This window comes from Oncorhynchus clarkii, chromosome 23 (assembly GCF_045791955.1).
Source record: "Oncorhynchus clarkii lewisi isolate Uvic-CL-2024 chromosome 23, UVic_Ocla_1.0, whole genome shotgun sequence".
Lineage (NCBI taxonomy): Eukaryota > Metazoa > Chordata > Actinopteri > Salmoniformes > Salmonidae > Oncorhynchus > Oncorhynchus clarkii.
This window is the reverse complement of record NC_092169.1, coordinates 53,731,291-53,803,030: the sequence shown is the minus strand read 5'-3', so window position 1 is coordinate 53,803,030 and position 71,740 is coordinate 53,731,291. Positions and strand designations below refer to the sequence as shown.

The window sequence follows — 71,740 nt, the reverse complement described above, 5'->3', positions numbered from 1 at the left end:
ATACTAATGCCTCTATGGTAGAGGATACTAGATTAGTAATGCCTCTATGGTAGAGGATACTAGATTAGTAATGCCTCTATGGTAGAGGATACTAGATTAGTAATGCCTCTATGGTTGAGGATACTAGATTAGTAATGCCTCTATGGTAGAGGATACTAGATTAGTAATGCCTCTATGGTAAAGGATACTAATGCCTCTATGGTTGAGGATACTAGATTAGTAATGCCTCTATGGTAAAGGATACTAATGCCTCTATGGTTGAGGATACTAATGCCTCTATGGTAGAGGATACTAGATTAGTAATGCCTCTATGGTAGAGGATACTAGATTAGTAATGCCTCTATGGTAGAGGCTACTAGATTAGTAATGCCTCTATGGTAGAGGATACTAGATTAGTAATGCCACTATGGTTGAGGATACTAGATTAGTAATGCCTCTATGGTAGAGGATACTAGATTAGTAATGCCACTATGGTTGAGGATACTAGATTAGTAATGCCTCTATGGTTGAGGATACTAGATTAGTAATGCCTCTATGGTTGAGGATACTAGATTAGTAATGCCACTATGGTTGAGGATACTAGATTAGTAATGCCTCTATGGTAGAGGATACTAGATTAGTAATGCCACTATGGTTGAGGATACTAGATTAGTAATGCCTCTATGGTTGAGGATACTGGATTAGTAATGCCACTATGGTTGAGGATACTAGATTAGTAATGCCACTATGGTTGAGGATACTAGATTAGTAATGCCTATATGGTACAGGATACTAATGCCTCTATGGTTGAGGATACTAATGCCTCTATGGTTGAGGATACTAGATTAGTAATGCCTCTATGGTAGAGGATACTAATGCCTCTATGGTAGAGGATATTAGATTAGTAATGCCTATATGGTAGAGGATACTAGATTAGTAATGCCACTATAGTAGAGGATACTAGATTAGTAATGCCACTATGGTAGAGGATACTAGATTAGTAATGCCACTATGGTAGAGGACACTAGATTAGTAATGCCTCTATGGTAAAGGATACTAATGCCTCTATGGTAGAGGATACTAATGCCTCTATGGTAGAGGATACTAGATTAGTAATTCCACTATGGTAGATGATACTAGATTAGTAATGCCTCTATGGTAGAGGATACTAGATTAGTAATGCCACTATGGTAGAGGATACTGGATTAGTAATGCCACTATGGTGGAGGATACTGGATGAGGAATGATTCATCCACCTCATAGGTCCTCTATGGTAGAATGATTACCAATGAGACACATCACACTCAGACACTGCCTGCTTGGTTTGGCGAGTGTTAAACACACACACGCACGGGCGCACACACTCGCCACACACACTTACAAGCTCACTGCATGCTTCGTTAGGAAATTTCCTTCACGCTGATATCCCAGATTCCCAACTCCCTCCAGGCTCCGGACTTTGAACCAGAACGCTCCAAGGCAGAGCAACCTGGGGCCAACCTGGTTCCCCAATTTGAACCAGATTCCCAGTTTTGGGATGTGAAATACAGAGAGCGATTATGGAACCCGGCCCACATATATATTTTATTGTTTACCTTTATTTAACTAGGCAAGTCAGTTAAGAACAAATTCTTATTTTCAATGATGGCCTAGGAACAGTGGGTTAACTGCCTGTTCAGGGGCAGAACAACAGATTTGTACCTTGTCAGCTCGGGGATTCGATCTTGCAACCTTCCGGTTACTAATCCAACGCTACCCTGCCGCCCCATATAATGCTAAGGAGGATTGAGGAATATCTGCTGTGTTGTTGACTGTGTTTATAATGGCTCTAAATAAAGATTTAGCTAATTCAACAAGCTCTTCATGAACACACAGTGTATAGTATACTATATCATAAACGTGGTTGGTCGAGCCCTGACTGCTGATTGTCTGACAGCCATGGTGTATCACGGGTATGACAAAACGTTTTATTTTCACCGATCTAACTACGTTGGTAACCAGTTTATAATAGCAATAAGGCACCTTGTTTTTTGTGGTATATAGTCAATATACCACCGCTAAGGACTGTATCCAGGCACTCCGCGTTGCGTCATGCTTAAGAACAGCACTTAGCCGTGGAATATTGGCCATAAACCACACCCCCTTCGGGCACTATAATATAGTATAATATACTATAGTATGGTATAGTATAGTATGATATAGTATAGTATGATATAGTACAGTACAGCATAACACAGTATAATATAATATAGTATAATATACTATAGTGTAATATAGTATAGTATAGTATAATACAGAATAACATGGTATATTATAATATAGTACAATATGAAATAGTACAGTATAATATGGTATGGTAGAGTAGCAAAGAGCAGAGCAGAGCAGAGTAGATTACAATAGAGCAGAGTAGAGCAGAGCAGAGTGGAGTACAGTAGAGCAGAGCAGAGTAGAGTAGAGTAGAGTAGAGTAGAGCAGAGTAGATTACAATAGAGCAGAGTAGAGCAGAGCAGAGTAGTGTAGAGTAGAGCAGAGCAGAGTATAATAGAGCAGAGCAGAGTAGAGCAGAGTAGATTACAATAGAGCAGAGTAGAGTAGAGCAGAGTAGAGTACAGTATAGCAGAGTAGAGTAGAGTAAAGCAGAGTAGATTACAATAGAGCAGAGTAGAGTAAAGCAGAGTAGAGTACAGTAGAGCAGAGCAGAGTATAATAGAGCAGAGCAGAGCAGAGTAGAGTATAATAGAGCAGAGCAGAGCAGAGCAGAGTACAGTACAGTACAGTAGAGCAGAGCAGAGCAAAGCAGAGTATAATAGAGCAGAGTAGAGTAGAGTATAATAGAGCAGAGCAGAGTAGAGCAGAGTAGAGTACAGTAGAGCAGAGCAGAGTATAATAGAGCAGAGCAGAGCAGAGTAGAGTATAATAGAGCAGAGCAGAGCAGAGTAGAGTATAATAGAGCAGAGCAGAGTAGAGTATAATAGAGCAGAGCAGAGTATAATAGAGCAGAGTAGAGTAGAGTATAATAGAGCAGAGCAGAGTATAATAGAGCAGAGCAGAGTAGAGTATAATAGAGCAGAGCAGAGTATAATAGAGCAGAGTATAGTAGAGTATAATAGAGCAGAGCAGCGTATAATAGAGCAGAGTAGAGTAGAGTATAATAGAGCAGCGTAGTGCAGAGTAGAGTATAATAGAGCAGATTAGAGCATAATAGAGTATAGTAGAGTAAATGAGAGTAGATTGTGGTAGAGTAGAGTAGAGTAGAGTAGAGTAGAGTAGAGTAGAGTAGAGTAGAGTAGAGTAAATGAGAGTAGATTGTGGTAGAGTAGAGTAGAGTAGAGTAGAGTAGAGTAGAGTAGAGTAGAGTAGAGTAGAGTAAATGAGAGTAGATTGTGGTAGAGTAGAGTAGAGTAAATGAGAGTAGATTGTGGTAGAGTAGAGTAGAGTAGAGTAGAGTAGAGTAAATGAGAGTAGATTGTGGTAGAGTAGAGTAGAGTAGAGCAGAGTAGAGCAGAGTAGAGTAGAGCAGAGTAGAGTAGAGTAGAGTAAATGAGAGTAGATTGTGGTAGAGTAGAGTAGAGCAGAGCAGAGCAGAATAGAGCAGACTGACTGAGGCCTCTCTCTTCCTAAAGCTCTGAATAGAAGCCAGTGTCAGTAGAGTAAACAGTAGGGCTTAGAGCCTGCTGGTCTGACCAACCTCGCTGGGCCTAACCTCACACACACACACACACACACACACACACACACACACACACACACACACACACACACACACACACACACACACACACACACACACACACACGCACACACGCAGGCAGGCAGGCAGACAGACAGAGACAGACAGACAGACAGACAGACAGACAGACAGACAGACAGCAGACAGATCGACCCACATTCCCCTCATCCGTCACACACATGGCACAACAATCCCTCTTTTGTCCGTCGTGATTGATGACGTGCTGGAATTCCATTCACCCCGTGTTTTGGGGTTACCGTGACGACCAGGTAAAAACAGTCGGCGACGTGGTATCGGGTTTCCATCCCTGAGAGGAGGAGGGTGGAGAGAGAGAAAAAACAACTAGCGAGGTGTTTCTACAGGTTCTACCAACAGTCATATCTTAGCCAGATACACAGCTGTGATCTCCAACAAGGTGCTGATTGTTCTCGGGGAAGAGCCATGTTAACTCTAGTGATGGAGTAACACATTCCCCTATGGGTGACTTCATTACACAGGACACGCGTCCATCTTTTGAACCCCTGACATCATAGAAGCTACTAATGATTCCCCAAAATGACACCCTATTCTCCACATGGCTCTGGTCTAAAGTAGAGCACTGTATAGGGAAGAGGGTGCCATTTGGGACACAGGCAACAGTAATACAGATAGAATCAGTCCCTTTGATCACAATCAGTACATACTTACTGTACCATGAAAACCACACACTCCCCCAACACACACACCCACACACACACACACACGCACACACACACAAATGTCTATGCAGGTACATACACAGTCTCTGCACACACGTATGTAAGTGCTCACTCGCACAACTTCCCCCTCTCAGGGACACACACACACACAACCCCCCCATCCCACAGACAAACACACACACAACCTCCCATCCCACAGACACACAACCCCCCCCCCCCGTCCCACAGACACACACACACACACACACACATGGCCTAGGAACAGTGGGTCAACTGCCTTGTTCAGGGGCAGAACGACAGATTTTTTATCTTGTCAGGTCGGGGGATTTGATCTTGCAACCTTTTAGGTTCTAACCACTAGGCTACCCTGTCACCCCGGGTTACTGTAACTAGAGGTTACCTCAGAGTGATGCAGGAGATCTACACTATTGCCCCCCCCTCCCCTCCCCTCCCCTCCCCAACAATAAATAATGTACACCAGCATGGCTACTCTATTATGCTGGTGAACCTGCACACACACTGACCAGCACTTAGGATTCACACTCACATCCTGGTGAACCTGCACACACACTGACCAGCACTTAGGATTCACACTCACATCCTGGTGAACCTGCACACACACTGACCAGCACTTGGGACCCAACCTCACATCCTGGTGAACCTGCACACACACTGACCAGCACTTAGGACTCACACTCACATCCTGGTGAACCTGCACACACACTGACCAGCACTTAGGACTCACACTCACATCCTGGTGAACCTGCACACACACTGACCAGCACTTAGGATTCACACTCACATCCTGTTGAGCCTGCACACACACTGACCAGCACTTAGGACTCACACTCACATCCTGGTGAACCTGCACACACACTGACCAGCACTTAGGACTCACACTCACATCCTGGTGAACCTGCACACACTGACCAGCACTTAGGACTCACACTCACATCCTGGTGAGCCTGCACACACTGACCAGCACTTAGGACTCACACTCACATCCTGGTGAACCTGCACACACACTGACCAGCACTTAGGACTCACACTCACATCCTGGTGAACCTGCACACACACTGACCAGCACTTAGGATTCACACTCACATCCTGGTGAACCTGCACACACACTGACCAGCACTTAGGACTCACACTCACATCCTGGTGAGCTTGCACACACTGACCGGCACTTAGGACTCACACTCACATCCTGGTGAACCTGCACACACTGACCAGCACTTAGGACTCACACTCACATCCTGGTGAACCTGCACACACACTGACCAGCACTTAGGACTCACACTCACATCCTGGTGAACCTGCACACACACTGACCAGCACTTAGGACTCACACTCACATCCTGGTGAACCTGCACACACACTGACCAGCACTTAGGACTCACACTCACATCCTGGTGAACCTGCACACACACTGACCAGCACTTAGGACTCACACTCACATCCTGGTGAACCTGCACACACACTGACCAGCACTTAGGATTCACACTCACATCCTGGTGAACCTGCACACACACTGACCAGCACTTAGGACTCACACTCACGTCCTGGTGAACCTGCACACACACTGACCAGCACTTAGGATTCACACTCACATCCTGGTGAACCTGCACACACACACTGACCAGCACTTAGGACTCACACTCACATCCTGGTGAACCTGCACACACACTGACCAGCACTTAGGACTCACACTCACGTCCTGGTGAACCTGCACACACACTGACCAGCACTTAGGATTCACACTCACATCCTGGTGAACCTGCACACACACTGACCAGTACTTAGGTCTCACACTCACATCCTGGTGAACCTGCACACACTGACCAGTACTTAGGACTCACACTCACATCCTGGTGAACCTGCACACACACTGACCAGTACTTAGGACTCACACTCACATCCTGGTGAACCTGCACACACACTGACCAGTACTTAGGACTCACACTCACATCCTGGTGAACCTGCACACACACTGACCAGCACTTAGGACTCACACTCACATCCTGGTGAACCTGCACACACACTGACCAGCACTTAGGATTCACACTCACATCCTGGTGAACCTGCACACACACTGACCAGCACTTAGGACTCACACTCACATCCTGGTGAACCTGCACACACACTGACCAGTACTTAGGACTCACACTCACATCCTGGTGAACCTGCACACACACTGACCAGCACTTAGGACTCACACTCACATCCTGGTGAACCTGCACACACACTGACCAGCACTTAGGATTCACACTCACATCCTGGTGAACCTGCACACACACTGACCAGCACTTAGGACTCACACTCACATCCTGGTGAACCTGCACACACTGACCAGCACTTAGGACTCACACTCACATCCTGGTGAACCTGCACACACACGTTCATGTCCCAACTGTAGTAAAGTCCATTAACTCTCTAATCGTATAAAGTGTCAGTTCTTATCTGGGTTTTCCAGACAGACCACAAGCCGTGCATGACCACAAAGAGAGATAGAAAAGGGAAGTGATCTCTGGCAAAGACAATCCCAGCGATGACAGCTTTATGGTGCAGATTGGAATAAAACCATCCGTAGTGACACAACGTAAAGCCTACCTAGTAATGTACAGAATCACAGTATCAGCTCTGCCTCTGTTGTACAGCAATGTCCACTCTGCTGGATTGCTCTCATGTCAAACAACACCAACAGAAACTGATCCAAGATCTACTCTCTCTATTCAAGCCCTAACCGACGCCAGTTTGAGCTACACTTAAACCATGATCCTGGATCATTTTCTACGGGCACCTGTGTCTCTCAAAGGGGACATTGCCTATTCAAGTCATAATCAAGGCTTTGGTTAAGCTGCAGCAAGTGTATTATTGGCTGTCTGGAACAGAAGCCTGCACACCGTGTGGGTTACCAGGACCAGGGTTTAAACAGCCTGCACACAGTGTGGGTTACCAGGACCAGGGTTTAAACACCCTGCACACCGTGTGGGTTACCAGGACCAGGGTTTAAACAGCCTGCACACCGTTACCAGGACCAGGGTTTAAACAGCCTGCACACCGTTACCAGGACCAGGGCTTAAACAGCCTGCACACCGTTACCAGGACCAGGGTTTAAACAGCCTGCACACCGTGTGGGTTTCCAGGACCAGGGCTTGAACAGCCTGCACACCGTTACCAGGACCAGGGCTTGAACAGCCTGCACACCGTTACCAGGACCAGGGCTTAAACAGCCTGCACACCGTGTGGGTTACCAGGACCAGGGTTTAAACAGCCTGCACACCGTGTGGGTTACCAGGAACAGGGTTTAAACAGCCTGCACACTGTTACCAGGACCAGGGCTTAAACAGCCTGCACACCGTGTGGGTTACCAGGAACAGGGTTTAAACAGCCTGCACACCGTTACCAGGACCAGGGTTTAAACAGCCTGCACACCGTGTGGGTTACCAGGAACAGGGTTTAAACAGCCTGCACACCGTGTGGGTTACCAGGAACAGGGTTTAAACAGCCTGCACACCGTGTGGGTTACCAGGACCAGGGTTTAAACAGCCTGCACACCGTGTGGGTTACCAGGACCAGGGCTTGAACAGCCTGCACACCGTTACCAGGACCAGGGCTTGAACAGCCTGCACACCGTTACCAGGACCAGGGCTTAAACAGCCTGCACACCGTGTGGGTTACCAGGACCAGGGTTTAAACAGCCTGCACACCGTTACCAGGACCAGGGTTTAAACAGCCTGCACACCGTTACCAGGACCAGGGTTTAAACAGCCTGCACACCGTTACCAGGACCAGGGTTTAAACAGCCTGCACACCGTTACCAGGACCAGGGTTTAAACAGCCTGCACAACGTTACCAGGACCAGGGTTTAAACAGCCTGCACACCGTTACCAGGACCAGGGTTTAAACAGCCTGCACACCACGTGGGTTACCAGAACAAGGGTTTAAACAGCCTGCACACCGTTACCAGGACCAGGGCTTAAACAGCCTGCACACCGTTACCAGGACCAGGGCTTAAACAGCCTGCACACCGTTACCAGGACCAGGGCTTAAACAGCCTGCACACCGTGTGGGTTACCAGAACCAGGGTTTAAACAGCCTGCACACCGTGTGGGTTACCAGGACCAGGGTTTAAACAGCCTGCACACCGTGTGGGTTACCAGAACCAGGGTTTAAACAGCCTGCACACCGTGTGGGTTACCAGGACCAGGGCTTAAACAGCCTGCACACCGTTACCAGGACTAGGGTTTAAACAGCCTGCACACCGTGTGGGTTACCAGAACCAGGGTTTAAACAGCCTGCACACCGTGTGGGTTACCAGGACCAGGGTTTAAACAGCCTGCACACCGTTACCAGAACCAGGGCTGGAACAACACTGTTGACCTTAGCGGAGAGTAGCATAGAAATATAATCTATAGATGACGTATGAATACATTCTATGTCTATGGAGAATAGACACACTAGATGTCACTGTTGTAGCTCGGTGGAGGTGACTCTGACTCCAGGCCACTGGGAACGGTGGGAGGAAGTCAGTGTAACAGAAACGCCACAAGACACTAAATAAACTGTGCCGTGCTTGACATACTGACCGTACAGCAGCGGCACATCTCCATCCACAGACCGTGTCCACTGTTGTCTTCCTGTTTTCCAAATAGATGGTTCTCTGAGATAACATTTCCCACCTGGTTATCAGTGTATTTACGCATGACGCCATGGAATACATGTCTCTGAGATAACATTTCCCACCCGGTTATCAGTGTATTTACGCATGACGCCATGGAATACATGTCTCTGAGATAACATTTCCCACCTGGTTATCAGTGTATCTATCTATGCATGACGCCCATGGAATACATGTCTCTGAGATAACATTTCCCACCTGGTTATCAGTGTATTTACGCATGACGCCCATGGAATACATGTCTCTGAGATAACATTTCCCACCTGGTTATCAGTGTATCTACGCATGACACCATGGAATACATGTCTCTGAGATAACATTTCCCACCTGGTTATCAGTGTATCTACGCATGACACCATGGAATACCTGTCTTTCACTTGACATTAATAAATCGATGAAGGTAATGTATTTCATAGAGGACATGAATAAATCGGTGAAGGTAATGTATTTCGTAGAGGACACGAATATGGGGTGAAGGTAATGTATTTCATAGAGGACATGAATATGGGGTGAAGGTAATGTATTTCATAGAGGACATGAATATGGGGTGAAGGTAATGTATTTCATAGAGGACATGACTATGGGGTGAAGGTAATGTATTTCATATTGGACATGAATATGGGGTGAAGGTAATGTATTTCGTAGAGGACATGAATATGGGGTGAAGGTAATGTATTTCATAGAGGACATGAATATGGGGTGAAGGTAATGTATTTAGTAGAGGACATGAATATGGGGTGAAGGTAATGTATTTCATAGAGGACATGAATAGCTCTTATACCAGCCTTCTTTTCCACAGATAGTGTTTCTGATGTGTGTGTGCATGCTCACGCACATGTGAACATGCACATACGCAGAAACACAAACACACACACCAGAAACACACACACACACACACTATCTCTGCAGCGTAGATCTGAAGCTCAGGGCTTGATTGGCTTACTATCCGTCATTCTATCAAGTGGTAATTGAAAACAGCCTGGCACTCATTACAAAAGTGTGTGTGTGTGTGTGTGTGTGTTGGATTTCTCTGTATTACACATTCATAATAACCAAGCTAAAGCACTAAGAGAAAACTACAAGTGGCTGTAGTATTTGGCATGACTTGAAGAGAACAGTGTTTGGAGACAAATACATTTATCCGAAGGGAAAATAAATCATTAGTTGACAGATAGACGCGGCAAGTTGTCCTGGGAAATAATCGTCAGACGTTAAGTTCTGCTGTTTGGAAAGTCCAGGGTGTCCTTTTTGTCTCATGATTTTCTTAGAATGTAAACACACACACACACACACACACAAAGTTACACGTGCAGACAGGCTGGAACACACACACACTACACACACACACACACACACAAAGTTACACGTGCAGACAGGCTGGAACACACACACACTACACAAAGATACTCATGCACACAGGCTGGAACACACACACACACACACAAAGATACACATGCACACAGGCTGGAACACACACACACACACAAAGATACTCATGCACACAGGCTGGAACACACACACACACACAAAGATACACATGCACACAGGCTGGAACACACACACACACACACAAAGATACACATGCACACAGGCTGGAACACACACACACACACAAAGTTATACATGCACACAGGCTGGAACACACTACACACTAAACACATATTCAATGACAGACACTATGAACTCCTCCACTCCATGACCACATCCCCAGACTCCAGCATATAGAGTTATCACTGTGGTAGATTGAGGCTTGTCTCACACACACAAAGAGACACACACACACACACACAAAGAGACACACACACATACACAAAGAGACACACACACAAAGATGCACACACACACAAAGATGCACACACACAATAAGATACACACACACACACACAAAGATACACACACACACAAAAGATAAATACACACACACACACAACGACACACACACACAAAGATACAAACACTTACCACCTTGAACCTGTGAAGCCCGTGTACATACAGGTTTTGCCTGTTAAGGATACTTTAGCCTGGGTTTAATCTACATGTGGAATGCGCTCCACCACTCCTGTCCTTGCCTGCGTCCTGAATGGCACCTTAATCCCTATGCCCCCCCCCTGGTCAAAAGGTAGTGCACTAAATAGGGAATAGGGCACCATTTGGGAAGGCTACTGCTTGTGTCTCGTCAGCAGGTCTGATCTATTGATTGGAGGTTTTCAGCCTGAGAACCAACACACACTCATGGATGGACACACACACACACACACACACACACACTGGTGCGTGTCAACCCTCGCGTGATGGCTGAACATCAATCATCCCCTGTCGAGCTGCCTGCTTTGTCTCCTCCTACCACTGTTTTCCCTGTCAGGGATCAGTCTTTGTTTTGAATGGCAGCGGTGAGAATGGGGCCGGACCACATGGACGAGCCCCAAGTTGTTTGCAGGTGCCAAAGTACGCTGCTCCTCTGTCATCTCCGCTCTAGCCAGGGGCCACGGATAACATGATGCATTCGTATCACTCAATATGGAGATGGTAGGTTGGTTGGGTACATGTGAGAGGCATTACAGCCTGTTGGGTTTTCTTCTTGGTTTCGCACGTCTATGGTGTGAATGTGAGTGTGTGTGTGTGTGTGTGTGTGTGTGTGTGTGTGTGTGTGTGTGTGTGTGTGTGTGTGTGTGTGTGTGTGTGTGTGTGTGTGTGTGTGTGTGTGTGTGTGTGTGTGTGTGTGTTTGTGTGTGTGTGTGTGTGTGTGTGTGTGTGTTTGTGTGTGAATGTGTGTGTTTGTGTGTGAGTGGGTGTGTGTGTGAATGTGCTTCTATGTTAACTTTGTCCTACATTCTACAGTGTATTATTAAATACACTGTAGAATGTGTTGTTGTTAATAGAAGACAGCTATCCCCCATCATGCAATGCAGGATGTGTAGGCTTGCTATGCAATCAACATCCGTTACAAATATCCATCAAACAACTCCCCAACTTTTTCAAACTTGACTTACAGTGCATTTATCTCCTGATCATTAACATGTCAACATTTGAGGTTACAAAATTCACACTGCATCAACTACAACTACTAAAGAGACGATAGAAAAATACATAGTAAAATGTTTATCTAGTTGTCACAAAATGATCAGAGATCAGAGACTTTTACAGGAAGCGGAAGTATCGCAGTAGACAGAATACAGTTCAATATTAGTAAAACACATCCCTTCATTGTGTTTTTTCTCCCAGGCTACTGAGAGTTAGTGGTGAAAAGATGTCACTTGTAGACCAGGACATGTACAACCTCCATTATGGAGAAGAACAGTGCTTTAGTTACACATGGATGGATCCTCCATTCCGGTTCTCACGGTTTCCAACCACATTCAATCCACAACACAGGGCCTGCGGTAACCAAGAGAAAAAGGGCTCAATTCAAAGATATCGTCTGTTTGGATGTATCACGCTGCCTGAGGTGGGTGCTGCTAGTTCCATGTATATAAAAATTAAAAACAACTTTTCAAAACAGAATCTTCAAACATACTCATCTGTGTCTCGCTCTGTTGTGGGAAAAAAACGCAAAACAAACCTTGATGGAAATGTTTCATTTTTCCACCAACAGCTGCTAAACGGAAAACAACAACAACAACAACAGATCTCTTCATGTGCATCTTTAGTTTCTCAGTTTATTTGATAAACCCTATTTGCATTTGGAAACAGCTTGGGTGATTTGACTGGGGACTGACAATTTCCCTGTAAGGAGATAACTGGAGTTCAAACATTTTCTCTCTGTCTCTTCTTTACTCTGCATTTGGCATTCATGAGCGCGCACGTGTGTGTGTGTGTGTGTGTGTGTGTGTGTGTGTGTGTGTGTGTGTGTGTGTGTGTTTATTGTGTACATCCATGTGTTCTATGAACATGTGGTGTGTTTGTGTGTGTGTGTGTGTGTGTACATCCATGTGTTCTAGTGTCCTATGTGTCAGCCTGTGCATGAAGATCTATGAACATGTGTGTGTGTTTGTGTGACAGAGAGAAAGAGAACTCCTCCTTGTTGCATGGACTTAATGTGAGACAGATGAGATGAAAGTACCACAGCAGCCCGTCATTGGCTACCACTATCACCATAGAGACAGGCGTGACCTCATAAAGGTCATGGGGAGTTTGGGACATCCATACCCCAGTCAGCTGACAGGTTTGTTTGTGTGTCCCTTGTGACTCAGTTGATAGAGCATGGCACTTCAACACTAGGGTTGTAGGTTCAATTCCCAACGGGGACCAGTATGTAAAATGTATGCTCCTGTAAGAGCATCTGCTACAATGTAAATATCTGTGCGTTCCCTTGAAAACGTCCATGTTGTGCATTTTAACCCTTCAGAATAAAAGCCTAAACTCTATGGAAAGATGAGGCTGTCATGAACACGATGGTGCTCTCCGACCTCCACCGGGACTCGTCTGAGGCCAGTACCACCGAGGTGTAGCATCTGAACCTATCGGGCTACAGTCATACACTCTTGTTATATGATGTACTGTTTTAGTTAGATTTAAAAAAAATAAAAAAAAATGTTTATCTTTTGTCTGATGTGTAAATATGTTTTTTTTCTGTTGCTATTTGTTTCTTCTCACTTTTGTTTATTTATTTCACTTTTGTTTATTTATTTCACTTGCTTTGGCAACGTAAACATATGTTTCCAATGTCAATAACTGCATGCCATTGAATTGAAATTGACTTGAGAGAGAGTCTCGGTGCTCAGTGAGAGAGATAGTCTCATGGACAAACTCAATGGCAGACCTGAACAGCTGGAGATGCACTCAGAGTCGGTCTCTTAATGCAGTCCTGCAACACATAATGAACTGAGGCCCTGCACAGCAGGATACGTTTTACTCAGGAGCACACAAAGTAGCCTCGGCTAGCTAGCTAGCATCTACTGCTACCTCCTAGGCACACAACAGAGCAACAACAAACCCACATTCATCTCAACAACCGCTGCCTTGAAGTCTGTTGAGTGTCTGTTATGACAATGTGCTGATATAAAAGTTATTTGCGGATCTTCCTTTCATGGTTTTTATAACAACAATTGGCCAATAAAGTAGCAGATGAAACGCTAACAGGCTACGCTAGCTCCACGCCTCACCTCATTCTCCTCGGGGGGAGATTTGGCACCTCACTGCAAAGCCCGGCAACACAATTACCTCAGCCTAAACCTGTCAGCAGACTATTACAGCAGCTCGAGTGTGTGTTCGTGTGTGTGTGTGTGTGTCAACACACCATTACAGCCCAAGCCACCTATTATGGGGATGGGGGAGGGAGTCCAAAGCTATTGTAGCGAAAAGGTGTTGTCAGATATAGGCTGGCGGAATGTGGCTACAGGGTATTTGTTGGCGGAGGTCGGCCTATAGAGCAATCATGGCCTCTAAAAACATGGTTAAATCTGTAGGTTCTTCTCAGCACCCTTATTACTGAACACTGATGGTGCTGCTGATTGGAAGGTTCTGGAAGAACACTGATGGTATGGTGCTGCTGATTGGAAGGATATGAAAGAACACTCATGGTATGGTGCTGCTGATTGGAAGGTTCTGGAAGAACACTGATGTTATGGTGCTGCTGATTGGAGGATACGAAAGAACACTGATGGTATGGTGCTGCTGATTGGAAGGTTATGAAAGAACAGTGATGGTATGGTGCTGCTGATTGGAGGATACGGAAGAACACTGATGATATGGTGCTGCTGATTGGAAGGATATGAAAGAACAGTGATGGTATGGTGCTGTTGATTGGAAGGTTCTGGAAGAACACTGATGGTATGGTGCTGCTGATTGGAAGGTTCTGGAAGAACACTGATGGTATGGTGCTGCTGATTGGAAGGTTATGAAAGAACACGGATGGTATGGTGCTGCTGATTAGAAGGATATGAAAGAACACTGATGATATGGTGCTGCTGATTGGAAGGTTCTGGAAGAACACTGATGTTATGGTGCTGCTGATTGGAGGATACGAAAGAACACCCGATGGTATGGTGCTGCTGATTGGAAGGATATGAAAGAACAGTGATGGTATGGTGCTGCTGATTGGAAGGTTCTGGAAGAACACTGATGGTATGGTGCTGCTGATTGGAAGGTTCTGGAAGAACACTGATGGTATGGTGCTGCTGATTGGAAGGATATGGAAGAACACTGATGATATGGTGCTGCTGATTGGAAGGTTATGAAAGAACACTGATGGTACGGTGCTGCTGATTGGAAGGTTCTGGAAGAACACTGGAAGAACACTGATGGTATGGTGCTGCTGATTGGAAGGTTATGAAAGAACACTGATGATACGGTGCTGCTGATTGGAAGGTTCTGGAAGAACACTGATGGTATGGTGCTGCTGATTGGAAGGATATGAAAGAACACTGATGATACGGTGCTGCTGATTGGAAGGTTATGAAAGAACACTGATGATATGGTGCTGCTGATTGGAAGGTTCTGGAAGAACACTGATGGTATGGTGCTGCTGATTGGAAGGATATGGAAAAAGATCAACTGAAAAACATAAACAGGGGTTTCAATGAGAAGCCTAAGAACAATGTGTTAACTGCCTCTTCAGAATGACAGACGTGTACCTTGTCAGCTCGGTGGATTTGAACTTGCAACCTTTCAGTTACTAGTCCAATGCTCTAACCACTAGGCTACCCTGCCGCCCCTACACTCTAACCACTAGGCTACTCTGCCGCCCCTACATTCTAACCACTAGGCTACCCTGCCGCCCCTACACTCTAACCACTAGGCTACCCTGCCCCCCCTACACTCTAACCACTAGGCTACCCTGCCGCCCCTACACTCTAACCACTAGGCTACCCTGCTGCCCCAGGTTACAGTAGATTAGAACTGAAAGATGGTGCCCCATCATGCAAACATTCTGATAGAAATAACATTCTGAAGATGGACGGTGATTGACCTTTCACCTTTATTGCAGGACTGGGATGTGCACGACTTCAGCCTAAAACATATAGTAACCTCGTCCTTACTGTAACATCCACATCATACTCCTTGTTTTCCACTAGAGTGACTCCACATTATATTCTGCATCGTTTAAAACGCCCTGAATAAACCTCCTGGCCACACAGCCTTACAGGTACAACATCTTCCATCCAGCCTGTATGGTACAGCCTGAAATCTAAACGTGGAGGTCCCCTCCCCTGTTCAATGGAACATTCCAGGCAGCCCCTTTCCCCCCACATAGCCCTGATGAGGGAGGCCCCCAGGGAGGGAGGGAGCGATGCTATATGAATCACCCCCAGTCAGCTGCTCTCTCCCTGGGCTCGGGTTGGTCATACCTGGGGGCCTCTGAATGGAGCCCTCAGGTAAAGCACTGTTGAAACAAATCTAAAAGCTGGCTAATGACACGCACTGTGAAACTCTGCACAGGTCATTTACCCTGCTGACAGGCTGGGGCCTCTTCTCCCTGGCGCGCTCGCTCTCCTCATACACTGGGAGGTAATCTACATTAGGAAAACACACCTCTCTCTCTCTCAAGGTTTACTTACTCTCTCCCACCACAGCATGGGAAAGCTATCAGAGATCAGTGGAGACAAAGCTATATCCTTTTACAATAATACATTTTTTAAAAACAGGTAAATGTTAAGAGTTGCTTTGTGTGTTTTTAGCAAACTCAGGATATTCTACACCACGACCATGATTATACTGTATGTATGAAAGATGATCCATGATTCTACTGTATGTTTGAAAGATGATCCATGATTATACTGTATGTATGAAAGATGATCCATGTTTATACTGTTAAGATGATCCATGATTATACTGTATGTATGAAAGATGATCCATGATTATACTGTATGTATGAAAGATGATCCATGCCACTGTTTTCCATTTCACCAGCTCCTGAAGAGAGATTCAACCAGAGAAAGAAAGGGTAGAACGTTCCATATGACCTGGGACGGAGATACAGTTGTGAGTGAAGAGAGATTCAACCAGAGAGAAAGAGTAGAACGATCCGTATGACCTGGGACGGAGATACAGTTGAGAGTGAAGAGAGATTCAACCAGAGAGAAAGAGTAGAACGATCCGTATGACCTGTGTGTTCTACTCCGCTAGCCAGCACCTCGTCTAAATAGGTGTTCTACTCCGCTAGCCAGCACCTCGTCTTAATAGGTGTTCTACTCCGCTGGCCAGCACCTCGTCTTAATAGGTGTTCTACTCCGCTAGCCAGCACCTCGTCTAAATAGGTGTTCTACTCCGCTAGCCAGCACCTCGTCTAAATAGGTGTTCTACTCCGCTAGCCAGCACCTCGTCTTAATAGGTGTTCTTCTCCGCTAGCCAGCACCTCGTCTAAATAGGTGTTCTACTCCGCTAGCCAGCACCTCGTCTTAATAGGTGTTCTACTCCGCTGGCCAGCACCTCGTCTTAATAGGTGTTCTACTCCGCTAGCCAGCACCTCGTCTTAATAGGTGTTCTACTCCGCTAGCCAGCACCTCGTCTTAATAGGTGTTCTACTCCGCTAGCCAGCACCTCATCTTAATAGGTGTTCTACTCCGCTAGCCAGCACCTCATCTTAATAGGTGTTCTACTCCGCTAGCCAGCACCTCGTCCTAATAGGTGTTCTACTCCGCTAGCCAGAACCTCGTCTTAATAGGTGTTCTACTCCGCTAGCCAGCACCTCGTCTAAATAGGTGTTCTACTCTGCTAGCCAGCACCTCGTCTAAATAGGTGTTCTACTCCACTAGCCAGCACCTCGTCTAAATAGGTGTTCTACTCCGCTAGCCAGCATCTCGTCTTAATAGGTGTTCTACTCCGCTGGCCAGCACCTCGTCTAAATAGGTGTTCTACTCCGCTAGCCAGCACCTCGTCTAAATAGGTGTTCTACTCCGCTAGCCAGCACCTCGTCTAAATAGGTGTTCTACTCCGCTAGCCAGCACCTCGTCTTAATAGGTGTTCTACTCCGCTAGCCAGCACCTCGTCTTAATAGGTGTTCTACTCCGCTAGCCAGCACCTCGTCTAAATAGGTGTTCTACTCCGCTAGCCAGCACCTCGTCTTAATAGGTGTTCTACTCCGCTGGCCAGCACCTCGTCTAAATAGGTGTTCTACTCCGCTAGCCAGCACCTCGTCTAAATAGGTGTTCTACTCCGCTAGCCAGCACCTCGTCTAAATAGGTGTTCTACTCCGCTAGCCAGCACCTCGTCTTAATAGGTGTTCTACTCCGCTAGCCAGCACCTCGTCTTAATAGGTGTTCTACTCCGCTAGCCAGCACCTCGTCTAAATAGGTGTGTGTTTCTTTTTCTTCTAGACCGCCTGGATTCAAAACAGGGACTGTAGGAGACACCTCTTGCACTGAGACCGCTGCGCTACTCGGGAGCCCTTGAACACTCAAAATACCTTTCAGGAAAATAGATGTCCATCGTGTCTCTGACATGAGCTTCTTCCCCTGAACCTGCACCGCGTGGGGGAAAAGGTCACGGTTGAACACTGCAATACAGAGTAGAGAACGTGACTTTTCTCAGCAACCAACTGCTTTTGAGGAATACTCTGACAGAGACAGAGAGGATGTTAAGAGTTCACAATGGAGAAGAAAATGGAGATGAAATTCATTGTTAGTTTCATCTGGTTTTGTTTGTATCTTCCATGTGAAGAAGGGGGGGGGTCTTCCTCCCTCCTTCTGTACCACTGTGAATAAATAGATGACTACATTTAGCTTTTGTTTCTGTTCCGAATAAAGGAAGTAGCCTACAATCCCTAGTTTACCAATCCTGTACTTCGATCACTACTTCAATAGATACAAACTAAGTGATCCAGAGTCTAAACAAATACAACATGTACAGTTGAAGTCAGACGTTTACATACACCTCAGCCAAATACATTTCAACTCCGTTTTTCACAATTCCTGACATTTAATCATGGTAAAAATGCTCTGTCTAAGGTCAGTTAGGATCACCACTTTACCTTAAGAATGTGAAATGTCAGAATAATAGTAGAGAGAATGATTAATTTCAGCTTTTATTTCTTTCATCACATTCCCAGTGGGTCAGAAGTTTACATACACTCAATTAATATTTGGTAGCATTGCCTTTAAATTTCAGGAGTCAGGTTTGTAGGCCTCCTTGGTCGCACATGCTTTTTCAGTTCTGCCCACACATTTTCTGAGGATTGGAGGTCAGGGCTTTGTGTTGGCCACTCCAATACCTTGACTTTGTTGTCCTTAAGCCATTTTGCCACAACTTTGGAAGTATGCTCGGGGGGGTCATTGTCCATTTGGAAGACTCATTTGCGACCAAACTTTAACGTCCTGACTGATGTCTTGAGATGTTGCTTCAATATATCCACATAATTTTCCTACCTCATGAAGCCATCTATTTTGTGAAGTGCACCAGTCCCTCCTGCAGCCAAGCACCCCCACAACATGATGTTGCCACCCCCATGCTTCACGGTCGGGATGGTGTTCTTCGGCTTGCAAGCCTCCCCCTTTTTCCTCTAAACATAACAATGGTCATTATGGGCAAACAGTTCTATTTTTGTTTCATCAGACCAGAGGACATTTCTCCAAAAGGTACGATCTTTGTCCCCATGTGCAGTTGCAAACCGTAGTCTGGCTTTTTTATGGCGATTTTGGAGCAGTGGCTTCTTCCTTGCTGAGGGGCCTTTCAGGTTATGTCGATATAGGAGTCATTTTACTGTGGATATAGATACGTTTGTACCTGTTTCCTCCAGCATCTTCACAAGGTCCTTTGCTGTTGTTCTGGGATTGATTTGCACTTTTCGCACCAAAGTACATTCATCTCTAGGAGACAGAACGCATCTCCTTACTGAGCGGTATGACGGCTGCGTGGTCCCATGGTGTTTATACTTGCTTACTATTGTTTGTACAGATGAATGTTTTACCTTCAGGCGTTTGGAAATTTTTCCCAAGGATAAACCAGACTTGTGGAGGTCCACAATTTATTTTCTGAGGTCTTGGCTGATTTCTTTTGATTTTCCCATGATGTCAAGCAAAGAGGCACTGAGTTTGAAGGTAGGCCTTGAAATACATCCACAGGTACACCTCCAACAGAAGCTTCTAAAGCCATGACATAATTTTCTGGAATTTTCCAAGCTGTTTAAAGGCACAGTCTACTTAGTATATGTAAACTTCTGACCCACTGGAATTGTGATAACAGTGAATTATAAGTGAAATAATCTGTCTGTAAACAATTGTTGGAAAAAGTACTTGCGTCATGCACAAAGTAGATGTCCTAACCGACTTGCCAAAACTATAATGTTTAAATGTACTGTTGAAGTCAGAACTTTACATACACAGAAGTTTACATCCAACATAGGTTGGAGTCACTAAAACTAGTTGTTCAACCACTCCACAAATGTATTGTTAACAAACTAAACACCTACAGTAGATGTACACTAAACAGGTACATAAAAAAATAATTTAAACCATTACCATGGCAACATGATGGGCAGCCATTACTGTCTAACAGCAATACAATCATTCTGATCCCACAAAGCAGACCTTGTGGTGTGGACACACAGTGTTCACTATTACAGAAATCCACCAATCCATCAGCAGGTGGTATATTGTTGGCCTCAACACCTGTTGGCCTCGCAGGTTTCATCAGATAGTTGAAATAAATGGTAGTCATCATCATAACTATAATCATAGTCATAAAGCCACCTTTATGCTCGCGCCAAACTGTCCTGCCATTTAGATTTACTGTCAATGTGCTGCTGAAGAGAGAGAGGAGGGTGAACACATACACACACACACACCAATACAGTTCCCTGTGGGCACACCCATCCACACAGGTGTGTTCTACCTGAGAGCTCTACTCTGGAAGGCACAAAATGGCTCCAATCAGAAATGGCTGGGGGGGGGGGCTCTCATCAGAAATGGCTGGGGGGGCTCTCATCAGAAATGGCTGATGGGGGGGGGGGCTCTCATCAGAAATGGCTGGGGGGGCTCTCATCAGAAATGGCTGGGGGGGTGGGCTCTCATCAGAAATGGCTGATGGGGGGGGGGCTCCCATCAGAAATGGCTGAGGGGAGGCTCTCATCAGAAGTACACTGGTGAATTCTCAAGGGAGTACAAAGACACACACTGTACCACACACAATACGGCAGGTGTGGAAGACAAATTAGATTCAATATGAATATAATCCCTCAACTGTCTAATATCGTCCAGAGAGATTAGCTGTTCACAACGTCTGACTTGTCGTTGAATGAGAAACTTACAAAATGTGCTCATTGCCATGTCTGTCATCATTCTTTAAATAAGCCACACCAGTGGAGGCTGGTGGGAAGAGCCACACGTGAGTTGGAATGAATCTGAGAGGAAAAGTAGCATGGTTTTGATGATAGTTTAATGGTGGTTTTGACTCAGAATGAATAACACCATCTAGTAATATTGTATAAGTGGCATGATACTGTGGTCTTTCTGTTCATACCACTGTGACCTGTGCAAATATGGACCACCGTAAGAAATTAAAAAACAAGGTAACTATGACAACGCAAAGAAAAATAAAATGCATAAATTTAAAAAATTAAAAAACAAGATGGTGAAAAAGTCAAATCTAGTCAGTAGTGACATATTCAAGTAAAAATGAAAGGAAAATCAACTTTTCTTTTCTAACACATTGGGTTTTAATAAAGTCGTAAAAGTACTTCAACATAACATCACGCCGTCTTGATTCACAGCCGAGCTGCAGTCTCTCTAAACACACTGCTTTTGATCATCTTTGATTACAGAATCTGAACGAACATTTTGATGAAACAGTATATGCCAGGTGGTTTTGGTCAACACAGTCGTTTTTTAGGTATAACTGGTCATCTCTGGTATATAAAGACAGTAAAAACAAATCTGATGGGAGATACACAGCTCCACCTCTCTCCAGGTCATAACCTGTCTCTACAGTCACTGAGACTTGACTGATACAATGGACCCATTGAGATAACAGAAGTAGATACAGAACCACTTCCTCATAGTATTATACCTAGAGCCCTGTATTTTACATCACCATGTGACATGTCAGGATTTCAACCTTTATTTAAAGCTTTTTATATAGGTTTCCTTCCAATTGGCGACAGGTGTTTATGGGACTATTCAAAACAATCAGAAGAAACATGGGCATTTCCCCACCAGAGACGAGTTTCCATCACACTGGATAAAAGGCTGTGTGTGATGACAGAGCGCACATAAAAAATAAATTCTGTCGTTAAATTCTCACGCACTGAATAAAGAATAAAAATAAAGTTAAATGGGCTTCCATCGCATTTGGGCTCCCGAGTGGCACAGCGGTCTGAGACACTGCATCTCAGTGCAAGAGGCGTCACTGCAGTACCTGGTTCGAATCCGGGCTGTATCACATCCGGCCGTGATTGGGAGTCCCACAGGGTGGAGCACAATTGGCACAACGTCGTCTGGGTTTGACCGTCATTGTAAATAAGAATTTGTTCTGGACTTGCCTAGTTAAATAAAATGTAACATACAAATTGTTGCATTGTATAGCAAATGTGCCCCACTCTGGTTTTGACACGTGCTCTAGCCAACAGCTCACAGATGTGGGTAGGCCTATAGCCTACATGATGAGATTATTACGGGCAAAGGAGAAAGATTTTTTTCTTATTTGTCAAACGGCAGGGAAGCATCGATCATCATGTCACCAGAATAAAGCCTTGATATTGAATGGTAAGGAGCATCAGTGCAAGATGACAAGCTCTTGATATTGAATGGTAAGGAGCATCATCATGTCACCAGAATAAAGCCCTTGATATTGAATGGTAAGCATCATCATCATGTCACCAGAATAAAGCCCTTGATATTGAATGGTAAGCATCATCATCATGTCACCAGAATAAAGCCCTTGATATGGAATGGTAAGCATCATCATGTCACCAGAATAAAGCCCTTGATATTGAATGGTAAGGAGCATCATCACTTTAGACTTTTACCACCCATCTCATATCCCATCTTGTCTAGCGTATATTGTTTTTGTCGACATTTGGACAAGTTTACTGACAAATTTGCCGTTTCCATCAGGTCTGTGGTGACATTTTCTTTCCCGACTCACATAAAGAGTTTGGATGGAAACCTGCTTAGTGTTGGGAGTTATTCTCATTTCTGGGTAAAGGTGCAGAACACAAGGTACTAATATACCACATGCAGTGTAAAGATAATGTACTATAATGTTGCAGCAACCAGGTGAGTTGTGGACCTGTAGTTTATCTGAGAGATACTATTGGAAGACAGCAGAACAAGATCTCCACACTGCTCATCAAGACGACTCATTGTCTACTTGGAATGTCAACAGACGTGTAAACAACAACAACAACAACAACAAAAAGTGACACAAATCTCCCTTTGAGGTGCTGTGAAGGCATTTACAAGCCAACCGGTTCCTGTGACTCCTGATACAGTGTTGCTGTTGTATATTCTACTCAACTTCTCAGTGACCTCCAGAAAGAACAACAGTGAGAATATTAGCAACTAAAAAAAGTGCAGCAGCTCTCAAGTGAGTGAGTGAGTGAGTGAGTCTCAAGCAGTATAGCTCCGTAACACTAAACCGTTCTAGTAGCACCGACAGTGTTCTGTGAAGACACCGTGATACATGTTTATGCTACCTACCTAGCATAGGATAGCTATTCTACAGGTATTGTGGTTTACTGTGTATTAATCTAGTGTCCCAGTGTTGAGTCACAGGGGAAGTCCCCCTGCTTTTAGGGAAGTTTCTCTGGTCCTTCTTCTGGCTATGGCCTCCTGCTTCTTCCTCTCAATCTCCTCTTCCGTGCATCTCCCCGTCTGACTGTTGACAAACACTGAGAAACAAAATCAGATGACATGGAAATTAGGACTCTGAATGCAATTGAAAAGCTTATAAAGACAGAATGTGTCTACAGTGGCTGACGGACAAAAAGCACAGACAATTAGTGTATCAATTTTTATGCACAAAAAGGTAACACATTTACTCAGCCATTTACCTCCTAACCTCTCAGAGCCCTGCTTTTAGGGAAGTTTCTCTGGTCCTTCTTCTGGCTATGGCCTCCTGCTTCTTCCTCTCAATCTCCTCTTCCGTGCATCTCCCCGTCTGACTGTTGACAAACACTGAGAAACAAAATCAGATGACATGGAAATTAGGACTCTGAATGCAATTGAAAAGCTTATAAAGACAGAATGTGTCTACAGTGGCTGACGGACAAAAAGCACAGACAATTAGTGTATCAATTTTTATGCACAAAAAGGTAACACATTTACTCAGCCATTTACCTCCTAACCTCTCAGAGCCCTGACCCAACAGCCATCTATTTACCTCCTAACCTCTCAGAGCCCTGACCCAACAGCCATCTATTTACCTCCTAACCTCTCAGAGCCCTGACCCTACAGCCATCTATTTACCTCCTAACCTCTCAGAGCCCTGACCCTACAGCCATCTATTTACCTCCTAACATCTCAGAGCCCTGACCCAACAGCCATCTATTTACCTCCTAACCTCTCAGAGCCCTGACCCTACAGCCATCTATTTACCTCCTAACCTCTCAGAGCCCTGACCCAACAGCCATCTATTTACCTCCTAACCTCTCAGAGCCCTGACCCAACAGCCATCTATTTACCTCCTAACATCTCAGAGCCCTGACCCAACAGCCATCTATTTACCTCCTAACCTCTCAGAGCCCTGACCCAACAGCTATCTATTTACCTCCTAACCTCTCAGAGCCCTGACCCAACAGCCATCTATTTACCTCCTAATCTCTCAGAGCCCTGACCCTACAGCCATCTATTTACCTCCTAACCTCTCAGAGCCCTGACCCTACAGCCATCTATTTACCTCCTAACCTCTCAGAGCCCTGACCCAACAGCCATCTATTTACCTCCTAACCTCTCAGAGCCCTGACCCAACAGCCATCTATTTACCTCCTAACCTCTCAGAGCCCTGACCCTACAGCCATCTATTTACCTCCTAACCTCTCAGAGCCCTGACCCAACAGCCATCTATCTACCTCCTAACCTCTCAGAGCCCTGACCCAACAGCCATCTATTTACCTCCTAACCTCTCAGAGCCCTGACCCAACAGCCATCTATTTACCTCCTAACCTCTCAGAGCCCTGACCCAACAGCCATCTATTTACCTCCTAACCTCTCAGAGCCCTGACCCAACAGCCATCTATTTACCTCCTAACATCTCAGAGCCCTGACCCAACAGCCATCTATTTACCTCCAAACATCTCAGAGCCCTGACCCTACAGCCATCTATTTACCTCCTAACCTCTCAGAGCCCTGACCCTACAGCCATCTATTTACCTCCTAACATCTCAGAGCCCTGACCCAACAGCCATCTATTTACCTCCTAACATCTCAGAGCCCTGACCCAACAGCCATCTATTTACCTCCAAACATCTCAGAGCCCTGACCCTACAGCCATCTATTTACCTCCTAACCTCTCAGAGCCCTGACCCTACAGCCATCTATTTACCTCCTAACATCTCAGAGCCCTGACCCAACAGCCATCTATTCACCTCCTAACCTCTCAGAGCCCTGACCCTACAGCCATCTATTTACCTCCTAACCTCTCAGAGCCCTGACCCAACAGCCATCTATTTACCTCCTAACCTCTCAGAGCCCTGACCCAACAGCCATCTATTTACCTCCTAACATCTCAGAGCCCTGACCCAACAGCCATCTATTTACCTCCTAACCTCTCAGAGCCCTGACTCAACAGAGCCCTGACCCAACAGCCATCTATTTACCTCCAAACCTCTCAGAGCCCTGACCCAACAGCCATCTATTTACCTCCTAACCTCTCAGAGCCCTGACCCTACAGCCATCTATTTACCTCCTAACCTCTGAGAGCCCTGACCCAACAGCCATCTATTTACCTCCTAACCTCTCAGAGCCCTGACCCTACAGCCATCTATTTACCTCCTAACCTCTCAGAGCCCTGACCCAACAGCCATCTATTTACCTCCTAACCTCTCAGAGCCCTGACCCAACAGCCATCTATTTACCTCCTAACATCTCAGAGCCCTGACCCAACAGCCATCTATTTACCTCCTAACCTCTCAGAGCCCTGACCCAACAGCTATCTATTTACCTCCTAACCTCTCAGAGCCCTGACCCAACAGCCATCTATTTACCTCCTAATCTCTCAGAGCCCTGACCCTACAGCCATCTATTTACCTCCTAACCTCTCAGAGCCCTGACCCTACAGCCATCTATTTACCTCCTAACCTCTCAGAGCCCTGACCCAACAGCCATCTATCTACCTCCTAACCTCTCAGAGCCCTGACCCAACAGCCATCTATTTACCTCCTAACCTCTCAGAGCCCTGACCCAACAGCCATCTATTTACCTCCTAACCTCTCAGAGCCCTGACCCTACAGCCATCTATTTACCTCCTAACCTCTCAGAGCCCTGACCCAACAGCCATCTATCTACCTCCTAACCTCTCAGAGCCCTGACCCAACAGCCATCTATTTACCTCCTAACCTCTCAGAGCCCTGACCCAACAGCCATCTATTTACCTCCTAACCTCTCAGAGCCCTGACCCAACAGCCATCTATTTACCTCCTAACATCTCAGAGCCCTGACCCAACAGCCATCTATTTACCTCCTAACCTCTCAGAGCCCTGACCCAACAGCCATCTATTTACCTCCTAACATCTCAGAGCCCTGACCCAACAGCCATCTATTTACCTCCTAACATCTCAGAGCCCTGACCCAACAGCCATCTATTTACCTCCTAACATCTCAGAGCCCTGACCCAACAGCCATCTATTTACCTCCTAACATCTCAGAGCCCTGACCCAACAGCCATCTATTTACCTCCTAACCTCTCAGAGCCCTGACTCAACAGAGCCCTGACCCAACAGCCATCTATTTACCTCCTAACATCTCAGAGCCCTGACCCAACAGCCATCTATTTACCTCCTAACCTCTCAGAGCCCTGACCCAACAGCCATCTATTTACCTCCTAACCTCTCAGAGCCCTGACCCAACAGCCATCTATTTACCTCCTAACCTCTCAGAGCCCTGACCCAACAGCCATCTATTTACCTCCTAACCTCTCAGAGCCCTGACCCAACAGCCATCTATTTACCTCCTAACCTCTCAGAGCCCTGACCCAACAGCCATCTATTTACCTCCTAACCTCTCAGAGCCCTGACCCAACAGCCATCTATTTACCTCCTAACCTCTCAGAGCCCTGACCCTACAGCCATCTATTTACTTCCAAACATCTCAGAGCCCTGACCCAACAGCCATCTATTTACCTCCTAACCTCTCAGAGCCCTGACCCAACAGCCATCTATTTACCTCCTAACATCTCAGAGCCCTGACCCAACAGCCATCTATTTACCTCCTAACCTCTCAGAGCCCTGACCCAACAGCCATCTATTTACCTCCTAACATCTCAGAGCCCTGACCCAACAGCCATCTATTTACCTCCAAACATCTCAGAGCCCTGACCCAACAGCCATCTATTTACCTCCTAACATCTCAGAGCCCTGACCCAACAGCCATCTATCTACCTCCTAACCTCTCAGAGCCCTGACCCTACAGCCATCTATTTACCTCCAAACATCTCAGAGCCCGGATCCAACAACCATCTATTTACCTCTTAGGAGATGAATAGATGGGTGTTGGGTCAGGGCTCTAAGAGTTAGCATAATACTAGAGCTAAACTGTGGTGGATTATTGTTTTGCCTTTTTATGGGGTAAAAAGCTCACCTTTGTTGCCGATGGCGGCCGAGTCCGACAGATGTCTCTTGAACGATGACGCATGATGGGAATTTGAGTTTGGGAGGGTTCTCGCCGACACTGTCCGTGGCATGACCGACTTTGAGTTCTCCGCTTGGAAGGTTCTAACTCCAAGGGATCCTAGGCCAAATGTTCCACAGCCTGGAGCACCCTTCAGCTGGGTAAACTTGCCCAGACCCTCCCTGCTGCCTAGATGGTTCTGGGACGTGACTGTATGATGTCCGACCCAAACATTTCCTGCTTTCGCTGGAATGTTCCATCTCTGAAAGTGCACAGGGGTGCTGCTCCCATCTCCTGGTGCTGAGTTGGAGCGGCCAGACGTGCAGGTGGTTGACTGTTTACTGCTAGGACCACCTACAGCCGTATCCATAGTCACAGTCCCCTCTCTCGTTGCAGCCAGAGGGGCGGATGGAGGAGCTTTCGGTTTGCTCTCTTGGAAGCGGACCTCAGTGGCATCCGTGGTTACGGAGGCCTCCTTGGACAGGTGCTGACTGTTGGAGATCCTCTCCATGTCGTCACACACCTGATACAGCAGTTCGTCATCGTCACCTTCGTCGTCGTTCCAAAGCAACTCAGAGTCAAACAGGGACTGGAGGTCCTCCTCTGAGAGGTCTTTGAAAGCGGAGTCTGGGGCTGTGGTTCCACGTGAGGTTGGAGTTGTGGCTGTGCTCACCCCATCAGCCTTCCCTTCTGCAGAGTCTCTACTGGGGCCCCTACTCCCCACAGCCGCAGACACGCCGGGCCTGGGTCTCTCAGGCTGGGCCTCTCCAACAGTGAGGAACGGTTTGAGTGCTTCTTTGGTTGTCGGAGCCATATTCACCTGGAAACAAAGGTTGGGCTCCAGCAGGAAAGTGCTTCTGCTGGTGGGCTTGGGTTTAGGACATGGCACAGTGAGGCCACCTCTGTTTGAGGGTTGAAGGTGTGTGCTTGTCCCCTTCCAGACAGAGTGAGAGGGCAGGCTGATAGGATTAGAGGTAGTAGAGGAGGGTGGTAGGGTCTTCTCTGTATCTGTCAGCAGCTGTGTGTGGTCTCTGTCAGTGCTCAGAGTCAGTGAGCTGCTGGGTTTGGGGGACAGCGTTTTCAGCCCCTCGTGATTCTGGGTCATCTCCAACACGATAGGGTCACTGAGAAGGTCATCATCCTCCCAGTCAAAGTCCTCGTCTTTCGCCACAGTCGTCATGGCGTTCCACTGTCCCACTTCCTCTTTACCAGTACGAGCCGATGAACCAGACGTGCTTCCCCCGCCAGGCTTGACCTCCGACTCTTTGACGAGGTCATCGGCAGTGAGACGGCTGACCCCAAATTGAACCTTAACCTCCTGAGAACAGGTGGAGGCGGTCGACCCTTGGCTGAGCCGTCCGGTGACTCGCTGCGTCGGCCCGTCGAACAGAGCGTTAAGCTCCGCCTCTACCAGCTGGGCTGATGACGACATTGTCGTCGGGCCCTTGGGTTCCTCCCCGTAGCGGTTGTTGTTTATGGTATTGTTTGTGTGTTCAGCGCTCCTCTTCTCTCGGTCCTGCTGGTGCATGTTGATGTCAAACTGCCTGGCCAGCTGCATCAAGTCCTCCACTGAGCTTTTCCTGTAGAGAGGAGAGGATGAAGTGAGTGGATGAATGAACGAGGAAGGCATAATGAATATATTGAGGAACCTTTGAAGAAGCTAGTATAAGCACTATCAAAATATCTGAACACAAGAATGATCTGATTAAGAGAACTACTGGAAAAGACAAAACTATTGGACGAGAAATAAACCTTACACGTTAAAATAAAAGGTTTTCAACCTGATTACACAAGTGATTTGTACAAGTTCACTCACCGAGTGGATTTCTTCCTTGCTTTGGGCGGGCGTACCTCTGGGGTACATGGGACAGCACTGTCCCCAATCCACTGGAGCAGAGGACTATCCACAGAGACATGCTGGGCATCCTGGAGAAGAAGACATGGATTACAACAGCTGGTTTGTGTGCTGTGACCGACCTGAAGCTCTGGGGGTACATTCAAGCCAGGGCCCAGGCTTTCACCTCCAGTGCTTCAAGAAGAACCAGATTTAGAATGTCTCTTTGCATCCACTGAAACAAACCAACACAGTAGAATGCCGTCTTTTACATTTTAATATAACGAGGCCTTTATATCCACAGTAACACATGATTCAAAAGCACGTCGGTGCTGCAGGGTGCCAGCATCTATTCATTTATCTTATGTAACTAGGCAAGTTAGTTAAGAACAAATTCCTATTTACAATGACGGCCTATACGCCCATCTATCAATGGACCTCAGTGACACGGTGAACATGTTTTATATACTGACCTTAGGGGCGATCCGATTGACAATGTCTGATATCTCTACAACTCTGGTGTTGCCGGGCCCTTCGCCTGGAGAATAAGGACAGCAACAGTTAAGCCTTCTGATGGCACATATACATAGTAACCACAATCACTTTGGGCACAAAGGCCACTAGCGGAAACTGTGAGTAGCCTGTGTGTAGGCTCTGTGGAGGAATGAAAAATAACAAAAAGATGGGTGGATTGAGGATGACTCATGATGGTCTGATAGGTGTGAGGAGAATGAGGAAGAGAAGGAATGAAGGACAATGTTATGCTAATGTTAAAACTAAATCAGCCTTTTGCTCATCAAGTGACTTAACAACATACCACTTCTAGCAGGAGTAGGTGATGCCGGGTCCCATATGATGTCTTGTAAAATATCTCCATCCCCGGGGGAATCAGCAGTGTTGTTTAAGCCCGTGTATCTGCCCCTCGCTCGTCGTTTGGGGGTCTCCAGATCTGGTGGGAACGAGACAAACTGTAAGGTCACTAGACATACTAAATAAGTGAACAACAAAATGGGGTCTACCTGGTCACGCATGAGTACAATAGGGAGAGCATCAGCGCATGTGGGACTAGGGGTTAATGCATTGTTCAGTTATGCATGGAGCCATGTCATCGTGGAATGCTCTGTCACCAGAGGTTACTCAGTAATGTATAGAGCCATGTCATCGTGGAATGCTCTGCCACCAGAGGTTACTCAGGGAAAAAGTCTGTTTAGCTTTAAAAAATATATTTTTAAATAACCTATCACAGCACCTCTCCTCTTTCTGAAGATATATAAATATATTGTTTTTTTTATTTAACAAGGCAAGTCAGTTTAAGAACAAAGTATTATTTACAATGACGGCCGACCCCGGCCAAACCCTAATGACGCTGGGCCAACTGTGCGCCGCCTTATGGAACTCCCAATCACGGCTGGTTGTGATACGGCCTGGAATCGAATCTGTAGTGACGCTTCTAGCACTGAAGATGCAGTGCCTTAGACCGCTGTGATACAGCCTGGAATCAAACCTGTAGTGATGCCTGTAGCACTGAAGATGCAGTGCCTTAGACCGCTGTGGTACAGCCTGGAATCAAACCTGTAGTGACGCCTCTAGCACTGAAGATGCAGTGCCTTAGACTGCTGTGATACAGCCTGGAATGGAACCAGAGTCTGTAGTGACGCCTCTACCACTGAGATGCAGTGTCTTATATTGCTGTGATAAAGCCTGGAATCTAATCTGTAGTGACGCCTCTACCACTGAGATGCAGTGTCTTATACTGCTGTGATAAAGCCTGGAATCTAATCTGTAGTGACGCCTCTACCACTGAGATGCAGTGTCTTATAATGCTGTGATACAGCCTGGAATCTAATCTGTAGTGACGCCTCTACCACTGAGATGCAGTGTCTTATACTGCTGTGATACAGCCTGGAATCTAATCTGTAGTGACGCCTCTACCACTGAGATGCAGTGTCTTATACTGCTGTGATACAGCCTGGAATCTAATCTGTAGTGACGCCTCTACCACTGAGATGCAGTGTCTTATACTGCTGTGATACAGCCTGGAATCTAATCTGTAGTGACGCCTCTAGCACTGAAGATGCAGTGTCTTATACTGCTGTGATACAGCCTGGAATCTAATCTGTAGTGACGCCTCTACCACTGAGATGCAGTGTGTTATACTGCTGTGATACAGCCTGGAATCTAATCTGTAGTGACGCCTCTACCACTGAGATGCAGTGTCTTATACTGCTGTGATACAGCCTGGAATCTAATCTGTAGTGACGCCTCTAGCACTGAAGATGCAGTGTCTTATACTGCTGTGATACAGCCTGGAATCTAATCTGTAGTGACGCCTCTACCACTGAGATGCAGTGTCTTATACTGCTGTGATAAAGCCTGGAATCTAATCTGTAGTGACGCCTCTACCACTGAGATACAGTGTCTTATACTGCTGTGATACAGCCTGGAATCTAATCTGTAGTGACGCCTCTACCACTGAGATGCAGTGTCTTATACTGCTGTGATACAGCCTGGAATCTAATCTGTAGTGACGCCTCTAGCACTGAAGATGCAGTGTCTTATACTGCTGTGATACAGCCTGGAATCTAATCTGTAGTGACGCCTCTACCACTGAGATGCAGTGTCTTATACTGCTGTGATAAAGCCTGGAATCTAATCTGTAGTGACGCCTCTACCACTGAGATACAGTGTCTTATACTGCTGTGATACAGCCTGGAATCTAATCTGTAGTGACGCCTCTACCACTGAGATGCAGTGTCTTATACTGCTGTGATACAGCCTGGAATCTAATCTGTAGTGACGCCTCTACCACTGAGATGCAGTGTCTTATACTGCTGTGATACAGCCTGGAATCTAATCTGTAGTGACGCCTCTAGCACTGAAGATGCAGTGTTTTATACTGCTGTGATACAGCCTGGAATCTAATCTGTAGTGAAGTTGCCTCTACCACTGAGATGCAGTGTCTTATACTGCATCTCATCTACAGCCTGGAATCAAACCTGTAGTGACGCCTCTAGCACTGAAGATGCAGTGCCTTAGACTGCTGCGCCACTCGGGAGGCCCAACATCTCATCTAACTGTATATAAGAATATGAATATGTATACATTAATAGTGTGTAAATAGTATTTTTGTTGTCTCTATGTGTCTTTCTAATATATATAACTCTTATTATGTTTTATAATTGTATATAATGCCTTTGGCTATAACTGTTTTGTACTTTGTAATTTATTTGTAAGGTACTCAGGAAGAGTAGCTGCGGCATTTACTGTAGTTATAATTAAAGATTCTAATTAAAAAGCTAATGGGGATCCTAATAAACAAAACCAACGTTTTGGAACGTTCAGATACAAATAGAACGAGGAATCACATCAGCTCTATACATTGCATTTCTATCTGCAACGTTGAAGAACGTTTGGCAACTGAACGTGGCCCTGGCTAGCTACGTCTATGCCCAGCTAATTAACGTTAGAGCTGTTTATCCTGCAACCTACACGGACGTTTGCCAAAGTTAGCTATTGAGTCTAGATGTTGTTAGCTACCCAACTAGCTGGTTAGCAATACCATTCCCGTGCACTTTTAGCAACCATCTTACCTTTAGAACGAGTATGTGGTGACTTCCTGACAGAAGGTGAAGATTGGGGTGTCAGTTTCTGACTTTTACCCGATTTGTTTGTTCTCAGCCTTTTTTGTGAAAATGTGGAACCATGACTCCAGATTTCACTTAAGTCATTTGAGCCAGTGTTATGGTCGTGCTTTCTTGGATTTGGCATATTTCGCCGTCAGTTTTCTTGTTCATCATTTGACTTGGCCATTTAAACGCAAATTGAATCGTTTGTCATTATCCGATTGCTTATCTTCGTGGGTAAAAGTGTGCTGTGTTTGTGTTCAGCACGTACGCCGCCATGATGTTGTGTGACGTCACGCCAAAACGCATAAACCTGATTGGTTAATAGCGCCTTACCCGCTCCCTCTGCAAAAGTGAAGTTGCCCCCAGACACTGAACTGAGATCAGTTTTTCGATTTCACTAACTTTTTGTAACATAAGAGTTATGGCAACTAGGATGTTTACTAGTTGTATTTACAAGTGATGCTGAAATATGTTAGAACACGGACCTGCTTTGTTTATCAGGACGTTTTGGAAGTTTATTTGTAATAGTCCATATGTATTAAATACATTAAATCAAAGTTTATTTGCAATAGTCCATATGTATTAAATACATTAAATCAAAGTTTATTTGTCACGTGCGCCGAATACAACAGGTGTAGTAGACCTTACAGTGAAATGCTGAGTACAACAGGTGTAGTAGACCTTACAGTGAAATGCTGAATACAACAGGTGTAGTAGACCTTACAGTGAAATGCTGAGTACAACAGGTGTAGTAGACCTTACAGTGAAATGCTGAATACAACAGGTGTAGTAGACCTTACAGTGAAATGCTGAATTACAACAGGTGTAGTAGACCTTACAGTGAAATGCTGAGTACAACAGGTGTAGTAGACCTTACAGTGAAATGCTGAATACAACAGGTGTAGTAGACCTTACAGTGAAATGCTGAGTACAACAGGTGTAGTAGACCTTACAGTGAAATGCTGAATACAACAGGTGTAGTAGACCTTACAGTGAAATGCTGAATACAACAGGTGTAGTAGACCTTACAGTGAAATGCTGAATACAACAGGTGTAGTAGACCTTACAGTGAAATGCTGAATACAACAGGTGTAGTAGACCTTACAGTGAAATGCTGAATACAACAGGTGTAGGTAGACCTTACAGTGAAATACTGAATACAACAGGTGTAGTAGACCTTACAGTGAAATGCTGAATACAACAGGTGTAGTAGACCTTACAGTGAAATGCTGAATACAACAGGTGTAGTAGACCTTACAGTGAAATGCTGAATACAAGAGGTGTAGTAGACCTTACAGTGAAATGCTGAATACAACAGGTGTAGTAGACCTTACAGTGAAATGCTGAATACAAGAGGTGTAGTAGACATTACAGTGAAATGCTGAATACAACAGGTGTAGGTAGACCTCACAGTGAAATGCTGAATACAACAGGTGTAGTAGACCTTACAGTGAAATGCTGAATACAACAGGTGTAGTAGACCTTACAGTGAAATGCTGAATACAAGAGGTGTAGTAGACCTTACAGTGAAATGCTGAATACAACAGGTGTAGTAGACCTTACAGTGAAATGCTGAATACAAGAGGTGTAGTAGACATTACAGTGAAATGCTGAATACAACATACCTTACAGTGAAATGCTTACTTACAGGCTCTAACCAATGGTGCAAAAAAATTTATTAGCTGAAAAATAGGTTATTAAAGAAATAAAAACAACAGTAAAAACAATAGCGAGGCTACATACAGACACCAGTTAGTCAGGCTGATTGAAGTAGTATGTACATGTAGATATGGTTAAAGTAACTGTGCATATATGATGAACAGAGAGTAGCAGCAGCGTAAAAGAGGGGTTGGCTGGTGGCAGGACACAATGCAGATAGCCCGGTTAGCCTTCCCAAGATGGCATAGCAGTTCAGACGTATTTTTGTCCTCGTCCTGTCGTGTATATAAATATATTTACAACTTTTTTTTCCCACATACATTTTTAATTTTCCAAAAACTCATCTTCAGAACACTCTCCTGCAATCCGCTTCACCAATTTATATTTATATAAAAAAGTATTATTTACCTCAGGTCTGTAATCCTCCGAGAGGCTAGCCAGAAATTAGCCAGAAGCTAGCCGGGAGCTGGACCAGAAGCTACTCTGAAGCTGGTTCAGAAGCTAGTTAGCTTATTTACTGGCTAATCGTTAGTACTCAGCTAACCACGGTTTGTGGTCATCGGCTGTCCTTTTGCTCGAGAATCTATCGCCAGTTTTGTACGGCGCGGTGCAGCGCGGCTCGGAACGGAACATACCGGATTTCGGCCGCTGGCTCTGGACGTCCATACCTGGATCTCACAGCTAGCTAGCTGCTATCCGTGTGACTATCGGCTTTCGTCGATTCCGGAGCTAACATCAATTGTTCCGGAGCTAGCCAGCTGAAGAGTTCCATCAATCACTCCTGGGCTGCAGTCACCTATCCGGACCCGTTTTGCTGCCTACGCGGAGCCCCACCGGGCCTTCACAGTTGGACTGCCGACGTTGTCTACCCGAGGGAATTGTCCGGCTGGCTCCTCCGGCGCAACGTTGCCTGGGCGCCCATCTGCGGCCTGCTAGCCGTTGGCTATCTCATCGGCTGCTATCTGAATAGACAATCGGACAATTTTTATTTTATTTTTATTTATTTATTTATTTTTCTTCTTGGGCCTCTATAACTATATCTATTGTTTTTATTTTTGTTGTTGTTGTGTGATTTGGATTAATCCCCTCTACCACACGGAAACCTACTAATCTACTGCAAGAGTTGGCTAATAACAGACCTCCATTCTATGCTAGCTTGCTCCTATGCTAGCTTGCTACCGATTTAGCTGTCTAAATCGCCGTGACCCCCAACCAACCTCTCCACTCACTGGACCCTTTTGATCACTCGACTGAGCATGCCTCTCCTTAATGTCAATATGCCTTGTCCATTGCTGTTCTGGTTAGTGTTTATTGGCTTATTTCACTGTAGAGCCTCTAGTCCTGCTCATTATACCTTATCCAACCTATTAGTTCCACCACCCACACATGCAATGACATCTGGTTTCAATTATGTTTCTAGAGACAATATCTCTCTCTTCATCACTCAATACCTAGGTTTACCTCCACTGTATTCACATCCTACCTTACCTTTGTCTGTACATTATACCTTGATGCTATTTTATCGCCCCCAGAAACCTCCTTTTACTCTCTGTTCCAGACGTTCTAAACGACCAATTCTTATTGCTTTTAGCCGCACCCTTATTCTACTCCTACTCTGTTCCTCTGGCGATGTAGAGGTGAATCCAGGCCCTGCAGTGCCTAGCTCCACTCCTATTCCCCAGGCGCTCTCTTTTGACGACTTCTGTAACCGTAATAGCCTTGGTTTCATGCATGTTAACATTAGAAGCTTCCTCCCTAAGTTTGTTCTATTCACTGCTTTAGCACACTCTGCCAACCCGGATGTTCTAGCTGTGTCTGAATCCTGGCTTAGGAAGACCACCAAAAATTCAGACATTTTAATTCCAAACTACAACATTTTCAGACAAGATAGAACTGCCAAAGGGGGCGGTGTTGCAATCTACTGCAAAGATAGCCTGCAGAGTTCTGTCCTACTATCCAGGTCTGTACCCAAACAATTTGAACTTCTACTTTTAAAAATCCACCTCTCTAAAAACAAGTCTCTCACCGTTGCCGCCTGCTATAGACCACCCTCTGCCCCCAGCTGGGCTCTGGACACCATATGTGAACTGATTGCCCCCCCATCTATCTTCAGAGCTTGTGCTGCTAGGCGACCTAAACTGGAACATGCTTAACACCCCAGCCATCCTACAATCTAAACTTGATGCCCTCAACCTCACAGAAATTATCAATGAACCTAACAGGTACCACCCCAAAGCCTTAAACACGGGCACCCTCATAGATATCATCCTAACCAACTTGCCCTCTAAATACACCTCTGCTGTTTTCAACCAAGATCTCAGCGATCACTGCCTCATTGCCTGCATCCGTAATGGGTCAGCGGTCAAACGACCTCCACTCATCACTGTAAAACGCTCCCTGAAACACTTCAGCGAGCAGGCCTTTCTAATCGACCTGGCCGGGGTATCCTGGAAGGATATTGATCTCATCCCGTCAGTAGAGGATGCCTGGATATTTAAAAAAAATGCCTTCCTAACCATCTTAAATAAACATGCCCCATTCAAGAAATTTAGAACCAGGAACAGATATAGCCCTTGGTTCTCCCCAGACCTGACTGCCCTTAACCAACACAAAAACATCCTATGGCGTTCTGCATTAGCATCGAACAGCCCCCGTGATATGCAGCTGTTCAGGGAAGCTAGAAACCATTATACACAGGCAGTTAGAAAAGCCAAGGCTAGCTTTTTCAAGCAGAAATTTGCTTCCTGCAACACTAACTCAAAAAAGTTCTGGGACACTGTAAAGTCCATGGAGAATAAGAACACCTCCTCCCAGCTGCCCACTGCACTGAAGATAGGAAACACTGTCACCACTGATAAATCCACCATAATTGAGAATTTCAATAAGCATTTTTCTACGGCTGGCCATGCTTTCCACCTGGCTACTCCTACCCCGGTCAACAGCACTGCACCCCCCACAACAACTCGCCCAAGCCTTCCCCATTTCTCCTTCTCCCAAATCTGCTCAGCTGATGTTCTGAATGAGCTGCAAAATCTGGACCCCTACAAATCAGCCGGGCTAGACAATCTGGACCCTTTCTTTCTAAAATTATCTGCCAAAATTGTTGCCACCCCTATTACTAGCCTGTTCAACCTCTCTTTCGTGTCGTCTGAGATTCCCAAAGATTGGAAAGCAGCTGCGGTCATCCCCCTCTTCAAAGGGGGTGACACTCTTGACCCAAACTGCTACAGACCTATATCATCCTACCATGCCTTTCTAAGGTCTTCGAAAGCCAAGTCAACAAACAGATTACCGACCATTTCGAATCTCACCATACCTTCTCTGCTATGCAATCTGGTTTCAGAGCTGGTCATGGGTGCACCTCAGCCACGCTCAAGGTCCTAAATGATATCTTAACCGCCATCGATAAGAAACATTACTGTGCAGCCGTATTCATTGATCTGGCCAAGGCTTTCGACTCTGTCAATCACCACATCCTCATCGGCAGACTCGACAGCCTTGGTTTCTCAAATGATTGCCTCGCCTGGTTCACCAACTACTTCTCTGATAGAGTTCAGTGTGTCAAATCGGAGGGTCTGCTGTCCGGACCTCTGGCAGTCTCTATGGGGGTGCCACAGGGTTCAATTCTTGGACCGACTCTCTTCTCTGTATACATCAATGAGGTCGCTCTTGCTGCTGGTGAGTCTCTGATCCACCTCTACGCAGACGACACCATTCTGTATACTTCTGGCCCTTCTTTGGACACTGTGTTAACAACCCTCCAGGCAAGCTTCAATGCCATACAACTCTCCTTCCGTGGCCTCCAATTGCTCTTAAATACAAGTAAAACTAAATGCATGCTCTTCAACCGATCGCTACCTGTACCTACCCGCCTGTCCAACATTACTACTCTGGACGGCTCTGACTTAGAATACGTGGACAACTACAAATACTTAGGTGTCTGGTTAGACTGTAAACTCTCCTTCCAGACCCATATCAAACATCTCCAATCCAAAGTTAAATCTAGAATTGGCTTCCTATTTCGCAACAAAGCATCCTTCACTCATGCTGCCAAACATACCCTTGTAAAACTGACCATCCTACCAATCCTACCAATATTTACAAAATAGCCTCCAATACCCTACTCAACAAATTGGATGCAGTCTATCACAGTGCAATCCGTTTTGTCACCAAAGCCCCATATACTACCCACCATTGCGACCTGTACGCTCTCGTTGGCTGGCCCTCGCTTCATACTCGTCGCCAAACCCACTGGCTCCATGTCATCTACAAGACCCTGCTAGGTAAAGTCCCCCCTCATCTCAGCTCGCTGGTCACCATTGCATCTCCCACCTGTAGCACACGCTCCAGCAGGTATATCTCTCTATCCCTTACTAGCTTTAAGCACCAACTGTCAGAGCAGCTCACAGATTACTGCACCTGTACATAGCCCACCTATAATTTAGCCCAAACAACTACCTCTTTCCCTACTGTATTTAATTTTTTTATTTATTTTGCTCCTTTGCACCCCATTATTTTTATTTCTACTTTGCACTTTCTCCCATTGCAAATCTCCCATTCCAGTGTTTTACTTGCTATATTGTATTTACTTTGCCACCATGGCCTTTTTTGCCTTTACCTCCCTTATCTCACCTCATTTGCTCACATCGTATATAGACTTGTTTATACTGTATTATTGACTTTATGTTTGTTTATTCCATGTGTAACTCTGTGTCGTTGTATGTGTCGAACTGCTTTGCTTTATCTTGGCCAGGTCGCAGTTGTAAATGAGAACTTGTTCTCAACTAGCCTACCTGGTTAAATAAAGGTGTTCTCAACTAGCCTACCTGGTTAAATAAAGGTGTTCTCAACTGGCCTACCTGGTTAAATAAAGGTGTTCTCAACTAGCCTACCTGGTTAAATAAAGGTGAAATAAATAAAATAAAAGTGTGCGGGGGCACTGGTTGGTCGGGCCAATTGAGGTAGTATGTACATATGTACATGAATATATAGTTAAAGTGACTGTGCATATATGATAAACAGAGAGTAGCAGCAGCGTAAAAGAGGGGTTGGGGGGGCACACAATGCAAATAGTCTGTGTAGCCATTTGATTACCTGTTCAGCAGTCTTATGGCTTGGGGGTAAAAACTGTTCAGAAGCCTTTTTGTCCGAGACTTGGCGCTCCGGTACCGCTTGCCATGCGGTAGTAGAGAGAACAGTCTATGGCATTCCTCTGATACCGCCTGGTGTATAAGTCCAGGATGGCAGGCAGCTTAGCCCCAGTGATGTACTGGGCCGCACGCACTACCCTTTGTAGTGACTTGCGGTCGGAGGCCAAGCAATTGCCGTACCAGGCAGTGATGCAACCAGTCAGGATGCTCTCGATGTTGCAGCTGTAGAAGCTTTTGAGGATCTCAGGACTCATGCCAAATCTTTTTAGTTTCCTGAGGGGGAATAGGTTTTGTTGTGCCCTCTTCACGACTGTCTTGGTGTGTTTGGACAGTTCTAGTTTGTTGTTGATGTGGACACCAAGGAACTTGAAGCTCTCAACCTGCTCCACTACAGCCCCGTCGATGAGAATGGGGGCGTACTCGGTCCTCTTTTTCCTGTAGTCCACAATCATCTCCCCGTAGTCTTGGTTACGTTGAGGGATAGGTTGTTATTCTGGCATCACCCTGTCAGGTCTCTGACCTCCTCCCTATAGGCTGTCTCGTCGTTGTTGTGTCATCTGCAAACTTAATGATGAAGTTGGAGTCGTACCGGGCCATGCAGTCGTGGGTGAACAGGGAGTACAGGAGGGGGCTGAGCACGCACCCCTGGGGGGATCCAGTGTTGAGGATCAGCGTGGCAGATGTGTTGCTACCTACCCTCACCACCTGGGGGCGGCCTGTCAGGAAGTCCAGGATCCTGTTGCAGAGGGAGGTGTTTAGTCCCAGGATCCTTAGCTTAGTGATGAGCTTTGAGGGCACTATGGTGTTGAACGCTGAGCTGTACTCAATGAATAGCATTCTCACATAGGTGTTCCTTTTGTCCAGGTGGAAAAGGGCAGTGTGGAGTGCAGTAGGGATTGCATCATCTGTGGACCTGTTAGGGCGGTATGCAAATTGGAGTGGTTCTAGGGTTTCTGGTGGTGTTGATGTGAGCCATGACCAGCCTTTCAAAGCACTTCATGGCTACGGACCTGAGTGCTACGGGTCTGTAGTCATTTAGGCAGGTTGCCTTTGTGTTCTTGGGCACAGGGACTATGGTGGTCTGATTAAAACATGTTGGTATTACATACTCAATCAGGGACATGTTGAAAAGGTCAGTGAAGACACCTGCCAGTTGGTCAACACATGCCCAGAGCACAAGTCCTGGTAATCCGTCTGGCCCCGCAGCCTTGTGTATGTTGACCTGTTTAAAGGTCTTACTCACGTCGGCTACGGAGAGCGTGATCACACAGTCGTCCGGAACAGTTGATGCTCTCATGCATGCCTCAGTGTTGCTTACCTCGAAGCGATCATAGAAGTGATTTAGCTCGTTTGGTAGGCTCGTGTCACTGGGCAGCTCGCGGCTGTGCTTCCCTTTATAATCTGTAATAGTTTGCAAGCCCTGCCACATAAGACGAGCGTCGGAGCCGGTGTAGTAGGATTCAATCTTAGCCCTGTATTGACGCTTTGCCTGTTCACCATCTCACCAGAGCTCTCAAAATAATAACAGCATTTTAAAACAGATGGAAAGTTCAGGAGGATACATAAAATAGCCTAGAATAAAACGAGCCTGTGTCATATGCAATCAGCCATAGAGTGAAACTTTACACTACCTGGCTCTTTAAAGTGATAACTCAACCAAATGCCTCATTTACTTTTTTGGCACTTAAGCTGACTGTCCCGCATGTCATCAGCTTTGGGAAGTGATACTCCACTCATCTGTACCCAACCCCTCCGATACACTTGAAGCCCTGGGCCCATATCCACAAAACTCCTTAATCATTAGGATCTAAAAGGCGATACTGATCCTAGATCAGCTCTCCTACTCTGGGAGGCTTTGTGGATACGGGCCCAGGGCTGTTTGCTCTGAATCTCTATGCAAACATGGTGGTAATGTGTCACTTCCCTCATCACACTGATGTGGAGACATGACCCTTTCCTGGTGGGGTCCAACACTGACTGTTAAGGTCACACACTCTTTAGACCACATATGTCAGAGTCAAGGCCCGCGGGCCACATCCGGCCCGCAAGAAGGTTTTTTACGGCCCCTGGGATGATCTTGATTTATTATTAGAACCGGCCCGCAGCAAGCCGGCAGCCCGCAGATCTTTTACACGCACCAATACTACATTTCCCACAATGCAAAGGTGACGCACCGAGCAGTAGGCTGCTTCATTTCAATATTTATTGGCACAGCAGTCGTCAGCATCACAGTAAAATTAACTTTCAGATACCCATCAAAAATGGCAAAACGGAAGGTGGATACTGAGAACCGGGGGTTTCAAACAAGGTGGGAGTCGGAGTATATGTTCACGAAGGTAGCTGGAAAACCTGTGTGTCTTCTGTGTGGAGAAAGTGTGGCGGTACTGAAAGAGTATAATCTGAGACGACATTATGAAACGAAACACGCGGACAAAAACAAGAATATGGACATGGAACAAAGGCTACAAAAGGCAGAGGAATTAAAACGAGGCCTCAAATCTCGACAGGCTCTGTTCAAAAAAGCCAAATCACAAGGCCAGGCTGCTGTCAAGGCCAGTTTTATTTTGGCAGAAGAGATCGCTAAATCAGCCCGGCCATTTACGGAGGGGGATTTCATCAAAAACTGCATGATTAAAGTTTGTGACGAAGTTTGCCCAGAAAAAAGGCAACTCTTTTTAAATGTGAGTCTGAGCAGAAACACCATTGCCGAGAGAGTAGACCAGTTGTCCATCAATCTAAAAGAGCAGCTTGTGAAAAAGGGAAAAGATTTTATTGCATATTCCTTGGCTGTGGATGAGAGCACCGACATTTCTGACATTGCCCAGTTGTCAATTTTCATCCGCGGAGTGGACTCCAACCTAAGCGTGACAGAGGAGTTTTTGGCTTTACGTCCTATGCATGGCACAACTACGGGGCATGATTTGTATGAAGAGGTGTCAAGATGTGTAAATGAGATGGAGCTGCCTTGGGAAAAACTCGTGGGTTTGACAACCGACGGAGCACCTGCGATGTGTGGACACAGGAGCGGACTGGTGGCGAAGATACGGGAAAAGATGCAAGAGGAAAACGCGACAGGTGAGCTGACAGCTTATCATTGTATCATACACCAGGAAGCGTTGTGCGGTAAAGCCTTGAAAATGGAGCATGTAATGAGCATCATCACGCGCACAGTTAACTTTATCAGAGCCAAAGGTTTGAATCACCGCCAGTTCAAGGCATTTCTGACGGAGTTAGAAACGGAGCATGGTGATTTGCCTTATCACACAGAGGTGCGATGGCTAAGCCAGGGAAAGGTGCTTCAAAGATGTTTCGAGCTTCGTGAGGAGATTTGTCTGTTCTTGGACAGCAAAGGGAAAGACACAACACAACTCCGAGACGAAATGTTTCTGTGTGAAATGGCTTTTCTGTGTGACATTACGAGTCATCTGAATGCAATAAACTTGCAGCTGCAGGGTCGGGATCGTGTCATCTCTGATATGTACAGTACAGTGAAGGCATTTAAAACCAAACTGACTCTGTGGGAGACGCAGATGCGGAAAGAAAATTTGAGCCACTTTCCCAGCTGCCAGACCATGAAAGAGAAGCTCTCTACCAGTGCGTTCCCGAGCACACAGTTGGCTGATAAAATAGGTATGCTTGCCGCTGACTTTCGACGCCGATTTGCTGACTTTGAAGCACAAAAAAGCAGGTTGGAACTGCTCGGTAACCCATTTGCTGTTGACGTGGAAAGCTCACCACCAAACCTCCAAATGGAGTTGATTGACCTCCAATGCAATGATGCACTGAGGGCAAAATATGCGGCAGTGGGTGCTGCGGAGTTCGCCCGTTTCCTCCCCGGCACAATGCCCCAGCTGCGCATCCAGGCTGCTCAAACGTTGTCTATGTTTGGCAGCACATACCTGTGTGAACAACTGTTTTCTTTGATGAACCTGAACAAAACATCACACAGAAGTCGACTTACTGCTGAACACCTCCACTCAATTCTGAGGATTTCTTCAGCTCAGAGCCTTACCCCGAACATTGATGAACTTGTGGAAAAGATGGGACACCACCAAGTATCACCCTCAACCTCAAACAAGTGAACATTACTGTGCAATCACATATTTAGAGTTTTTACTCAGTTCAAGTTTAAAAGTTAAAATTTAATATTTGTTTTCACTGCATGTTACTTCTCCTTAAACAAAGTGTTGTTTTTGATTAATAGATTTTTGCACTTTATTTTTTTGTATTTCAATCCAATTATATTTTAAAAATATTTCAGTTGAGTGGATGATAGAAAATTGCTATTATTGTTTTTTCTTTGAAGTAAATTTAGCCCACTTTTGCTAAAATAGAAAATATAGTCTACTGATGGTGCCTTGAATACCGGTTTCTTTCATTTAATGTTCATGTTATGGGGATATTTATATAAAGGAAATTTGTCTTTTGTGTCTGTTGAAAATTAAAGATTACTGACAGAGCCATAAGAAAATATTGCTTTATTTATCTGATCATATTGTAATATATTTGTTAGGTTTTCAGTAGGTTCAATTAGGTTCACTAGACTATATGCGTCATTTAAAAATTTTTCAATGAACATTCGAACAGTCCGGCCCTCGTCTTGTAGCTGATTTTTTTATTTGGCCCTCCGTCCATTTGACTTTGACACCCCTGCTTTAGACCAATTGTGTGTGTGTGTGTGTGTGTGTGTGTGTGTGTGTGTGTGTGTGTGTGTGTGTGTGTGTGTGTGTGTGTGTGTGTGTGTGTGTGTGTGTGTGTGTGTGTGTGTGTGTGGTGTATCAGAGGGGTTGGTAGAGATGAAGACCATTCTCCATCTCTGGATAGTAAAGTATTCTTCTAGATCCATGTTCGATTAGTCTGGAGTGTATGTAAAAGCTGATAGGAAAAATCTATATGGATAAACATTATATTAGTCAAAACTTGACCTAAATTAACCTAAAATAATTTTTTTCGAGGGGTATTTTCTTTCCAGTTTTATTATCAAGAGAGATCTAAGGTTGATATATACTGCATTAGATCATTCAGTATAGTAGCCTAACCTGTGTGTTCAGCAGATATAGTTGGGTTAGGTTTGGGGTCGATATAGTTGGGTTATGTTGGGGCGGCAGGGTAGCCTAGTGGTTAGAGCGTTGGACTAGTAACCGAAAGGTTTCATGTTCAAATCCCCGAGCTGACAAGGTACAAGGTCGTTCTGCCCACTGTCATTGAAAATAAGAATTTGTTCTTAACTGACTTGCCTAGTTAAATAAAGGTAAAAAATAATTGGTTTAGTCAGATATAGTTGGGTTAGGGTCAGATAGAGTTGGGTTAGGGTCAGATGTAGTTGGGTTAGGTTTAGGGTCAGATATAGTTGGGTTAGGACCAGATATAATTTGGTTAGGGTCAGATATAGTTGGGTTAGGGTTGGGGTTCGATATAGTTGGTTTAGGGTTATATATTGTTAAAGTTAGTGTCAGATAGGGTTAGGGTTAGGGTTCGATATAGTTGGTTTAGGGTCATATATAGTTAGAGTCAGGGTCAGATATAGTTGTGTTCAGGGTCAGATATATTTGGGTTGGGGTTAGATATAGTTGGGTTAGGGTTTGGGTCAGATATAGTTGGGTTAGGGTTAGGGTCAGATATAGTTGGGTTAGGTTTAGGGTCAGATATGGTTGGGTTAGGGTCAGATATAATTGGGTTAGGGTCAGATATAGTTGGGTTAGGGTCAGATATCATTGGGTTAGTGTCAGATATAGTTTGGTTAGGGTCAGGTATAGTTGGGTTAGGTTTAGGGTCAGATATAGTTGGGTTAGGGTCAGATATAGTTGTGTCAGGGTTAGGGTCAGATATAGTTGGGTTGGGGTCAGATATAGTTGGGTTAGGGTCAGATATAGTTGGGTTAGGGTTAGGGTCAGATATAGTTGGGTTAGGGTCAGATATCGTTGGGTTAGTGTCAGATATATTTAGGTCAGGTCTAGGGTCAGATAGAGTTGGGTTAGGGTTGGGGTTCGATATAGTTGGTTTAGGGTCATATATAGTTAGGGTCAGGGTCAGATATAGTTGGGTAAGGGTCAGATAGAGTTGGGTTCAGGTCAGATATATTTGAGTTGGGGTTAGATATAGTTGGGTTAGGGTTAGCGTCAGATATAGTTGTGTTAGGGTCAGATATAGTTGGGTTAGGGTCAGATATAGTTGGGTTAGGGTCAGATATAGTTGGGTTAGGTCTAGGGTCAGATATGGTTGGGTTAGGTCTAGGGTCAGATATGGTTGGGTTAGGGTTAGCGTCAGATGTAGTTTTGTTCGGGTCAGAAATATTTGGGTTAGGGTCAGATATAGTTGGGTTAGAGTCAGGTATAGTTGGGTTAGGTCTAGGGTCAGATATGGTTGGGTTAGGGTCAGATATAGTTGGGTTAGGGTTAGACGTTGTTGGGTTATGGTTAGGGTCAGATATGGTTGGGTTATGGTCAGATATAGTTGGGTTAGGGTCAGATATATTTGGGTTAGGGTCAGATATAGTTTGGTTAGGTCTAGGGTCAGATAGTTGGGTTAGGTTTAGGGTCAGATATAGTTGGGTTAGGCGCAGATATAGTTAGGTTAGGGTCAGGTATAGTTGGGTTTGGGTCAGATATAGTTGAGTTAGGGTCAGATATAGTTGGTTTAGGGTCAGATATATTTGGGTTTGGGTCCGATCCAGTTAGGTTAGGGTCAGATATATTTGGGTTAGGTCTAGGGTCAGATAGAGTTGGGTTAGTGTTTGATGTAGTTGGTTTAGGGTTATATATTTAAAGGTAGGGTCAGATATAGTTGGGTTAGGTTTAGGGTTAGGGTCAGATATAGTTGGGTTAGGTTTAGGGTTAGGGTCAGATATAGTTGGTTTAGGGTCAGATATAGTTGGGTTTGGGTCCGATCCAGTTAGGTTAGGGTCAGATATATTTGGGTTAGGTCTAGGGTCAGATAGAGTTGGGTTAGTGTTTGATGTAGTTGGTTTAGGGTTATATATTTAAATGTAGGATCAGATATAGTTGGGTTATGGTCAGATATAGTTGGGTTAGGGTCAGATATAGTTGGGTTAGGTTTAGGGTTAGGGTCAGATATAGTTGGGTTAGGGTCAGATATAGTTGGGTTAGGGTCAGATATAGTTGGGTTAGGGTCAGATATAGTTGGGTTAGGGTCAGATATAGTTGAACATTTGGTTAATCCCAATGAGTTTTGAAATATTTTATGCTGTCCTCATTTAGTGAGACACACACACGCACGCACGCACGCATGCACACACACACACTAGGCAGTGTTCATAAAGTGTCCACCAAGCCTTCATCCACCACTCACTATTACTGATGACATTATAGGTTGGTCACCTACATACAGTAGCAGCGCACAGTAGTAGTGCTGTGGCTGCTGTATCAACCCCTGATAAATCACAATAAAACATGATTAATACCCCACCAAATGAGTGCCCAGGCCTTTATTACTCCTGTACGAAGCAAAGAAAAATACTTGTCAGCAAAGAGGGGATAAAAGTGCCCCCTTTCCCGCCCCCGTGGATAACACCCTCACCCCAAAACATATTCTGCCGTGGTCATGTGGAACATATTTCAGCTCAATCGTAGTTTGAAACACAATGGAAGGCAAATGTTTGAAATGTTGTCGCAGGAGGTTGTAGGGCATTTATCTCTGTTATCGTAAGTGAGCCTAAGATATAATTACTGTCTGGCTGCAACAGGTTCATAGACAAAGGATGCATCCCAATGTAGTGCTATTGACCCAGGGCCCATTCCCTATGTAAGTGCACTACTTTTGGCATAGGGCTCTGGTCAAAAGTAGTGCACTATAAAATGGAGTAGGGTGCCATTTGGGACTCAGTAAAAGCTTGTGGATATACTTCAACACTGTTTCACACCAGTAATAACACATGTCTGGGTCAAAATGTGGCCATTTGTTGTGCTCATTTTGTAGTCTATTGAATTATATTATTATTATTATTATTATTATTATTATTATTATTATTATACAACCTTGAGAAGATGTCTGGGAAAACATGTAGTTTCTCTTTATATGTAGAGATAAACTGAAACATGATCGTGGATTATTATTGGGGACGTTTTTTATTTAATTTACACATTATATTTAGATATAAAACTGTCTGATGTATAATTTAGTTTTGCTGGTGGTAATTTTTTGTCATTTACTTATGAAGTCTTACTGAGGAATGAGAAATGTTCCAGACATTTGACACATATTATCATTTCAAGTTGTGTTAATTCCAACAGAACATGTTTCTCTGATGAATGCATGTTAAGTTAAAGCACAGTGATAAAATTCATTTAAAAAAACAAGTTTAATAGATTTACAGTACAAGATTAACTAATATATATATATATCAAGTTTAATAGATATACAGTACAACATTAACTCATATATATATATATACAGTGCAACATTAACTCATATATATATATATCAAGTTTAATAGATATACAAAACAAGTTAAATAGATAAAACTAGTTTAATATATATATATATATATAAACAAGTTTAATAGATATATACAACAAGTTAATTGATAAATAAAACAAGTTTAATTGATATATAAACAAGTTTTGTAACAACTTTCTTCCTGGGAAGGAGAGGCAGACCAAAACGCAGCGTGGTTAGGGTTAAACATCTTTAATAAAGACGAATACTGAGAAAACACTACAAATATACAAAACAATAAATGTGGAAAACCAAAAACAGTCCTGTGTGGTGAAACAAACACAGACACGGAAATAACCACCCACAAAACACAACACAAAACAGGCTACCTAAATATGGTTCCCAATCAGAGACAATGACTGACACCTGCCTCTGATTGAGAACCATATCAGGCCAAACACAGAAACAGACAAACTAGACACACAACATAGAATGCCCGCCCAGCTCACGTCCTGACCATCACTAAAACAAGGAAAACACACAAGAACTATGGTCAGAACGTGACAAGTTTAATAGATAAAACAAGTGTAATAGACATACACAAGTTTAACAGATATATAAAACAAGTTTAACTGATAAATAATACAAGTTTAATTGATATATTAAACAAGTTTAACAGATATATAAAACAAGTTTAACTGATAAATAATACAAGTTGAATTGATATATTAAACAAGTTTAATTGATATATTAAACAAGTTTAACAGATATATAAAACAAGTTTAACTGATAAATAATACAAGTTGAATTGATATATTAAACAAGTTGAATTGATATATTAAACAAGTTTAATTGATATATAAACAAATGTAATAGATAAAACAAGTTTAGACATAAACAATTTTAACAGATATATAAATCAAGTTTAATTGATATATGAAAGTGTAACAGATATATAAAACAATGTAGTTTGATACATGATTCTCTGTATTTCTATCTCAGAGGATTTTCCTGAGCAAAGCACTAGATGGTGCCTGTATACCTCTCTTGCTCTGTGTGTGTGTGTGTGTGTGTGTGTGTGTGCGTTCGTGCGTGTGTGTGTAAGTGTGGCGTGTGTGTAAATGTGGCTTGTGTGTGTACCTGTGTGAGTGCGGTGCGTTTGATGCTGTGGGGAAATGGGCTGGATGCAAGGAGACTGGAGCAGGACGGATGTGTGTTTGCTTCTCTGGGCTTGACTGCTTCCCTGTGTGAGTGTGGTGCGTTTGATGCTGTGGGGATATGGGCTGGATGCAGGGAGACTGGAGCAGGACGGATGTGTGTTTGCTTCTCTGGGTTTGACTGCTTCCCTGTGTGAGTGTGGTGCGTTTGATGCTGTGGGGATATGGGCTGGATGCAGGGAGACTGGAGCAGGACGGATGTGTGTTTGCTTCTCTGGGTTTGACTGCTTCCCTGTGTGAGTGTGGTGCGTTTGATGCTGTGGGGATATGGGCTGGATGCAGGGAGACTGGAGCAGGACGGATGTGTGTTTGCTTCTCTGGGTTTGACTGCTTCCCTGTGTGAGTGTGGTGCGTTTGATGCTGTGGGGATATGGGCTGGATGCAGGGAGACTGGAGCAGGACGGATGTGTGTTTGCTTCTCTGGGTTTGACTGATTCCCTGTGTGAGTGTGGTGCGTTTGATGCTGTGGGGATATGGGCTGGATGCAGGGAGACTGGAGCAGGACGGATGTGTGTTTGCTTCTCTGGGTTTGACTGCTTCCCTGTGTGAGTGTGGTGCGTTTGATGCTGTGGGGATATGGGCTGGATGCAGGGAGACTGGAGCAGGACGGATGTGTGTTTGCTTCTCTGGGCTTGACTGCTTCCCTGTGTGAGTGTGGTGCGTTTGATGCTGTGGGGATATGGGCTGGATGCAGGGAGACTGGAGCAGGACGGATGTGTGTTTGCTTCTCTGGGTTTGACTGCTTCCCTGTGTGAGTGTGGTGCGTTTGATGCTGTGGGGATATGGGCTGGATGCAGGGAGACTGGAGCAGGACGGATGTTGCTTGCTTCTCTGGGTTTGACTGCTTCCCTGTGTGAGTGTGGTGCGTTTGATGCTGTGGGGATATGGGCTGGATGCAGGGAGACTGGAGCAGGACGGATGTGTGTTTGTTTCTCTGGGTTTGACTGCTTCCCTGTGTGAGTGTGGTGCGTTTGATGCTGTGGGGATATGGGCTGGATGCAGGGAGACTGGAGCAGGACGGATGTGTGTTTGGTTCTCTGGGTTTGACTGCTTCCCTGTGTGAGTGTGGTGCGTTTGATGCTGTGGGGATATGGGCTGGATGCAGGGAGACTGGAGCAGGACGGATGTTGCTTGCTTCTCTGGGTTTGACTGCTTCCCTGTGTGAGTGTGGTGCGTTTGATGCTGTGGGGATATGGGCTGGATGCAGGGAGACTGGAGCAGGACGGATGTGTGTTTGTTTCTCTTGGTTTGACTGCTTCCCTGTGTGAGTGTGGTGCGTTTGATGCTGTGGGGATATGGGCTGGATGCAGGGAGACTGGAGCAGGACGGATGTGTGTTTGGTTCTCTGGGTTTGACTGCTTCCCTGTGTGAGTGTGGTGCGTTTGATGCTGTGGGGATATGGGCTGGATGCAGGGAGACTGGAGCAGGACGGATGTGTGTTTGCTTCTCTGGGTTTGACTGCTTCCCTGTGTGAGTGTGGTGCGTTTGATGCTGTGGGGATATGGGCTGGATGCAGGGAGACTGGAGCAGGACGGATGTGTGTTTGCTTCTCTGGGTTTGACTGCTTCCCTGTGTGAGTGTGGTGCGTTTGATGCTGTGGGGATATGGGCTGGATGCAGGGAGACTGGAGCAGGACGGATGTGTGTTTGTTTCTCTGGGTTTGACTGCTTCCCTGTGTGAGTGTGGTGCGTTTGATGCTGTGGGGATATGGGCTGGATGCAGGGAGACTGGAGCAGGACGGATGTGTGTTTGTTTCTCTGGGTTTGACTGCTTCCCTGTGTGAGTGTGGTGCGTTTGATGCTGTGGGGATATGGGCTGGATGCAGGGAGACTGGAGCAGGACGGATGTTGCTTGCTTCTCTGGGTTTGACTGCTTCCCTGTGTGAGTGTGGTGCGTTTGATGCTGTGGGGATATGGGCTGGATGCAGGGAGACTGGAGCAGGACGGATGTGTGTTTGTTTCTCTGGGTTTGACTGCTTCCCTGTGTGAGTGTGGTGCGTTTGATGCTGTGGGGATATGGGCTGGATGCAGGGAGACTGGAGCAGGACGGATGTGTGTTTGGTTCTCTGGGTTTGACTGCTTCCCTGTGTGAGTGTGGTGCGTTTGATGCTGTGGGGATATGGGCTGGATGCAGGGAGACTGGAGCAGGACGGATGTTGCTTGCTTCTCTGGGTTTGACTGCTTCCCTGTGTGAGTGTGGTGCGTTTGATGCTGTGGGGATATGGGCTGGATGCAGGGAGACTGGAGCAGGACGGATGTGTGTTTGTTTCTCTTGGTTTGACTGCTTCCCTGTGTGAGTGTGGTGCGTTTGATGCTGTGGGGATATGGGCTGGATGCAGGGAGACTGGAGCAGGACGGATGTGTGTTTGGTTCTCTGGGTTTGACTGCTTCCCTGTGTGAGTGTGGTGCGTTTGATGCTGTGGGGATATGGGCTGGATGCAGGGAGACTGGAGCAGGACGGATGTGTGTTTGCTTCTCTGGGTTTGACTGCTTCCCTGTGTGAGTGTGGTGCGTTTGATGCTGTGGGGATATGGGCTGGATGCAGGGAGACTGGAGCAGGACGGATGTGTGTTTGCTTCTCTGGGTTTGACTGCTTCCCTGTGTGAGTGTGGTGCGTTTGATGCTGTGGGGATATGGGCTGGATTGACGGATGTGTGTTTGTTTCTCTGGGTTTGACTGCTTCCCTGTGTGAGTGTGGTGCGTTTGATGCTGTGGGGATATGGGCTGGATGCAGGGAGACTGGAGCAGGACGGATGTGTGTTTGTTTCTCTGGGTTTGACTGCTTCCCTGTGTGAGTGTGGTGCGTTTGATGCTGTGGGGATATGGGCTGGATGCAGGGAGACTGGAGCAGGACGGATGTGTGTTTGCTTCTCTGGGTTTGACTGCTTCCCTGTGTGAGTGTGGTGCGTTTGATGCTGTGGGGATATGGGCTTTGACGGATGTGTGTTTGTTTCTCTGGGTTTGACTGCTTCCCTGTGTGAGTGTGGTGCGTTTGATGCTGTGGGGATATGGGCTGGATGCAGGGAGACTGGAGCAGGACGGATGTGTGTTTGTTTCTCTGGGTTTGACTGCTTCCCTGTGTGAGTGTGGTGCGTTTGATGCTGTGGGGATATGGGCTGGATGCAGGGAGACTGGAGCAGGACGGATGTGTGTTTGCTTCTCTGGGTTTGACTGTGTGAGTGTGGTGCGTTTGATGCTGTGGGGATATGGGCTGGATGCAGGGAGACTGGAGCAGGGATGTGTGTTTGTTTCTCTGGGTTTGACTGCTTCCCTGTGTGAGTGTGGTGCGTTTGATGCTGTGGGGATATGGGCTGGATGACTGGAGCAGGACGGATGTGTGTTTGCTTCTCTGGGTTTGACTGCTTCCCTGTGTGAGTGTGGTGCGTTTGATGCTGTGGGGATATGGGCTGGATGGGGATATGGGCTGGGTTTGACTGCTTCCCTGTGTGAGTGTGGTGGGAGACTGGAGCAGGACGGATGTGTGTTTGTTTCTCTGGGTTTGACTGCTTCCCTGTGTGAGTGTGGTGCGTTTGATGCTGTGGGGATATGGGCTGGATGCAGGGAGACTGGAGCAGGACGGATGTGTGTTTGTTTCTCTGGGTTTGACTGCTTCCCTGTGTGAGTGTGGTGCGTTTGATGCTGTGGGGATATGGGCTGGATGCTGGTGAGACTGGAGCAGGACGGATGTGTGTTTGCTTCTCTGGGTTTGACTGCTTCCCTGTGTGAGTGTGGTGCGTTTGATGCTGTGGGGACTGCTTCCCTGTGTGAGTGTGGTGCGTTTGATGCTGTATGGGCTGGATGCAGGGAGACTGGAGCAGGACGGATGTGTGTTTGTTTCTCTGGGTTTGACTGCTTCCCTGTGTGAGTGTGGTGCGTTTGATGCTGTGGGGATATGGGCTGGATGCAGGGAGACTGGAGCAGGACGGATGTGTGTTTGTTTCTCTGGGTTTGACTGCTTCCCTGTGTGAGTGTTGTGCGTTTGATGCTGTGGGGATATGGGCTGGATGCAGGGAGACTGGAGCAGGACGGATGTGTGTTTGTTTCTCTGGGTTTGACTGCTTCCCTGTGTGAGTGTGGTGCGTTTGATGCTGTGGGGATATGGGCTGGATGCAGGGAGACTGGAGCAGGACGGATGTGTGTTTGTTTCTCTGGGTTTGACTGCTTCCCTGTGTGAGTGTGGTGCGTTTGATGCTGTGGGGATATGGGCTGGATGCAGGGAGACTGGAGCAGGACGGATGTGTGTTTGCTTCTCTGGGTTTGACTGCTTCCCTGTGTGAGTGTGGTGCGTTTGATGCTGTGGGGATATGGGCTGGATGCAGGGAGACTGGAGCAGGACGGATGTGTGTTTGTTTCTCTGGGTTTGACTGCTTCCCTGTGTGAGTGTGGTGCGTTTGATGCTGTGGGGATATGGGCTGGATGCAGGGAGACTGGAGCAGGACGGATGTGTGTTTGCTTCTCTGGGTTTGACTGCTTCCCTGTGTGAGTGTGGTGCGTTTGATGCTGTGGGGATATGGGCTGGATGCAGGGAGACTGGAGCAGGACGGATGTGTGTTTGTTTCTCTGGGTTTGACTGCTTCCCTGTGTGAGTGTGGTGCGTTTGATGCTGTGGGGATATGGGCTGGATGCAGGGAGACTGGAGCAGGACGGATGTGTGTTTGTTTCTCTGGGTTTGACTGCTTCCCTGTGTGAGTGTGGTGCGTTTGATGCTGTGGGGATATGGGCTGGATGCAGGGAGACTGGAGCAGAACGGATGTGTGTTTGTTTCTCTGGGTTTGACTTCTTCCCTGTGTGTGAATAACAGACACCACTGAATTATTCATACTTGGATTATTGATACTGATGTTTTGTTCTGTCTTGGAGAGATGTGAGATTTTAGTTATGTTATGCCTGCATTGTTTTAAATGAGTGGTATTGTTAAGGTCAGAGGTCAGAGGGGAGCCACAGTATATGCCATGGTCGTCATATTAATAGTACAATTGTCATCAATGTTGTAGCCAGGCCAGAGGTCAAATAGCAACTAGAATGGGTATTTTCCCTAAAGAGAAATTGTGTGACTTGCTTAATTTGTCCAATAATATTTTTTGAATGTTTAGAAGTTGAAATAGCTTGTGTTGAAAACTGTTGGCTAGTTGTAAGTAGTGAATGTATTACAGTAGTGGGATACTAGCCTTTAGTGATACCCTATATGTACAAAAGTATGTGGACACCCCTTCAAATTAGTGGATTCTGTTTTTTCAGCGACACCCGTTTCTGACAGATGTATTCAATCGAGCACACAGCCATGCAGTCCCCATCGACAAACGTTGGCAGTAGAATGGCCTTACTGAAGAGCTCAGTGACTTTCAACGTGGCACCATCAAAGGATGCCCACCTTTCCAACAAGTCAGTTTGTCAAATGTCTGCCCTGCTAGAGCTGCCCCGGTACACTGTAAGTGCTGTTATTGTGAAGTGGAAACATCAAGGAGCAACAATGCTCAGCCACGAAGTGGTAGGCCACACAAGCTCACAGAACGGGACCGGCGAGTGCTGAAGTGCGTAGCGTGTAAAAATTGTCTGTCCTCAGTTGCAACACTCAATACCGAGGTACAAACTGCCTTTGGAAGTAGCGTCAGCACAATAACTGTTTGTCGGGAGCTTCATGAAATGTGTTTCCACAGCCTGGCTGTGCAATGCCAAGCGTCGGCTGGAATGGTGTCAAGCTCCCCGTCAAGGGGACTCTGGAGTAGTGGAAACACATTCTCTGGAGTGACGAATCACAATTCACCATCTGGTATTCCAATGGACGAATCAGGGTTTGGCAGATGCCAGGAGAATGATACCTGCCCGAGTGGATAGTGCCAACTGTAAGGTTTGATGGAGGAGGAATAATGGTCTGGGGCTGTTTTTCATGGTTCAGGCCCAATAGTTCCAGTGAAGGGAAATCTTAATGCTACATCATACAATGACATTCTAGACGATTCTGTACTTCCAACTTTGTGGCAACAGTTTGGGGAAGGACCTTTCCTGTGTCAGCATGATAAGAATGACCTTAACCCCATCGAACAGCATTGGGATGAATTGGAACACAGACTGCGAGCCAGGCCTAATCAGCCAACATCAGTGCCCAACCTCACTAATGCTCTTGTGGTAGAATGGAAGCAAGTCCCCACAAAATGTTCCAACATCTAGCGGAAAGCCTCTCAGAAGAGTGGAGGCTGTTAAAACAGCAAAGGGGGACCAACTTAATATCAATGCCCATGATTTAGGAATGAGATGTTGGACAAGCAGGTGTCCACATACTTCTGATCATTTAATGTATATTAAAAGTAGAAGTGGTGACTGCAGTAATAGTACGTAGTAGTGACTGTGGTGGTAGTACATAGTAGTGACTGTGGTGGTAGTACGTAGTAGTGAATGTGGTGGTAGCACGTAGTAGTGACTGCAGTAGTAGTAAATAGTAGTGACTGTGGTGGTAGTACGTAGTAGTGACTGTGGTGGTAGCACGTAGTAGTGACTGCAGTAGTAGTACATAGTAGTGACTGTGGTGGTAGCACGTAGTAGTGACTGCAGTAGTAGTACATAGTAGTGACTGTGGTGGTAGTACGTAGTAGTGACTGTGGTAGTAGCACGTAGTAGTGACTGCAGTAGTAGTACATAGTAGTGACTGTGGTGGTAGTACGTAGTAGTGACTGTGGTAGTAGCACGTAGTAGTGACTGCAGTAGTAGTAAATAGTAGTGACTGTGGTGGTAGTACGTAGTAGTGACTGTGGTAGTAGTACGTAGTGGTGACTGTGGTGGTAGTACGTAGTAGTGACTGTGGTGGTAGTACGTAGTAGTGACTGTGGTGGTAGTACGTAGTAGTGACTGTGGTGGTAGTACATAGTAGTGACTGTGGTGGTAGTACGTAGTAGTGACTGTGGTGGTAGTACATAGTAGTGACTGTGGTAGTAGTATGTAGTAGTGACTGTGGTAGTAGCACGTAGTAGTGACTGTGGTAGTAGTACGTAGTAGTGACTGTGGTGGTAGTACGTAGTAGTGACTGTGGTGGTAGTACGTAGTAGTGACTGTGGTGGTAGCACGTAGTAGTGACTGTGGTGGTAGTACGTAGTAGTGACTGTGGTAGTAGTACATAGTAGTGACTGTGGTAGTAGTATGTAGTAGTGACTGTGGTAGTAGTACGTAGTAGTGACTGTGGTGGTAGTACATAGTAGTGACTGTGGTAGTAGTACGTAGTAGTGACTGTGGTGGTAGAACGTAGTAGTGACTGTGGTGGTAGTACGTAGTAGTGACTGTGGTAGTAGTACGTAGTAGTGACTGTGGTGGTAGAACGTAGTAGTGACTGTGGTGGTAGCACGTAGTAGTGACTGTGGTGGTAGTACATAGTAGTGACTGTGGTAGTAGCACGTAGTAGTGACTGTGGTGGTAGTACATAGTAGTGACTGTGGTGGTAGTACATAGTAGTGACTGTGGTAGTAGCACGTAGTAGTGACTGTGGTGGTAGTACATAGTAGTGACTGTGGTGGTAGTACATAGTAGTGACTGTGGTAGTAGTACGTAGTAGTGACTGCAGTAGTAGTACATAGTAGTGACTGTGGTGGTAGTACATAGTAGTGACTGCAGTAGTAGTACGTAGTAGTGACTGCAGTAGTAGTACGTAGTAGTGACTGTGGTGTTAGTACATAGTAGTGACTGTGGTGTTAGTACATAGTAGTGACTGTGGTGTTAGTACATAGTAGTGACTGTGGTGGTAGTACGTAGTAGTGACTGTGGTGGTAGCACGTAGTAGTGACTGTGGTGTTAGTACATAGTAGTGACTGTGGTGGTAGTACGTAGTAGTGACTGTGGTAGTAGCACGTAGTAGTGACTGTGGTGGTAGTACGTAGTAGTGACTGTGGTGGTAGCACGTAGTAGTGACTGTGGTGTTAGTACATAGTAGTGACTGTGGTGGTAGTACGTAGTAGTGACTGTGGTGGTAGCACGTAGTAGTGACTGTGGTGTTAGTACATAGTAGTGACTGTGGTAGTAGCACGTAGTAGTGACTGTGGTGGTAGTACATAGTAGTGACTGTGGTGGTACATAGTAGTGACTGTGGTAGTAGCATGTAGTAGTGACTGTGGTGGTAGTACATAGTAGTGACTGTGGTGGTAGTACGTAGTAGTGACTGTGGTGGTAGCACGTAGTAGTGACTGCAGTAGTAGTAAATAGTAGTGACTGTGGTGGTAGTACGTAGTAGTAATGTATATTAAAAGTAGAAGTGGTGACTGCAGTAATAGTACGTAGTAGTGACTGTGGTGGTAGTACATAGTAGTGACTGTGGTGGTAGTACGTAGTAGTGAATGTGGTGGTAGCACGTAGTAGTGACTGCAGTAGTAGTAAATAGTAGTGACTGTGGTGGTAGTACGTAGTAGTGACTGTGGTGGTAGCACGTAGTAGTGACTGCAGTAGTAGTACATAGTAGTGACTGTGGTGGTAGCACGTAGTAGTGACTGCAGTAGTAGTACATAGTAGTGACTGTGGTGGTAGTACGTAGTAGTGACTGTGGTAGTAGCACGTAGTAGTGACTGCAGTAGTAGTACATAGTAGTGACTGTGGTGGTAGTACGTAGTAGTGACTGTGGTAGTAGCACGTAGTAGTGACTGCAGTAGTAGTAAATAGTAGTGACTGTGGTGGTAGTACGTAGTAGTGACTGTGGTAGTAGTACGTAGTAGTGACTGTGGTGGTAGTACGTAGTAGTGACTGTGGTGGTAGTACGTAGTAGTGACTGTGGTAGTAGTACATAGTAGTGACTGTGGTGGTAGTACGTAGTAGTGACTGTGGTGGTAGTACATAGTAGTGACTGTGGTAGTAGTATGTAGTAGTGACTGTGGTAGTAGCACGTAGTAGTGACTGTGGTAGTAGTACGTAGTAGTGACTGTGGTGGTAGTACGTAGTAGTGACTGTGGTGGTAGTACGTAGTAGTGACTGTGGTGGTAGCACGTAGTAGTGACTGTGGTGGTAGTACGTAGTAGTGACTGTGGTAGTAGTGCATAGTAGTGACTGTGGTAGTAGTATGTAGTAGTGACTGTGGTAGTAGTACGTAGTAGTGACTGTGGTGGTAGTACATAGTAGTGACTGTGGTAGTAGTACGTAGTAGTGACTGTGGTGGTAGAACGTAGTAGTGACTGTGGTGGTAGTACGTAGTAGTGACTGTGGTAGTAGTACGTAGTAGTGACTGTGGTGGTAGAACGTAGTAGTGACTGTGGTGGTAGCACGTAGTAGTGACTGTGGTGGTAGTACATAGTAGTGACTGTGGTAGTAGCACGTAGTAGTGACTGTGGTGGTAGTACATAGTAGTGACTGTGGTGGTAGTACATAGTAGTAACTGTGGTAGTAGCACGTAGTAGTGACTGTGGTTGTAGTACATAGTAGTGACTGTGGTGGTAGTACATAGTAGTGACTGTGGTAGTAGTACGTAGTAGTGACTGCAGTAGTAGTACATAGTAGTGACTGTGGTGGTAGTACATAGTAGTGACTGCTGTAGTAGTACGTAGTAGTGACTGCAGTAGTAGTACGTAGTAGTGACTGTGGTGTTAGTACATAGTAGTGACTGTGGTGTTAGTACATAGTAGTGACTGTGGTGTTAGTACATAGTAGTGACTGTGGTGGTAGTACGTAGTAGTGACTGTGGTGGTAGCACGTAGTAGTGACTGTGGTGTTAGTACATAGTAGTGACTGTGGTGGTAGTACGTAGTAGTGACTGTGGTAGTAGCACGTAGTAGTGACTGTGGTGGTAGTACGTAGTAGTGACTGTGGTGGTAGCACGTAGTAGTGACTGTGGTGTTAGTACATAGTAGTGACTGTGGTGGTAGTACGTAGTAGTGACTGTGGTGGTAGCACGTAGTAGTGACTGTGGTGTTAGTACATAGTAGTGACTGTGGTAGTAGCACGTAGTAGTGACTGTGGTGGTAGTACATAGTAGTGACTGTGGTGGTACATAGTAGTGACTGTGGTAGTAGCATGTAGTAGTGACTGTGGTGGTAGTACATAGTAGTGACTGTGGTGGTAGTACGTAGTAGTGACTGTGGTAGTAGTACGAAGTAGTGACTGCAGTAGTAGTACGTAGTAGTGACTGTGGTAGTAGCACGTAGTAGTGACTCTTGTAGTAGTGACAGTGATAGTAGTACGCCTAATAATACTAGTAGTAGTTGTTTATCTAGAGTGGTCTTGTTGAAGCGAGGCACATTCATACACGTCAGAATTATGAAAGAGGAAACACAGATGGGTCACAAGGGGTGAATCAGGAGGAATGGAGGATTCTATTACAAAAGGATTCAGCAGTAACAATATTCAAGTTTCTTTCAAGTCCAGCAGTAACAATACCCACGGTTCTGCCAAGTCCAGCAGTAACAATACCCACGGTTCTGCCAAGTCCAGCAGTAACAATACCCACGGTTCTGCTAAGTCCAGCAGTAACAATGCCCACGGTTCTGCCAAGTCCAGCAGTAACAATACCCACGGTTCTGCTAAGTCCAGCAGTAACAATGCCCACGGTTCTGCCAAGTCCAGCAGTAACAATACCCACGGTTCTGCCAAGTCCAGCAGTAACAATGCCCACGGTTCTGCCAAGTCCAGCAGTAACAATACTGTCGTGTCTGGACTATCATTAAATGTGAAGACTTTAGATTTATCAAATCAATTCTCTATGTGTAATTATTATTACGTGATTAAACTAATCATGTACATTTTAATTAACTGGGAAGTCGGGGCACCACGGGAACATGTTGTTTATAGAGTGTCAATTTCCCGAATATAACTATTCAGATATTTTCATATCTTATCAAAACAGTTGCTTATTAATGAATTGTTAATATTACCTTATCAGTTTTAATTACTGAACGTCACAAAAAATTTGGATATCTGCACAAACTCTACAAAAGGGATTCACTACACACAGTGGATAATTGTACTCATGGACATGCTAATACTTTGCACATGAACGGCCGCTCATTCTGAAAGAAATTGCAATGTACATATTTACGCTTGTATGTCATTGTTGTCTCTCCGTTGAAAACACTCGATCATCCTGTAGAGTTCATCAGAATCGCTGGTTAACTTTCCCAGAAGTCATAATGTCTTTCGTGGTTTTAGGTGGATAGAATGGATACTTCAGAGTACCATTCGGAAATGTTCTCATAGAATAGATGCTTCGGCGATGGTCGGTATTCTCGTCCTAGATTTACGTAATTTCTAGCTGCGGACTAGTAATTATACGTCTAAGATTTGCTCTTATTCTGTAGTGATCGATAGTCTCAGAGTTTAGCCATCTCCAGCCGTGTAGCCAAAACTACAACTGTATGTATATCTTTATTCCCCCTGAGCTTTTACTTCAGGACACATTCAAGCATAGCATATACAATAATCTGTAAAACATTGAAATATGTACAGATAAATGAAGTCAACAAATTGGAGGTAGATCCGTGTGCACAGATATTCAATGTGCTGGCACTGGCAGGAAAGCAGCTTGGGTACCAAAACACATCTTTGCCTAACCCTAGCCCTAGGCCTAGAGAACGACACACTTGAAGAGACAATGACTGGTCTCGCTGAAATACTTACAAAAAAAACATTTTTATTGTGCAAGATTAAAATAAGTATTTAATCAAGGTCGGTCATTGACTCTTGTGGGGTTTTATACACGGTATAATACGTGAATAAATGTTTTGCAGGACAGAATGTCCCTACATAACCTGTACATATAGACATACCCTGCATTATCACTTTACTGCACCCTCTACTGTTCTGCATTTATCACCTTACTGCAGACTCCACACTTCTGCATTATTGCTTTACTGCAGCCTCTACGGTACTGCATTATCACTACTGCAGCCTCTACTGGTCTGCAATATCACTTTACTGCAGCCTCTACTGTACTGCATTATCACCTTACTGCAGACTACTGTTCTGCATTATCACCTTACTGCAGCCTCTACTGTTCTGCATGATCACTTTACTGCAGCCTCTACTGTTCTGTATTTATCACCTTACTGCAGCCTCTACTGTTCTGCATTATCACCTTACTGCAGCCTCTACTGGTCTGCATTATCTCTTTACTGCAGCATCTACTGTTGAATACCATCTCTCTGAAATAATCTTTATTAGATTTACTATACAGTGCCTTTGGAAAGTATTATGTTACGTTACAGCCTTATTCTAAAATGTATTTAAAAAAAAACAAAAGAACTCTCCATCATTCTTAAATGGAAGAAGTCTGGAACCACCAAGACCCTTCCTAGAGCTGGCCGCCTGGCCAAACTATGCAATCGGGGGGGGAAGGGTATTGGTTAGGGAGGTGACCAAGAAAACGATGGTCATTCTGACAAAGCTCTAGAGTTCCCCTGTGGAGATGGGAGAACCTTCCAGAAGGACAACCATCTCTGCAGCACTCTACCAATCAGGGCTTTATGGTAGAGTGGCCAGACGGAAGCCACTCCTCAGAGTAAAAGACACATGACAGCTCGCTTGGAGTTTTCCAGAAGGCACTTAAAGACCATGAGAAACAAGATTCTCTGGTCTGATGAAACCAAGATTGAACTCTTTGGCCTGAATGCCAAGGGTCACGTCTGGAGGAATCCTGGGAGACTAGTCAGGATCGAGGCAAAGATGAAAGGAGCAAAGTACAAAGAGATCCCGAGGGTAACAATCTGTCTTTCTGTCTCTAAGTAAGGCAGTTAACACACTGTTTCCCGGGCGCCGATGACGTGGATGTCGATTAAGGTAGCCCACCGCACCTCTCTGATTCAAAGGGGTAGGGTTAAATGCGGAAGACACATTGAATTTGAAAGCATTCAGTTGTACAACTGACTAGGTATCCCCCCTTCCCTTTCCTTGATAAAAGCCTGCTCCAGAGCACTCAGGATCTCAGACTGGGATGAAGGTTCACCTTCCAACAGGACAACGACCCTAACACACAGCCAAAACAACACAGGAGTGGCTTCGGGACAAGTCTCTGAATGTCCTTGAGTGGCCCAGCCAGAACCCGGACTTGAACCCGATCGTACATCTCTGGAGAGACCTGAAAAGAGCTGTGCAGAGGCGTTCCCCATCCAACCTGACAGAGTTTGAGAGGATCTGCAAAAAGGAATGGGAGAAGCTCCCCAAATACAGGTGTGCCAAGCTTGTAGCGTCATACCCAATTAAGACTCGAGACTGTAATCGTTGCCAAAATTACTTTAACATAGTACTGAGTAAAGGGTCTGAATACTTTCGGAAATGTGATATTTCAATAAAAATAATGTTTTATACATTTGCAAAAATTTCTAAAAACCGATTTTTGCTTTGTCATTATGGGGTTATTGTGTGTAGATTGATGAGGGGAAAAAACAATGTAATCCATTTTAGAATAAGGCTGTAACATAACAAAATCGGGGAAAAGTCAAGGTGTCTGAATACTTTCTGAATGCACTATACGTATTATATATTTATGGACGTTCTCCTCTGTACAGCTTCCAGTAGTTTCCGGGGCAGAGATGGAAGCTGGTTTTGAAGCATCTTGAAGTTATTCACATTCTTTGCTATGCAGTCCACACATATCCTGTAAGACAAAACAACATGTTTAAATTGGAAATCAGCAGTTGCTACATCCATTTTTGGACATAGAAATTAATGATATGTACCCATTGCTTCTTGAAGACTATAACTTATCATCTTCCTCATGACCTTAGTTCAACTGTCGGACCCCATCAGAACCCGGAAAAAAATCTTGTTTAACTCCAATGTTTGTAAACAAAGTGAATTTAAACAAACACCATATAGCCTCAGAACATGGTTAAAACTATAATTTTCATATCATGGATGGTAAGTCCTTCCATCCATAGCTCTCTCTATAAATTTGAGTGGTTTCTCCCTCTCCAGCCCCATACCAAAACAGGGGCAGGGGAAACACTTTGTTATTGTTTCGAAAACTGATTTCTACTTTTAAGGGACAATGAAAATGGACATTACACGTGACGTTAATAAAATCTGTGATTATTATGAGACATTTTACCGAAAGAGGGGATAAGGCTGGGTCTGGAAAACAAGTGCATCATGGCTGTGGCCCTGAAAACATGTGAAAACAAACAGTTAGTTTGTAGTGTCAGTGATTCTACATTTAACCAGGGCCACTGTGGTGATTTGGCTGAAGGCTATCGTCATACCGTCAGATTCCCATAGGTTCCTACTAGGAGGACGTAGTCACAACTACCCCCAAACACAACGACGTCAGAGTCCTTTGCTTGGCTTGCTGTGTGCCACAACCTGCAGGGGAGGAAAGTCAAAGAAATGGGGGATTTCATCAAAGTACAGAGAATGTGCACTCCGTTTAATCATTGTACATTTTAGGCTAATTTCTCTTCACTCCTCGATCTGCACTTACAGACTTCAGATGAGATGGAAATGGAATGCGTTCTGATCAAACCTTTAGTTTTTATCAGGGAGTCATACCAGTCATACCAGTCATACCAGTTATACCAGTCATACCAGTCATACCAGTCATACCAGTTATACCAGTTATACCAGTCATACCAGTCATACCAGTTATACCAGTCATACCAGTCATACCAGTCATACCAGTCATACCAGTCATACCAGTTATACCAGTCATACCAGTCATACCAGTTATACCAGTCATACCAGTCATACCAGTCATACCAGTTATACCAGTTATACCAGTCATACGAGTTATACCAGTCATACCAGTCATACCAGTCATACCAGTTATACCAGTCATACCAGTCATACCAGTCATACCAGTCATACCAGTTATACCAGTCATACCAGTCATACCAGTCATACCAGTCATACCAGTTATACCAGTCATACCAGTTATACCAGTTATACCAGTCATACCAGTTATACCAGTCATACCAGTTATACCAGTTATACCAGTCATACCAGTCATACCAGTTATACCAGTCATACCAGTCATACCAGTTATACCAGTCATACCAGTTATACCAGTCATACCAGTTATACCAGTCATACCAGTTTAATCAGATGAGGAACTAGATTTATCATGATGCTAAACTGTCAGCTACTGTACTACCTTGGTTTGTTGTTGTTTGGATGGTCAAACTCCCTCCATGTCTTTGTGTCAACGTCTAAAACCCATCTATCACCTACAGAAACATAACAGATACAAGAAAGAAAGAACTCCATGGAACAGAAGGTTTTCTAGGTGGGTTAAATTGTTGAGTAACAGCTGAGTAAGGATTTCATCCTACTGGGTCTAAATGGGTAAATTACTTACTTATTGGTTTGCAGTCCACATTCAGTCCACCAAATAGAAACAAAGTGTTATCAGATACTGCAGTGAGGCTGTGCCACGACCTTCCCCCTGGCACAGTGGATGTTGGTACTCTGGAGAAGACATTTGGAAGGAACAGTTAAACACACCAAAGCTGTTATTATGATAAACACTGGAACGTTTGAAAGATAATCATTTGAAAGAGTGAAATATAAATACCTACATTTCAGACCATGTCCATGATTCTAGATCTAGACAATGAATGTCACTTGGTGTGGTTTCCTAAAGAGAAGGGTAGAAGGAAGGGCAAACCACTGAACATCCCAAAACAGGTCAACAAAACTTGAGTCAAGTATTACACTTGACTGTACAGTAAGCAATGTGATCCCATTAATCTTAGCAATGTTTTAGGGTTTTATGTGTCTCTGCATCAATGCAATACAAAACGTGAGGAGGAGTTCAACTCAACAGAGTACTCACCAGTACTCTGCCCCCATAGACATACCCTTTATGACCAAGTGTTGCACCTGCATGGGCAGCTCTGGGGGCAGGAGCACGACCCTGTCGTCAGAAAGAGATACTTACAGTACAGGTACAGAAGGACAAATTGTTGCTTGGCTGTTTGTGTGCAAATAACGAATTAGTTCATGTATAACCAGCATCATTGTGCTAGCTTAGCATATAGTGCTGCCTCCCTAAACTTGTCTGTGACTGGGCTTGAACCAGGGTCCTCTACCTCTCCTCTGATTGGTCTTGAACCAGGGTCCTCTACTTCTCCTCTGATTAGTCTTGAACCAGAGTCCTCTACTTCTCCTCTGACTGGGCTTGAACCAGGTTCCTCTATCTCTCCTCTGACTGGACTTGAACCAGGTTCCTCTATCTCTCCTCTGACTGGACTTGAACCACTGTCCTCTACGTCACCAACACACACGACCACCAGCTTGACAATGTAGAAACAGATTGAGCTAAACAACAGGTACCGATTGGATAGCTCCATCAGCGACATTTCAAGCTAACTAAGTTCCACATAGTGAAGTTATGTTGTGATGTAATCATACAGTGTGTGTCTGTCTTACAGAGCTCTGTGGTTCCCTCCAGCTGGCTAGTGTTGTATCAAAAACGTGGACTTCATTGTTCCACCCCCAACCAACGTTCTGCTCCTACAAAACACACAATACAACACGTTGAAAATGGTGGATGTAATTCATACGTTTGGACGCCATCATAAACAAAAAAGCAAAGATGTACCAATGATGCCGTGTCCACGATGAAGCTTGTGTCATCCATGATGTCATCAAGTGTCTTGTGACCATATCCACCAAAGTAGGTGACCCTACAGAAGTTGGTGACCCTACAGAAGATTCTCAAAGTAGGTGACCCTACAGAATGGAAGATTCTCAAAGTAGTAGGTGACCCTACAGAATGGAAGCAAAGCAGGTCTACAAAGCAGGTGACCCTACAGAATGGAAGATTCTCAAAGTAGGTGACCCTAGGTGACCCTACAGAATGGAAGATTCTCAAAGTAGGTGACCCTACAGAATGGAAGATTCTCAAAGTAGGTGACCCTACAGAATGGAAGATTCTCAAAGTAGGTGACCCTACAGAATGGAAGATTCTCAAAGTAGGTGACCCTACAGAAGGGAAGCTTCTCAAAGTAGGTGACCCTACAGAATGGAAGCTTCTCAAAGTAGGTGACCCTACAGAATGGAAGCTTCTCAAAGTAAGTGACTACAGAATGGAAGCTTCTCAAAGTAGGTGACCCTACAGAATGGAAGATTCTCAAAGTAGGTGACCCTACAGAATGGAAGCTTCTCAAAGTAGGTGACCTTACAGAAAGGAAGCTTCTCGAAGTAGGTGACCCTACAGAATGGAAGCTTCTCAAAGTAGGTAACCCTACAGAATAGAAGATTCTTAATTGGTAAAAATTACAAGATGTTCTGTACCTGTAGACTTCCAGTCACTGCACTAAGGCTAGCTAGCATTGGCTAATTGCTAATTGCCAGAATCTCACAGTATTCCCTTAAAAATGTGTCATTTGAACCCTGACTGTCTTCCTGTTTGTAGCAATACGGCAATGGGCATTGACGTTGCATTCTAATGTTATATGTCACTGACCTGTCATTGAAAACCCAGCAGCACAGCTTATCTCTGGGTGAAGGAGGAGAGCCACTCTCAGCTTTCACGTTCTTCCATCTGTAGTCCCCATCCAGGAGGTTGACACGGTAAAGCTACAAGCACACATCTTTTCAGAACGTAACACACGTGTCTCTGAAGCTAGAGTTCGACACCCATCTGAACAGTCTCCTAACAACGGAAGCCTTAATAATGATTAATAAGCTTTTGGTGATTTTCAGAAAAAAATATTTGCATATCAGGGGCACTACAGTTTCTGTTGAGCTAGCTCACCTGATTGGTCTGTCCCGTGTCATCATATCCTCCGAATATGTACATGTGGCCAATTAGAAAGCAGCTGCAGGTGCCTGACATGGGGGGCGGGATCTCTCCTGACATTTGACACATTTCCCTTCAGAAGACAAAATGAATAAACCAACTATTAATACACACAGCATACACAGCATGAAGTTCCAAGCTAATACTATAGACCAGTCTAATACTATAGACCAGTCTAATACTATAGACCAGTCTAATACGATAGACCAGTCTAATACTATAGACCACTATAGACCAGTCTAATACTATAGACCAGTCTAGTACTATAGACCAGTCTAATACTATAGACCACAATAGACCAGTCTAATACTATAGACCACAATAGACCAGTCTAATACTATAGACCAGTCTAATACTATAGTTAAGTTTAGGGTTAGGATAAGGGTTAGGGTAAGGGTTAAGTTTAGGGTAAGTTAAGTTTAGGGTAAGGGTTAATACGTAAGGGTTAAATTTAGGGTTAGGATAAGGGTTAAGTTTAGGGTAAGGGTTAAGTTTAGGGTAAGGGTTAAGTTTAGGGTTAGGATAAGGGTTAGGGTAAGGGTTAAGTTTAGGGTTAGGATAAGGGTTAAGTTTAGGTCTAATACTATAGACCACTAATAGACACTATATTAAGTTTAGGGTAAGGGTTAAGTTTAGGGTAAGGGTTAAGTTTAGGGTTAGGATAAGGGCTAGGGTAAGGGTTAAGTTTAGGGTAAGGGTTAAGTTTAGGGTAAGGGTTAAGTTTAGCGTAAGGGTTAAATTTAGGGTTAGGATAAGGGTTAAGTTTAGGGTAAGGGTTAAGTTTAGGGTAAGGGTTAAGTTTAGGGTTAGGATAAGGGTTAGGGTAAGGGTTAAGTTTAGGGTAAGGGTTAAGTTTAGGGTTAGGATAAGGGTTAGGATAAAGGTTAAGTTTAAGGTTAGGATTATTTTAGGGTTAGGGTAAGGGTTAAGTTTAGGGTAAGGGTTATTTTAGGGTTAGGGTAAGGGTTAAGATTAGGGTAAGGGTTAAGTTTAGGGTAAGGGTTAAGTTTAGGGTTAGGATAAGGGTTAGGGTAAGGGTTAAGTTTAGGGTAAGGGTTAAGTTTAGGGTTAGGATAAGGGCTAGGGTAAGGGTTAAGTTTAGGGTAAGGGTTAAGTTTAGGGTAAGGGTTAAGTTTAGGGTTAGGATAAGGGTTAGGGTAAGGGTTAAGTTTAGGGTAAGGGTTAAGTTTAGGCTAAGGGTTAAGTTTAGGGTTAGGATAAGGGCTAGGGTAAGGGTTAAGTTTAGGGTAAGGGTTAAGTTTAGGGTTAGGATAAGGGCTAGGGTAAGGGTTAAGTTTAGGGTAAGGGTTAAGTTTAGGGTAAGGGTTAAGTTTAGGGTTAGGATAAGGGCTAGGGTAAGGGTTAAGTTTAGGGTTAGGATAAGGGTTAGGGTTAGGATAAGGGCTAGGGTAAGGGTTAAGTTTAGGGTAAGGGTTAAGTTTAGGGTTAGGATAAGGGCTAGGGTAAGGGTTAAGTTTAGGGTAAGGGTTAAGTTTAGGGTAAGGGTTAGGGTAAGGGTTAAGTTTAGGGTTAGGATAAGGGTTAGGGTAAGGGTTAAGTTTTGGGTTAGGATAAGGGTTAGGGTAAGGTTTAAGTTTAGGGTAAGGGTTAGGGTAAGGTTTAAGTTTAGGGTAAGGGTTAAGTTTAGGGTAAGGGTTAAGTTTAGGGTTAGGATAAGGGCTAGGGTAAGGGTTAAGTTTAGGGTAAGGGTTAAGTTTAGGGTAAGGGTTAAGTTTAGGGTAAGGGTTAAGTTTAGGGTTAGGATAAGGGTTAGGGTAAGGGTTAAGTTTAGGGTAAGGGTTAAGTTTAGGGTAAGGGTTAAGTTTAGGGTAAGGGTTAAGTTTAGGGTTAGGATAAGGGTTAAGTTTAGGGTTAGGGTTAAGTTTAGGGTAAGGGTTAAGTTTAGGGTTAGGATAAGGGTTAGGGTAAGGGTTAAGTTTAGGGTAAGGGTTAAGTTTAGGGTTAGGGTTAAGTTTAGGGTTAGGATAAGGGTTAGGGTAAGGGTTAAGTTTAGGGTAAGGGTTAAGTTTAGGGTTAGGATAAGGGTTAGGGTAAGGGTTAAGTTTAGGGTAAGGTTTAAGTTTAGGGTTAGGATAAGGGTTAGGGTAAGGGTTAAGTTTAGGGTAAGGGTTAAGTTTAGGGTAAGGGTTAAGTTTAGGGTTAGGATAAGGGTTAGGGTAAGGTTTAAGTTTAGGGTTAGGATAAGGGTTAGGGTTCGTAGATACTTAGTTGAAATGCTACTGGTCTAATACAATAGAGCATCTACCTACAGAGGGAATATACAGATAAAGTGTTAATCCCAAACAATTTCTCCATTCATATTCTTTACAATGTGTTATATACAGCCCATACGCACAAACACTATGTTAGAATTCCATTGATATTCTTACCATACACCTCTTTCTAAGTCATACAACCAGATTTCATCACTGGGAAGGAACACTTCCCTCTCAGCGGTTGACTGCAGAACAGAACAAAAACAAATCTAAGCATGTTGTTACTGAGAAAATACATCTATCAGCAGCATGTATGTTATACAGTATATGTGAATGATAAACATCAATTCAAAACAACACCATCAATTAGGAATGCTTTCAAGATAGTTCCAGGAAGGGAATTTACAAATCATGTTTGAGGCTTACCATGTAGCCTCCCCAGACATGCAGAGTATTTCCCTCTAATACAGCTGTGTGACCACTTCGCTCAAGGGCAACAAGTTCCACACAGTGTTTCTCAACGGCAGAATCCATCGTTTCTACAAAAGTTCTTAGAAAGTGAAAACACAAAGAAAAGGAGAGAAAGAAATGTACAAAGATCTCCATGCCAGGATTTTACATTTTTCTGCCAGGATTTTTATTATCTCTGCCAGGATTTTACATTTTTCTGCCAGGATTTTTATTATCTCTGCCAGGATTTTTATTATCTCTGACCCAAATCTGTTCAAAATCTTTTATTTTTTTATAGGCCCAAGCTGCTAATTTTGACGACAGACTTTGGCAGCGAATAGAATGTGCTGGCTGTTTTTAAGTAGCTGAGACGTTCCAAGTTGTTCTTGCCCTGACAGCGTTTAGTGTAGCGGAAGGTCAAAGGTCATGTCATCTTGTCACCAGACCATTACTCCCTCTGGCCACGCCCCCTTACCTGAAAACGCCACAACACTCACCGAATACCTCTCCTCTGCCTGTTCCACTCTCTTTATACCACCACTCCCTATGAGCAGTTTGTTTTCCTGTGCTTAGCGGTTGTGTGCTTGTTTATGCAACAGGCAGCTCGTCCCTTCACTTCACTCACATGTACTTCTGAGGGCAGAACATATCATGTGTCATGTTTGAAATAGCCTGCTGGGACCAGCCTGGTCGTGCAATAGTTCACATGCTGTTACACTTCACGTATCAAAGTGATGTGAAACGAAACGCGAGCCAGCCGTCTGTATTATGATTGGAACCAAGTCTTTGATTGGATGGAAACAACCCCCCATCCATCCATCCATCCTCACAGAATCCATACATTGACTGATTGACGTCTCTAAGGCTTAAGACCTTTTAAAATGCAACTTATTTTGTTCACCACGTTTACTCCGTCTTCTAAGGTAGTTCTGTTGGGGTGACGTGTCTTAACCCATTCACAGTGGTGCATCCAGCGAGCTATATTGATCTAATGTTGGAAGAGTTGGGGAGGAAACAACTGAAGGTAAAATAGCATGAAACAGTGTAAACGTTTTCTACAGGGTTACTATAAATCAAAGAGGGTTATTACACTGTAAAACCTTTCCCTGTAAATGTGTGGGGTTATACTGGCACCAGAGCTCCCAGCTTAATACTGTAATTTTGCTTTACAGCAGAGATGCTGTAATATATTTTTACATCTCTGCTGTAAAGGAAAATTACAGTATGAAGCTAGCAACTGTAGTGCCAGTATAATGCTGTGGATTTACAGGGGAATTCTCCCTGAAATCTAATTGTAATAAAAACAATGCATTTTTTACATACAATACATTCATTCAACTTGTTAACACAATTAACAACAAAATGATCAACAGAATTGACAATAGAAGTAAAAACAATGAACACATATTTATACAAATAAGAGCATCATTACAACACGAATGCAAAAACGATATATTGTGTGTGTGGGGTGTAGGGGTGGGAGAGGGAGGTGGAGTTAAAATTGGGATTGGTACAATCCTAAAGCTATGATCAGGGACAACTCTATTCGGAGTGAGGGGGTTCAGAGGCAGTGAAACACACAATGGGACAGGAGAACATCCAGGAGGAAGAATTCAGTGCAGCATCAGGTGTTCTTCACTCACTGAGCTCTTTGAAGAATGGGGCAAATGTAGGGGTTGAGAACAGCTGGCTTCCTCTGGGCCACCTTGTCATGCACTTT

General features: G+C 44.9%; 3 protein-coding genes across 8 annotated transcripts; 1 reads left to right on the top strand and 2 right to left on the bottom strand.

Moving 5' to 3' along the window:
• Nucleotides 1-21,380: 21,380 nt before the first annotated feature.
• LOC139381498 (ewing's tumor-associated antigen 1-like) lies at nt 21,381-33,549 on the bottom strand. Of its 3 annotated transcripts, none has more exons than XR_011628554.1 (7): nt 33,208-33,545; nt 30,435-30,566; nt 30,091-30,155; nt 29,600-29,709; nt 27,754-29,363; nt 22,848-23,849; nt 21,381-22,708 (listed from the first exon to the last, which is right to left on the bottom strand). XR_011628554.1 is itself a non-coding variant. In XM_071125094.1 (6 exons), exons 1-6 carry the CDS (start codon nt 33,383-33,385, stop codon nt 23,728-23,730), a joined length of 2,217 nt encoding a protein of 738 aa, XP_070981195.1. In that variant the 5' UTR covers nt 33,386-33,549; the 3' UTR covers nt 21,381-23,727. The 3 variants fall into 3 exon arrangements, 1 of the variants encoding a protein (XP_070981195.1); XR_011628555.1 differs by having other exon boundaries at nt 22,800-23,849; nt 33,208-33,535; XM_071125094.1 differs by having other exon boundaries at nt 21,381-23,849; nt 33,208-33,549.
• Nucleotides 33,550-59,926: 26,377 nt separating this feature from the next.
• Nucleotides 59,927-60,940, top strand: LOC139381314 (uncharacterized). The gene is made up of 2 exons (XM_071124766.1): nt 59,927-60,254; nt 60,918-60,940. The coding sequence occupies exons 1-2, from the start codon at nt 59,927-59,929 to the stop codon at nt 60,938-60,940; spliced, it is 351 nt and encodes a 116-aa protein (XP_070980867.1).
• A 1,891-nt stretch (nt 60,941-62,831) lies between these two features.
• LOC139381502 (kelch domain-containing protein 1-like) lies at nt 62,832-70,606 on the bottom strand. Of its 4 annotated transcripts, none has more exons than XM_071125099.1 (14): nt 70,518-70,606; nt 69,997-70,120; nt 69,745-69,815; nt 67,310-67,427; nt 67,019-67,131; nt 66,152-66,236; nt 65,980-66,063; nt 65,384-65,464; nt 65,127-65,185; nt 64,907-65,016; nt 64,703-64,775; nt 63,816-63,915; nt 63,665-63,717; nt 62,832-63,211 (listed from the first exon to the last, which is right to left on the bottom strand). In XM_071125099.1, exons 2-14 carry the CDS (start codon nt 70,102-70,104, stop codon nt 63,091-63,093), a joined length of 1,176 nt encoding a protein of 391 aa, XP_070981200.1. In that variant the 5' UTR covers nt 70,105-70,120; nt 70,518-70,606; the 3' UTR covers nt 62,832-63,090. The 4 variants fall into 4 exon arrangements, with proteins under 4 accessions (XP_070981200.1, XP_070981201.1, XP_070981202.1 ...); XM_071125100.1 differs by having other exon boundaries at nt 70,496-70,546; XM_071125101.1 differs by lacking the exon at nt 65,384-65,464 and having other exon boundaries at nt 70,518-70,601.
• Nucleotides 70,607-71,740: the final 1,134 nt, after the last annotated feature.

Bases quoted from the DNA above. Each gene is read 5' to 3' on its own strand.
- LOC139381498 (XM_071125094.1), bottom strand. From the start codon at position 33,385: ATGCCAAATCCAAGAAAGCACGACCATAACACTGGCTCAAATGACTTA. The intron at 30,156-30,434 runs GTATGTTGTTAA...CTTATTCTCCAG, and splicing joins ACCTACTCCTGCTAGAAGTG to GCGAAGGGCCCGGCAACACC. The intron at 29,710-30,090 runs GTCAGTATATAA...CTTCTTCTCCAG, and splicing joins TCAATCGGATCGCCCCTAAG to GATGCCCAGCATGTCTCTGT.
- LOC139381502 (XM_071125099.1), bottom strand. From the start codon at position 70,104: ATGGATTCTGCCGTTGAGAAACACTGTGTGGAACTTGTTGCCCTTGAG. The intron at 65,465-65,979 runs GTAAGACAGACA...TTCTGACGACAG, and splicing joins GGAGGGAACCACAGAGCTCT to GGTCGTGCTCCTGCCCCCAG. The intron at 63,212-63,664 runs GTAAAATGTCTC...TTTGTCTTACAG, and splicing joins CAGCCTTATCCCCTCTTTCG to GATATGTGTGGACTGCATAG.
- LOC139381314 (XM_071124766.1), top strand. From the start codon at position 59,927: ATGGAGGATTCTATTACAAAAGGATTCAGCAGTAACAATATTCAAGTT. The intron at 60,255-60,917 runs GTAACAATACTG...CTTATTCTGTAG, and splicing joins CGGTTCTGCCAAGTCCAGCA to TGATCGATAGTCTCAGAGTT.